This window comes from Haemaphysalis longicornis, unplaced genomic scaffold (genome assembly GCF_048455015.1).
Source record: "Haemaphysalis longicornis isolate Haplotype H1 unplaced genomic scaffold, Haemaphysalis longicornis Haplotype H1 scaffold_2, whole genome shotgun sequence".
NCBI classification, from domain to species: Eukaryota; Metazoa; Arthropoda; class Arachnida; order Ixodida; family Ixodidae; genus Haemaphysalis; species Haemaphysalis longicornis.
This window is the reverse complement of record NW_027526295.1, coordinates 145333047-145405135: the sequence shown is the minus strand read 5'-3', so window position 1 is coordinate 145405135 and position 72089 is coordinate 145333047. Positions and strand designations below refer to the sequence as shown.

At 47.8% G+C, this 72089-nt stretch overlaps 1 protein-coding gene across 1 annotated transcript; it reads left to right on the top strand.

Moving 5' to 3' along the window:
* Nucleotides 1–35918: 35918 nt before the first annotated feature.
* Nucleotides 35919–53928, top strand: LOC144168335 (high-affinity choline transporter 1-like). Its single transcript, XM_077697341.1, has 3 exons — nt 35919–36167; nt 38247–38448; nt 53549–53928. The coding sequence occupies exons 1-3, from the start codon at nt 35919–35921 to the stop codon at nt 53926–53928; spliced, it is 831 nt and encodes a 276-aa protein (XP_077553467.1).
* The last annotated feature ends 18161 nt before the right edge of the window (nt 53929–72089 follow it).

The window sequence follows — 72089 nt, the reverse complement described above, 5'->3', positions numbered from 1 at the left end:
ATGACCATACCGGGAGTAAAGATTGTTGTGGTTCGTTTCCCCGAAGTCCGGTGTCGATTAACCCAATCACCCGGGCTCTGGTTGATTTGACAGGAGGCTGGCAGGGCGATGCTGTTGGAGTTCTTGGATATGGCGGTCGAATTGACGAACTCAAGGCGTTTGTAGTTGGCGAAGGGAAGCGAAGAGTTTATATACAGCTATTTACAGTAGGAAAGTGAGTACATGAGTAATGAAAGGAAAACTTCCAACTTCAGCCAGACGCGAGCTCCAAGTGCGCACAAATCACTCGAACTTCTCAACTTCGTCCAACTCTCCCATCCTCGGAGCGTACACAAACCACTCGAGAAACGACGGCCGAGACTCTGTCTCGCCGCAAGATCCGTCTAGTTGCCTGGTACGGCGCTGTACCCTAAACTTCCGACGCGATCTTAACCTCTAGCCTAGGGGCTCACAAATCCTAACCTAGATTTAACGGTCGATACTCCTTGTCCCACCCGGAACTTCCCAGCTCCAGATAATCCTACGATTCCTCTACAACACACTTTCAAGTTTCTTAGTGATATCAAATTTTTACAACTCATCTCATATCACGCGTAGTTTTTGCACCTAAGTTCATGCTATCCGGTACCACACCCTGGCCTTTCACCCCAGCCATCCTCATTGTCTTTTACTGATTTTACTGATTTAATTTTTGCTTTTGTTGAGCAATTCTAGTATTTAAATCTTCATCCAGCGTTTTTAACCATTGTTTTGGCGCTCTTTGCACTAGTTGGCCTTGCGCCATAAACATCCAACCATCATCAACTGTCCAGCTCAGCGCTCAGACAGGAACCATTTCTAACGGCCAAGTTCGGCCTTATAACACCGCGAGCTTACGCTCTCTCGGGAACGCCCCTGTAGCATTCGTGCACGCGTAAGGGAGTGCCCAAATTCACGTAGACAGCTGTCACTCAGCGCGGTACGGAATATTCAATAAGTCACCTCCATCTTTGGGTCAACTGCACGCACGCGGGCGAGCAAGCGCGCGTGAGCCGGAGGGGTGAGGGCGAACGACGGCGACTGTGCACCATGCCGACGGGACCGCGATAACAATGGAGGCACGCGCGGCGCACGCTCCGACGTCGGCAATTACCCCTCCCTGGCACACCACACCGACGATTCGCGGAACCCGGGGGCGCCGTCTGGGTTTTCAATGGGGGATTATCCCCGTGGAATTCCGTTGGCCGGACTATCCGGCGCCCATTCGTGCCGTGACGAATTGGCGACGGCTGCCGCGTAGAGTCCACAGTGGACCTTACACCGGGTAAAGCCTCGACTCCCTAAGGTACCGCTGCCACCTGTTCATCAGGGCGTGGTTCAGAACCTTGCCCACGCAGGTGTGCTAGATGAGCCGGAGGTTTCCAATGTCCGGCGGCTTGCCCGGCTTGGGGATCAGGGTGGTTTTGGCCGCTTTCCACAGCCGGGAAAGAGTACCAGCCCGCCAGAAAAGGTTGTAGTAGTCCATCAGGCCCGCGATCACCGACTCGCCGAGATTATTGAGTACCTTAATCGTCACTCGATCTAGGCCTGCCGCTGATCTGGTATTGAGGTCGTGCAGAGCCGCTCGGCCCTCCCATACCTCAACGTCTCTGTCCAGGCTTGAGTTGGCCGCACCCTGGTAGTCCAGGTGATGCACTGTCGGGGTGGCTGGCAAGTACTTGATGTCTAGGCGCCTTCTCACCTTGTTCTCCCTGCATTCCGTGACCGCTGTGTGCATTATCCTCGTTAGCCGGTCTCGCTGGCGCGAATTGGTCTTGGCTTCGTCCATGAGGGGCCGCAGCAGGATCCACGTCCTGCCGCTGTGCATCTGCCCGTCCGCCGCGCTAAAGATCTCGTGCCCTCGCTGGGTGCACATGGTTCTGCAGTGGGCCTCGATCACTCGATTTGGCTCCGCGATCTTCCTGCTGAGCTTCCTGTTGGTGCGTTGCGCTTTCCACCTCGCCAGGAGGGCTACCTTGGCCTCGATGAGGTGGGCCAGTCGGTTGTGTACTCGCTCGATACTGGCATCCGTCTCAATCTCTCTAGTCGCTGTCGCGGCCCGCTCCATGAGCCCCGCCGTCCATTCCTCGATGTCCTCGATAACCACCTCCTCGCCCGGTAGTGCCCTCGGAAGGCGTCCCAGTCGGTGACTGACGCAGTTGCTGGAGTTGGTGCCCGTGTCGCCGCTGCTGAGCGGGACGGCGATCTCCACGATGTAGTGGCCGCTGCCCAGCTCGGGCCTCGTGTTCCGCCAGCCTAAGGCCTTCATGTCCGCATTGTCGCAGCCGACGCTCTGAGCGAACGCGAGGTCCGGCGTCGTGTATCGGGTGACCGAATTGCCGATCCGCGAGGGGTCCGCCGGGTCGGTGGTCAGGGTCAGCCCAAGGTCGGTCACGTCCTGCAGGAGGTCCCGGCCCTTGACCACTGCCCTGCTATAACCCCAGGCTTGGTGCGGCGCGTTAAAGAATCCGCACACGACCAGTCTGTTGCTCGGGCCGGTGATGCGGTTTGCCTTGTGGAGCAGAGCCTTGAACTTATGTTCCCTGTGTGCCGGGCTGCTATAGACGTTTAGGATGAATGTGCTCTCCTTCCTACTCTTCTTCCCGGTTACCACCTCGATGAAAGTGCGCTCAATCAGGCAATTATGATGACTATAGCAAGCGGTATACAGGCGGTGGTTGTGTGGTTGACCGTGGAACAGCGCACAAGATAATGATGGAGGGCAGGCTGGCGGCTAGTGGTCAGCTTCATGTCTCCAGTGTTGTTGCCATTTCTTTATTCACGCAGGCTCCGCCGTGCGGGTCATCGTGGAGGTGGACGCGACCATGACCATCATGGTTTGTGCCGCCGCAACCATCGTGTACACCTCATTAGGCGGCCTGTACTCCGTGGCCACCGCAGATGCCTTCCAGGTCTCCATCATGACCGTGGGACTTGTACGGGTTGTGTACTCTCGTAATAGAGCAGTTTATTAATTTTTACTGCAGGAAAAAGACTAGCTTAATTTTGGCCAAAACTTTACCTTTGTTTCTATGGTGATATTATGGTACGATGTGGCATCCCTACTAATATAACGCTTTCGGCCCCATTCCCCTTGGCCAAACATGTCAAATACGATGAAACAGCAGTCAGAAAATAGTCTTTTCAATGCCTTTACGAAGCTATAAATAAGTAAAAGTGGACAAAACATTTGTAAAATGTTTTTTTTGTTACATTAAAACTAAATAGAGGCCAACATGTTCTGTGGGGTAGTGACCTTACAAGACTACTAGGATTGGATCGCTGACAGCAAAATTTAGATCTATATACGAAGAGATTCGGGAACAAAGCACCCTTCCTGCCCAAAGAGATGTGCACAAGATAAGTTGAACCACATTAGGGGCTGGATTTTTTTCTTTATAGACGGTAAAGCTGTTTCACTATGGCAGTAGAACCTTCTGATCTGCAAACCAGTAATGCAAAAAAAGAGTATGCGCATTCCTCACGTCAATGCGCGTTCATTAGAAATAAGCATGAAAGATTTGATCTATACCTGAAAGTTGTGGCATCGCGTTTGACACAACCATGGTTTCGGAAGCTTGGTATATCAAACAATCCTTCCATTCTTCGTACCCTAACTACAAATTTTTGTTTTGAATCGTCCAGATAGGCGAGGTTGTGGTGTACTGTTATTAATCAAGAAGATGCAGGATCCTAAGATTGCCGAGGAATCTACCGTTTCCAACATAAATTGTGAAATGTTAACTGTTGTAGATGGTTCGAAATGTTTTCAGTGATTCATTGTCCGCCAAATGAGGATCCGCAAGCTTTTCTGTGTTTTTTTTGGGTACCTTTCTAGGTTTTGCATCTGTTAACAAATGCTCTTTTTTTCTTGGAGGTGATGTCAACATTGACCAGAATAAAACATTTAACAGGGAAACGAATTGTTATCTATACCTCAATCGTATGTTATTAGAATGTCTTTACTGTACCTACTCGCACATACACCCACATCTGAAAGCCTTGTCGACCTCCTTATCACAAATACTGGTAATTTCTTTGGAAAACGTGGTACTCTAGTATATGAAATTAGCGGCCCCCTACCTATGTTTGGTATAATTCGTGACGATAAAAAAAGATAGCGGAACGAATGCCCCCAGAATGTTATCAAAGCATAGCTAGTTTAACACTTAACTCATTTCGCACGCATATCCTGAATCATAACTCGAATGACATGATTTTAAAAACCGATGCAGACTCAATGTACAATTCTTTAATCTCGGATATTGTTCACATGTATGGAACGCACTTTCCATACGTAGCTGCGCCTAAGGCCAAGAAATGTCGCAAGCCTTGGTTAACGAAATCACGTTTTTTATGAACTTAAGGTAAAGAACGAATTAGACGCGGCGCTTGAACGCACAAAGGACTCAGAAAAATGAAGTGTTTTCAAACAACGCAACAACAAACTGAATGATAAACTAAGAGCAGAAAAAACTAACTAATTTTCTACCTCTTTTGACTGCGTATCAGACAACACTGACGATTTATTGAAAAGGGTTAACTCCCTTTTTCGACCGAACGCCGAGACACCTGTTCAAAGTATGACAGTAAATAATCGCATTGTGAAAAGCCAAGAGCTTTCAGATCTTCTAAACACATATTTTTTCTCAGGAGGCGATCCGGGCGGCTGTCACATAAGCAATTACCCGCGTGTGCATAGAACAGCACATTTTACTACTAGTAGGGTGTTTTTCCGACCAATGAGGCTGTGGATATATATACTTTTAACTGATTAAAACATTCCAAATCAAAAGGTTATAACGATATGAATTTGGGCCCAGCTAAGTATATTATTGACCTCTAGCTCCGATTCTGGAAAAATTGTACGATTTGGCTCTATAAACTGTCTGTTTTCCTTCTAAAATGCAAATAGCAAAAATTATATCAACATACAAATGCGGTGACATAAATAACACCAGTAACTTTAGACAGTAATTTTGTCCATACTGTGCAAAGGTTCCGAAAAAATAATACATTACTGTACATGATATGATATCCCTGGATGTTGAAGAATTACGCTTACACAGTTTTAATACCACACCCCCTCCTACCGCGGTGCAACAGGATTGCCCCCCTAAGGACTAAATCCTGCCGACGCCCAATTATCGGCATAACAATACGATAATCAATTTCACGATTTATTTGAATTGGCGGAGCTGTCGACATTCAACGGTAGCAAAGTTGCCGACATTCAAACCTCAAACAATCAGAATGTCGAGAAAAGCTTAAAAAGAAGAGCAACCTAAGGAAACTAAAAACAACCTAGCTCTAGCTACTGACCCAGATGGAGTACACACGCACTCAGAGACGAAGCACTGCGCGACGCATGTTTATTTATGTCAGAATAAATGAAATGAAGAGAGACCATAAAAGCGCGGGACGATTATACGCTAAGATGTAACTTTGCATTCTTGGGATATAAGTCAGCATTCGGCTTATAAGCTTACTTTACGAGGTCTAACCACTAATTAAGGGCCATGTGGAAAGGGCGCGCAAAAGTAGGGAGAGATGGAAAATCCACGAAACATGGTTGTATAACCGTGTATTACCTAGAAGCGAGGCGTCACTCCACTATAAATGCTAGCTAAACTCTGGTCAGTACTATACACGGCCTTAAGTCGGTCCTAGCCTGAAAAATGCCAACATAGTTCCCATTCACGTGTAAGGTGATTTCAAAGATTCTAATAATTACAGACCGCCCTGGTAGGTGTTCACAAAATGAGAACCTATCCACATAAGCAGGTGTTTAGCCCGAACAGGCTGGTTTTGGGACAGGTTACTTAACAATTGATCTCATGTACGTCCTCAGTCAAATAAGCCAATCCATTTACACTGCATTTATGGCCTACGGAGAAACATTTGATTTCCTAGAAATTGCCCTTGAACTGGAACAACTGAAAGACTAGGGAATATAAGAAACCAGCGTAAGACTTTTCCATGATGTTTGCAAGGAATGAACAATCCGGATAACCCTCCACAAGAAGAGCAAAAGCTTTCCATTCAGAAACAGAGTAAGGCCATGATTTAGCCAGTCACCAAATTGTTTGCAGGGTAGCGGGAAGGGGTATTCATGGAGCTCTAAGTTGGGGAGGCATTATTACAAATAAACGAAAAATATTCAACCGAGTTGAGGTTGTTGCAGCCCATAGCTTTGTTGAGTGAGTCTGCAGAATACCCGAAAAACGTTTTTGAGGCCCTGCAGTGAGCAAGCGTGGTGGCATAGGTAATAATAATATCAATATATACAAGGGAATGATAGAGTTTTGCCGTAGGAATCATATTCGCTCTAGGTAAAGGAATAATGAAACACACATTATCCAGGCTGATCGCAACAACGAGGAAAGAGTTGTGGGCGTAATAGGTATGGGTAATGGTGTGTTCGGCAAACACTCTAAAATAACAAATAGCGCGCTTAATACTGAGAAGAATATTATACAACCAATATGCATTTCCGGTAAGGATAGACGGGGTACAAATTTAGACCGTTACTAGACATTTGGAAAGAAAACTTAGGCGGGCCCCACGAGCAAGACGATTGTTAGGGGTCTTGGCGCAAGTAAACAGACGTCGTGAATCAGAGGAGAACCCCGGTGGAAGACAGATAGGAAAAGCTGCACAGAGGATTACTCTACTTCCTAATGCAAAATATGTGCGCAGCGCTACCGAAATTCTGGGTCATGGCGCACACCTGTGCGGCGCCTCAGGAAATAACCGCGTGATTAGCGAACACGTGGCTTCGCTAACGCACTGCTATTCCGCTCCGCGTCGCCGCCAGCGGTGACGATGCTGTTGCGAATCGACTTTGAACCACCCGCGCAAATTGCACGAGGTTAGGGTGGGCCACCTGCGAAGTAGCAGCGGCCACTGAAAGTGTGAGGGGGATGCAGTGAGAGAGATGGCGCAATAGTAGCACGTGCCGTTGTACCCTTTCAAAATTTCCCAGGCGCTGCGACGAGCGCCTCGTGCGGGGTCAGCGTGCTTCTTTACGCCAGATTTTCCTCCACCGTTTCCTTCCTGCCTTCGCTCGCTCGGTTACGACACCGACGCCGTGCCGCCGCCAAACCCCAGTAGCAGCCGTCAGAGTGCTGCCGCACTAAATGAAACGAACTTGGGCTGGGCTTGCACTGTGCCAAATTATAACTGGTGGGCTACCAAGCAAATGATTAGCCACCGAGATATTAAAGTTTAAGTATACGGAAGAACTTAGGTCCATGAAGGCATGAATTATATAAATTAGGGACAAAGAATCAACTCAGGCAGCGCAGGACAGGAGCGTTAGGTTGGAAATCAATAGAGAGGCCTTCGCCCTGGACTGAAGCCGAACACATACGATTGCGATGGTGATAACGATTCTGAAGACACACTCAGCGGGAATTGTATTCATTTCAGAGCTAGTTTGTGAATGTTGCCTGTCTCACGGCTCCCTCGGACAACGATTAAACGTGAGCAATACCGGTCATAAGTAGTTGGTATGGCCTTTCTTGTGCATGGGGCATAGGCTGGTTACGATGATGATGATGATGATGACAATAAAAATGATGTCTGTGTGGTTAGGTATGTAGGCGCGGGGGTTATATTCCTGCTTTCACTGACAAGTTCGCAGTACGGTACTTTGACTTCGAAGTACCTTCTTCGTTTAACAAACAAAAAATGGCTCACCAAAAAAATACTTGTAAGCGAAACAAGCTTCGAACCGTCAGCTGCATACGCGTATTGGGACGTTATGAACATAGCCACTAGGCGGTGGAATAATTACACTGTCTAAATCCGGTCTTCGCCAATTCTCTCCACTTGTGTATGTATGTATGTATGTATGTATGTATGTATGTATGTACTATTCATTTACGTATGTATTCGTGTTTTTATATATGTATGTTTGGATGTACTTATGTGTGCACGCATGTAAGGGTGTATGTGCGTGCGTCTCAAAGAGGACACGTATATGAGTATTGGTATGTGTGATTGACTGAATGTACCTTTGCGTCTCTGTCAGTGCACGCGTCACACCACACGGAAAAGAACACATCTTTGGCTCTCAAATACAAGACCTCTGAAGGGTCTCCGCTCATTCAAAACCTTCTTCGGGTGACTTGCCAAAGTACATACATTTGAGCCCCAGCGTGCCCTTCACAAATGGGGTCAGTGAATCCAGGCTGCTTTGTGCAGTGGTCGTGCGTCCCTTTCTGCCTGAAGCACAATGCAACGGGGCTCATTACCGGTCCAGATGGCGATTGGATGGGAAGCTTCTCCGACGTTACTCTCGATTGTGTCGTGGACGAATTTGCCACCACAGCACTGGGAGGGATCGCTTGGCAGGTATGCGCTCATATCCAATTTCCTTGCAGAAATTATCCAGTTACGCAGCTGTTTAGGCAGCCCAGGAAAACCCCTGGAGGGAAGAAGACCACACCGAAGTTTCGCAATTGGCGTGTGCCTGAGTCACGTCAGTTTTAAAGCGAAAGGTTTCTTAGTTGGACCAATGGCGTCCTGTAAAAAAAAAAAAAAAAACTAATGAATTTCCCCACAGACCGGTTGGTCGATGAGAAGCTTTGATGAGGTCTCAGGGCACGTGGTTCGTGCGCAAAACGGGGCTGCTATTGCGCCAGAACGGTTACTTGAAAGTCGCCATAAAGGAACTGTTTTATTAAGACAACACGTGCATCATTCATAGCAACATACAATAGTATACATGTATGTGAAAAAACCATGTATCGGTACGCATTTCAATCGTTCGTAGCTTCTTTTACTGAGTGAGCGAAAAATCGTTGCATGGGGTTATTTTCGTTTGGGATTTTGGTTCTTTGTATGTTCGACGGTCGATTGTACGCACTTTCTGCGAAGGTTGCACTCACGTTTCGCGAAGCTTTAGCACACTGTTGACGCAGTTTGCTGTGAGAAAGATTTCGCACTTATCTAAACCTTCTTTGAAAAGGGATGATAAAGTTCTTGAGACGGGGACACGCACATGCATGTTTTTATGGCCACCACGGCAATCGCCACTCTCTTGCTTTAGCAGTGCGCAGCTAACCAGACAGAAAATCGTACGTTTGCTTAATCAGCCAATACGACCGGCCTCTGCGGCTACGCCTGTAGTGAGTGAGACAAAAACAGGGGCTAATACACTATATAAGACGCTGTGCACAGCTTTTTTAAGTATTTTTCGCGTATTTGCTTTTAGAGCTAAGGATCTATTGCTCTACGCACAGACGTAGATTACGGTTTACTTTCAACATCAACCAACGTCAAGCCATCGCGTCGGGCAGTTTGCTCGGAGTGAGAGCGTCTATTTGCTCGTTCGGTCGAAAATGAGTGGTGGAGAGAGGTTTAGAGGCGGATAGAGTAACGGGGCCTCTAACCCAAAAAGGAAAAACAAGGGCATTGCTTAACTTTCGTGTGCGTTAGATCGTGCCTAAACCAATGACCGAGCGAGTGGTTGCTTTTTTTGTCCGGCGATTCAATTGGGCATTCGTTAACGGCGCGGTGTGAAAACAGAGCACTCACTCGACAAGCATGTTTTAACCACGTTCAACCACGACAATCTTTCCTGCTATTGTGAGCTGCGCATTACATTTCTGTGGCACCTTTTTGCTTAAACGAGTTCAGTCCCGCCACGGTAATCAGCTAAAATTCAATCGTTGATGAGCTGCCTTTACGGCGAAACCAAATAATCTATTTCTTAAACTGTTTATCCACTAGGGATAAGCAGCCGTATCACTATGTAAACAACACAAAGTTCCAATTATATTTTTAAGCGGTATCAGAAATGTCTACCAATGCCGAGCGAAACGCTTGAGCTTACGCAATACTTGAGTTTCTTCTTACTACCACAAGAGTTTGTAGAGCGGTGCAGACGAAAGCCACGATAATAACAAAACCCCAAGAGCTGTCCCCTTACAATTTATCGAAAAGCACAAGACATTCTGAGTCTCCCATTATTACCCTCTCCTTGCATGCAAATCTTTCCGTATAGTGCTTGAGCCGTTGTTCTTGAAGAGTACATGCCACAACACCGTCAACAAAAAAATGAAAGGGTTAACACACGCTCCCGTGTTTCAACTCCAAGGAATGAGTGCAGCGCTGACTGCTCATTTTTAAGCACGATAACGTTCCTTGGGCTACTTAAATGCAGTAATTCTGGTCTGTCTGTCTGTCTGTCTGCTTGTATGTGACTCGATTTGGCCACCCGGGAAAAGTGAAGCAAAAGCTGCGCTATAGTCTTATATACCCACAGCCAAATATAAACGTGTAATTTCAGTGTCAATGTTCATACTTGACAACAATGTTGAAGAACAACAAGCTATTACGCAAATATGAGGCACAAAATTAGTACATAAGGGGTATTTAGAACGTTCCTTCATCAAACATTTATGGTTGCTTGGTTTTAAGGAAATTAAATACTGAATCCACTACAGCAAAAAATTAACTCCTTCGGCTGCTGTCAGCCGCGCCACTATAGCTTCTGGTCACATGTTAAGAAATCAAGCGGGAACAGGTACGAAAGGTTCCACTACATAGGTTCGAAGTTCTGCTTGGAACGCACGTGGAGCAGGACAACGTGGTTGTATAAATGCTGCAGTAGGGCGTCTCGATTCACGCGCGTCTCCGTCGTACGGCAGCGCTGGCGTCGATGCGCCCCACTTGTACGAATGGAACGCCGTAAATTTAAATTTATTGAGCAAACCTCTAGTGTGATTACCTCGGAAGGAGCGCGGAGAAAGGGGAACAGCATAAGAAGTCAGCGGGAAAGCACATCGAGGCATTTACTTAGCAAATGTCGACGGAAGACAATCGTCCTTTGTCGACTTTCGCAACGAAAGGATCAGATACGGGGCCATTTTTTGTAAGCAAGCCAACCTTTATTCCGTTTGTTCACGGTAAGACATTCTATACGTCGGTTGCACCTTGTTTCACACGAATTGTTAGTAACTGCTTTAGCCGCGGCGGGAAGGCCTTCGAAACAAATCATTTTTGTAGATACGCATAGCTATCTTCCCAAACAGAGTCCAGAGTTATTTATTGGAAGCTAAATCACTACCGTAAGACTTATGAGCATGCGTTCTCGCAGGGCAGTAGGATCCGATACAAAATCCATTAATGTAAATTACGTTTAAAATCCTTAAGATATCTCCCGATGAGAACCAGCCTGGCTTAATCTGCTCGGAGCCCGAAACGACTAAAACTTGTCAGCGGCGGGATGAAAGATTTGAAAATGTGGAGTTTGTTTAATGGGATGAAGCTACCTTTGGGCTACGAGGCGCCCTGTAGTCGAAGGCGCCGTGTCATTTTGACAAGCCAGGAACCTGTTCCGCAGGCGGAAGTTTAGGCACACGGGTGTTTTTTCCTCGCCTTCGTCGGAACACCGGCCACCAGGGCCGAAATCGAACACCGATACCGCGCTGGCCACTCACCCACCGCGGCGGGTAAGATGTGGCTAGATGGTACAATTCTGACGCGTATACGTTGAAAGTTTTGGCTGCCGTACCGGATGAGATTCTAACAGAGAACCGCGTTTGTTATTTCCCTTTAAGCGTTTTTTAGGTACTTTCTGTTATCGCAGCGCACAGAAAGCCAGCGCCAGGATTTAGTTTAACTTTCTTCAAGGCATGACATACTCCTTTTGTAAGTCTTCTACAGCGCTTAAAAACGATCGACTCACCTACATCGCTTGATCCGGAGCGGCGTCTCTTCTACAATATATTCAAATAAAAAAAGGATTTTCTTTTCTTTTATGACACTAGTTACCTATTTAAAGAGCCCTAAAAGGTAGACACTTTCAAAATAGGCCACGTTTATGCTTGCTTTGCTACGAAAGACCTCGCCAGACGATAGTGTTTGAGCCATCCCTGTCGCTGAAGCCCAGAGCGCGGACAAACGGACAGTCTTACAGATGGTACAGGCAAACCAGCAAACCTGCAGACAGACAGACAAACACAGAAAAAGTAAATTTCAGCGCTTAAGACGCTGGACCAAGTGGGGTAAGCCAATTTTACAAAAACAATTGCATTTAACGCAACGCTACTAACTGTGTAGAAGGACAACGACAGCTCGGAAATAGTGAAATAAGAAACGCACTTGCGCGATAAAGCTCATTTACCATACGCGGAGAACTAGTCAGACGCTCTGAGTTTTGTATGTTTATAGCGCCGTTCTTCGAGCTTATGACACTACTGCCCCACTGGCACCCATAAACATCAAAATATACTGGCTAATGCATGATGAAGACGACGATGCTTAGCCTCTTATCCTTTCTAACGGGGTGGTGTTGCACTGCTACCTGAGTAGTGAGCCACTGACAATCATCTCCCCATTAAAAAAACCAATGTAATTTTTGTGCTAGCCTGACTTCTTAGTTCGAATGTCTTCGTAGCTTCTCCTCTGCTCTTTTCCCACCAACATGCTAACCTTCTTATACTCACATCTTCTGATTTACAATTCAATTTCCGTATACCTTAATGCCAAGGGCTTGTGGTAGCTGGATGTTCCCCTCACTGAGACATACGCGAACTTGACAACGATATCTAATGGAGGGGAAAGCCACCTTCATAACGGTAGAAGCCGACTAACCATCCTAGAAACACTCACCCGCGGAGATGGTCCTCAGTAGCGTCACCGAATAATACCGATGCACTGCGAAAACGTTCCCTAGTTTTGGGTGGCGGGATCATGTATGTGCACCGATTTTTGAGCACTCCCCTTGGGTGGAAGAATGATGTACGTCCTTGGAAAGAGAGAAAAAAGTTCAATAATACTCAAGGATCCGGTGAGGGGGGGTGAGGGCGGTCCAGAGGGCCACCACGACCGCCAGGGCCCGGGTGGTCTTCAAGTCTTGACTCGATGCCTCCTGGTCACGCAGCGCCTGCTCCCAGATGGAGGGGGAATTAAGGGAGGGAAAGGGATCTGCTGGAGGTTGAGTTCTATAAACGATGTAGAATGCAATGAATGGTGATCTCACATGAATGTACAATTGGTCTGTCCTCTTTCATCTCCGGGTCCTCGTGCATCATTTTTCTTTTTGCCTCTGATTAAGTGATAACTCATTATAGGGAGTAAAAAGTTCTGCAAACTCCACATCCGTTCACACCGACAATGGTGCACTGATTGCACTCGCCGGAATGTTTTTAGGAATCAAAAAGCAAGCAGCAAAGCATGTGTTGGGGTTCGTGGCCGAGATGTAACGCCCCTGTCGCTTTGTCTGAAACAGAGTACTTTATACTTTGGTGGCGCTATCCGTAGCCTTTCAGCAGAAGCAGAAAAATGAATATCGCACCCTAAAACAATACAATATGGTCTCTAATTATCACAAACTTGCCGTAATAGATGTCCAACTATGAGTGGCACAACGAAGGTCCGTAAAATAAAACTTAATTAAAATGCAACCAGTGTGTGGTTACCACAACGCAGGCCTTGCCCGACACGCGAGGTAAGCAAGTTTGACCGTAGTCTTCGTGCACGCCACCGGCGGTTCATTGAGCTACTGATCGCGGAGTCCATAGTTTGACATTCGTTTGTTGTACTGCAAGGATCATGCTTTACTGATTTTCTCAACGCTGTGAAAAGATTACGGTATACAGTAAAGGGTATTGTGGTGGCGGGAATTCTCCAGGTCTTCTTCAAGCGTATCCTTGCCTGCGAGTCCACATTCCAAGCAGAATTGATGACGACCCTGTCAACCTTCGGATGCCTGATTCTAGCCTTGCCAGCCATGATCATCGGTGCTACGGCCAAAACTACAAGTAGGACTTCTTCTAGCAAAGTGTGCTTATACTTCAGCTGATCATGTAAAATGATTTTTACTGCCCATCACAATATATTTCAAGGTTATATGCACGATTTTACTAAGAAAAACCTACAATCTTCCGGTCGAAGCGGACAGTTTCCAACAATCTGCCGGTGGAAAGTTGATTCAGTGAGGAGTTTGAGCATATTCCATTTTCTCGTTTTTAAAGTATTTTATATAGGTTCGTTCCGGCTGATATTAAAGTAGAGAAAAAGCACAACGTCTTTCCGCGTGACCTAAGAGCGCATAAAGTGTTTTGATGCAAGTATCCACAGAATTGCTATTTTAGAGATCCAGTTTTTTGCATGATCACAACTGTTGTAAATGCAATGCGTAGTTCTTGCGTATAGGCTTAATCAATTACTGTAATGACTCGAAGGTGGCTTTTTTGTCTCTAAAGAACGCGTTTTATGCGTCAAAAATAGGCACAGAAAACAACGTTTCAGGCCTTAAACATACTAAATATAGACACCATAAACTGTGGGGTCTATATCTATTATCTATATGGTGTCTTGCAAATAAATGAAAATAATTTCGAACAAAGATGGGTGTGAACTCCATCTACGACTGGACAAGCAAAAATTTCATTGTTTATGGGGGCACAATGGCGCTAACAGTTGAACATAGTTGTTCAATTTTCCTATAAAACTGCTAGATTAATGATGAGCCGTTGCCCTAAGTCAGCAAGCGCATTGCTGACATGCATGTTCAATGGCCACTGACCCTTGCTGGAGCTTGGCATATAGTGAAACAGTCATGAAAAACAAGACTTAAGAGGTTGTAATCTTGATTAAAAAGCTCTACCTTGTGTTTGCCTGACACAGTTTGCTTTAGACTAACCAAACCAGAGACAAATGCAAACACAAAGGCGACGACCCATTGCACCACAGATATCCGTAGGACGTCCGTTTTACAGCCGAACTTCCAGGCCCCGCGCTCTACGTCTGGCGGACGTACTTGGGAGGTATTTTTCTTGGAAACGTGAACGTCCGTTCAATTTGGCATGACGGACGTCCGAGCTACGCATGTTCAGGGACGTTTACTATGGTCCCAACAATAAAGCCCGCTAGACGCCCATCGTACGTCTGTATGGTTAAAGCAACATTCCTCGATCATGTTTGTAAGTTCTCCTAATAAGCGTCGAGTTAATTATGGTATCTATGTTCTTTCTGCCTGCCGCAGGAGGCAAGCAATTTGTCAGGTGAGAAAACAATTGTAATAGCTCTAACCCTCGCGCCTTTCTGGCTCGCGCACAAAACACTTGTTGCGGGCTGAACAAGTCAACTTTTTGTAATTGTGTTCGAATTTAAAAAAAAGAAAAACAGGAGATCTCTTAAAGTTTCATAAAAACAGTTCGGTTGATATACAATGTTGTATTGCTTGATTTCCTGCTAATTAGGCTAAAACGTAATTTTTGTAAATAAAGTTTTTCATTGTTTTTCTTTTGTGCGATGCAAAGCCAACACTGGTCAAGCCACGTCAAGCCGTATAACCTTAGGCCTCCTGCACTACCTGCGCTGGAGTTTTCGCGACATGCAGCGCCCCTATTTGCCGACGACTCTGGGTAGTACGAGAGCAGACGACCCTCGCCGCCCTGTTTTCAATTACAAGGCAGAGTAAAAGTTGGTTGTACTTAGTTCAATCGCTTTTTGGTGCGTTTAATTAATGCATACTGTATGAAATAGCCGGGAGTTTGGCCTCGGTCGTGGGGTGCGGACGTGTTTTTCGTTCGCTCCTGCGCGGCCGGGGCGGTATCGCGATTATGCCGGCCACGCGTCGCGAGCCATAGGTGTTTCGTTCGGGCGTCGAGTGCTCTGCTGCGTGGGGCCGTCGAGCGCCTGCTACCGCTCGCCAGTAACCGCTCTACTACCACGAACATCACCCAGCAAGCTCCCCTCACTTCGGACCACCGCGCACGACTCATCGCAGCACAGCCTCGCCTCTACGCTCCACCGCTCCCGTCGAGAACTTCTCCCGGACGCAGCATGACGCCAGGACCTGTGTTTGTGATGTGTACTGTGTTCGGTGGCCCCCAGTGACTGTGGCAACGCTTCTTTTCCTCGCGGCGCCTAAACTTTTCTCTTTACCTATCTCCTTTTTTCTCTACCCTATCCTATTCATCCCCTTCTATATTCCCCACCCCCCGGACTGGGTTGTATGCCGGTGAGCCCCCAGCTGGGCTCAATAATATCCCCAGTCCATTTCTTTTCCTTTTCCATCAAATCACCTACTACTACTACTACTACTACTATGAAATAGCCCTTAAAGTAGTTGCAGAGGCTAAAAAAAATAATATCCGCTAAAACAAGCCGGTTTGTCGGCTTTCGTTTGAGCGAGCTGTCGCGGTTGTCGCGGCGTGGGACAGTATCGCCAGGTCGTTTGGTGTAACTTCCTGACGACCATTACCGTTCTTTCTTCGTGGGTGCGGTCGACAAAGGAAACTTCACGAGCAGCATAAACATGGAGCGCTGCTGGTAACTGCAAAAGGTTGCTTCAGTGGAAGCATGCAAGCGAACGCAAGAATTGGGCAGCCGACTCAGCTGACACTGCTGGCCTGGCACCGCCATGAAAACTAGTGGAAATGTTGTTTTGTATTTTCTCAAACTAAATGATTCTTGCGTAACATTTTACGCCGCACGACTTACACGAACGGCAGGGTACATGTATACTAGCGAGTAGGTGAGGCAATAGCGCCAAATAAACAAATTAAGCGCTATTAAAGGATGCAAAACAAGCACCAAATCGCACACCCGCTGCCTGAAAAGATGTGTACTTCTATATTTGCATAACATAACCGCCTCATACACGGCGCGCGGCCCGAATATTTATATACTATCATCAATGACTCTGTTGGTTATCTTCTAGCGCAGGGGTCGTCGCTAAGAATCTGAACGCCGACACTCCAGTTTTGTCCTCAAATGGAGTTATACAACAAGACAAGAACAGAGAATTGATCGCTTCCAGTTGAATTGTCCCCCATCTTCACACTTCACCAGATTATTGTCAAATATTATTGGCAATTCGCTATTTCTTTTTTTTGTTGCGTTCAAAGCCCCCCTCCGCCTCCCACCCCACTTGCTGTCCAGCCCTCCCCCGTGTCGGCTGCATGCAACTCGGCCCTACAATTCAAAACGGTGCTGTCCCTCATTCTAGCCCATCAAGCTCGAACTGGGAATATATAATGCAAGAGCGTAGTTAAGTAAAGTGAGAGCAAACAAGGAAAGAGAGCGGCCTCTCAGTTCGCCCGACCAGCTTGTTTTACCGCCACTAATTTCGGAATCGCAAAACAGCTCTCGTGCTCCTGACGCTCGCTTCATTTGGTCACCGAGACACGCAACAAAACGGCAAGCTAGCGCTGCACCATGTATTTGTAATGGCGACGCAAAAGAGCACTGTTTAATTAAAGGGCGCGCATAGTGCGCAGTTTCGCAAAAGAGCGGCCCATCGCAGCAGACGAGCCAGCGGTCCGCTGGACTCGCTAGCTTTTTAAAGCACGATCATCGCCGATTGCGCCCCTCTTATTTTTTGATCGGCTGTTGTTGAAAAGTCCTTGTCAGCTAGAGTAATATTTTAAACTAGAACTTTAACTTCGAATGGTCAGTGAACCTGCGAGTGGGAGAGCGCCGTCACCGTCGCGGCAGTTTCGTCAGCGCTGTAAACGTATTTAGCGCTGCAAAGCTTTTTCCCTTAATGCCAAGTTGATCGGCGGAAGAGACCGGACTCGTCGGCGATGGGCTAGTGACCATGTCGCCACACAATCGCAGATCATCGAGCTCATTTTGCTTCTGTCAACACGGGATCCTATGGGACCCGCGCAGATTTGTACTACCTGGAAGTACTGCCCGGAAGCCGCTTGCGCAGCGCCCCCTAGGCAGCGCCGGAGGCCTATAGCCATTCGCTTTTTTGTGCGTGTTGCGAAGCGTCAGCGAACTTCGACTATCTTAGAGAAAGAAACCCTCCTGTTTTCTTCTAGACATCTTTTTGCGTCCTCAACGAAAGGTAAGACATTTTTATAAGTTCTGGTGAGTGGGGAGAGGGGGCGGGGAAATTGTCTTTAGCCTTCCTTGAACTGCAAACGCCTTAAGCTGTGCCGAAGTTAGGCATAACTGGCTTAGCTCGTTTTGAATGACAGTGTAAAAACGCGCTCAGCGAATCAGCTTTTCTTTGGAAACATAGGTGCGATAGATTAGTTACACCGTTTCCTTAAAGCGATCAGCGGCACGTGCACGTACTCTCGTTGAAATAGAAAGTCGTTGAATATGCCCGCGTTCGCATTCAGCCCGGAGCTATCTACGATGTGCTGTGCGCATTGGTTACTTTTACGTTCACTCAACTTTACGGAAAGGGTTGTAAGAATGTTTAGTGTGTGAGCTCGTTGCGGAGATGCGTTATGCATTGGCCTTGAGGTGAAATGTAGGCACGGTGTCACGAAACGTGGGAAGAGAGGACGCGGCAGTAGTGTTTACGCCGAGGTGCCCTATAGTGTGGCTTATGCCGGCGAACGCAGCGAAGTAAACGCATTTTGGGAACGTGAGCATAAAACGTGTACTAATACATTAGCATTGCTAGCTGTAGGCGATTATAGATGCGCGTATCCGTCTATACCCGCCGCAATGGCTCAGTGGCTAGGGCGTAGGGCTGCTGAGGCCAAGGACGCGGGTTAGATTTTTGGCCGCGGCGGCCGCTTTTCTGATGGAGGCGAAAAGAGAAAACGCCCGTGTGTACGACATTTAGGCGCACGTTAAAGATACCCAGGTGGTCAAAATTAATCCGGCGCCCTCCACTACGGCGCGCACACCTCATAATTGATAGACGCCATCAAGGTGCGTACGTGAAAATCTGTTTATATTGTAGGACATTCGGCATGCATCGAACAGCTTTGTTCGATGCAAACGAGGTATGCAGTTTTTCTTTTTTAAAATTAGGTTAAGCCTTTGTTCTGCACTACCCTATCCGCAAACTGCTGATGCTAGTGCGCAAGACAGTGCAACTTGACAGTTAGTAAGATAGAGGGAATCTAGCGAAGCACTGCGAATCCTACTTGTTTCAGCTATAATTTGGCTTTGTACAGGTTTTCAAGAGTCAAAAATAAGTTCGCCATGAAGTGATGACACAAGCATGTTCAGACATACGACCACATCAGTAAAGGATGACCGATGTCTCGGAACAATTGTTTTTCAAGGGTGCAAACAAAATCAGTTCAAATATCACTGGTATTTTTCGCATTCCACTATATTAGCTGCGGATTTGAGCCAACCAAAATAATTCAAAAGCGGGCTGAAATGTTTTGAGTGTGTTTAATAATGTGGCCGTATATAGGACAAAATAATGAATGAAGTTTGAATTTACATGTATTTGACTTCTGTAAAGTGGCTCCGAAAAGAAACATGTAATTGTTGCTTTTGGTATTGCAGGTGCTGACCGAGGAGTTGGGGAACATTTGAGCCAGCATATTCGTGGCATAAAGGGAAATGCGCACGTGAAAGGTTGCACTGATATTAGAGGTTTTAAAGCGTTAAATAAAGAATTTCTAAGCTGTGCGACGTCGTTGCGTCTGGTTTGCATGCCATACTTTGCAACATGTAATCTGCAGTTGCTAGATCTGTTTCATTCAGCATGTTTGTTTTCAGCAGCCTGCCTAACTGTTCCATACTTCACTTTTTCAAGCTGTCTCTTTCTTCTTTAGCGTGCATTGCTGGAAGTTTTATCGTAGCAATTTAATGGAAATGTATAAAAAATATTCGGTATAGATTCATTAAGCTTAATAGTGTAGGCTTCAGTTTTCTAGTAAACTTGAGAACTTGTGCTGGGTGTAAATTTCAGTGCTTTATAATTAACGTGCCTTGAAGCACTACTCCAGCTTTAGGAATACTCGATACAAAAGCCCTTTCTGTAGCTGCTTTTGACAAAACACTAATTATAAATTCTTGAACCACGCACTGTGTGGACTGACAACTCCGCACCCTATTCGTATTTTTCTTGGTAAGAGTGGGAACAGTTATGTTTGAAGTAGCATAATATAGTGCAAAGTTGCCAGCTTATTATCGTAACCGCGTTTCAATACAGAACCATGTGTAGACTGCGGGCTGTCATGTTGAAGCATCCAATTCACCGAGGTTGTAACTGCCTGCTACAACTTATTCATGTTTATGCTGACACGACAGCCCGCAGTGTATGGCCCTTATTGAAACGTCGTGGCGATAATAGGCTTGCAAAGTTCCACTGTATTACGCTTCCGGGGCATCACTGTTCGCTCTCTTAGCAAGACAAGTATGTATAGCATGTGGAGCTTTCTATCCACACAGTGCATAGTGCAAGTATTTATATTTAGGGTCCTGCCAAAACAAGCAACACAAGGGGCTTTTGTATCAAGTATTCTTGAAGCTGAAGTAGTGCTTCAAGGCATGTTATAAATAAAGCACTCAGATTTACAGCGAGTACAGGTTCTCCTTGATTCGAAAAATTTTTGTCTAGAAACGGACGTCCGGCGGACATAAAATAACCGCATTTTGCTATCCCCTGCATGTCACCTGTACATTTCGGTTTGAAAATGTCCGATTTGTAACGTCCGCCGTATGTGGGAAAATCCGGCTGGGTCACCTCTCGGACATTCGTAGGATGAGCAATTTTTTGCATCGGACCACTCTACGGAGGTCCATAATGCGTCCGCCGGCTTTCTGCGGATGTCTGACTGACGTCCGACGTACGACACGGATTTGTGACGGATGTTCGATGGACGTCTGTGGTCTATTGTGCAACATATCTTACATAACGACTTTTAGGTAGAACTATGGCAAGTGTACAGCAAGATGTTTAAACACTGCCAAATGCACTCCCACACATTTGAATAGCACATAATTTAAATGTGTGTATTTTTAATATATTTTTAATGGAAACATATTTTTAATGGAAAGGCGTGTTCGAGAGCCCGTCGGATTCAGGAAATTGGGCTCAGCATTGATGTCTAGCCGCTGGCACTTCATTGTGAGAATGATCTGCTAACAGGTGTGCTAATCTGCTAATAGTTGGAATTGCGAATGCCGCGATAAAACAGGATGCGACTGCATGTGTTTGATGAAATCTGTTTGGGGGACACGTGAAACGTAATCTAAGAGTCACTGTGAAAATTTTCAAAAAAATACAAACTGTGACATTCTTAAAATTTTTCGATTCGAAATTGTGCCTTTGTCTCAGATTATATGCGTCCCACTCCACTGGTGCCAGCGGTTGTTTTCGGCGAGTTAGTCGAACTAGAAATATAGATTGAACCAGGTAAAGTTCCGAACAGTCAGTACTACTCAGTAACATGAATAACGATCTCAAACTGGCTCGAAAGCGTAAAGCTACATAGGGTCCATGTAGGCACTTATTTTGAAAACAGTCAGTTATTACCATTTGTAGCAACTTAACCTCCAATTCATGCTTATATATCGTAGTAGGAAGACAAGAGTCCAGGAACATAATAGGCGTGTGCCAAAAATCAGGTCTTTAGTAATGGGAACGGCCGAAACATTGGCCTAACAGACTGCAACACAGACCAGCATTTATTTAATGCTTCTATGTTGCATCCCGCTAAACAAAAATTCTTGTACCTTTTCCATATACTCTGTGAAGCCGAGTTCAGTTGTATTACCCAGGTTTCTCACTTTTCACCTTCAAAACACTATAACCAAACAGAATTCCGTGCATCATCAATTGTTTTCAATCTAGCTTGTCTAGAACTTAGTGTTGTACACGTTCCTCAAAAACAGGAACGAAAGCCCGTTACTCGTTCCTTCCCAATTTTGAAACAAGTTCCCGTTACAAGTTCCTTTATTGCGAAAGGAACTCGTTCCACTTCCAACTCGAACATTGGAACGTGTCGTTACATTAACGTTACATTTAATTTTTAAATCTAAATATAGTGTCGGATTCTGAGGCAAAATAAAGTGAAAAATTTAAAACTCACATAGAAATAAGTGTATTGTAAGAATATGAACACCGCCGGCAGCAGTTTATCTGGAGATAAAAAGAATCCAAAGAAATGCCCCAGACGATTTTGTTTCAGGGAGCTGAGGACAAACTCCAGACATGTCTAACTGCGATTTTGGTGCTCGTCTATTATAGGTGCAACACATATGGCATTTTGCACTTCGGTCTTACAAATACGCAGTAAGGTTAATGGGCTTCAGATGTGCAACTAGGAAGTTACTCACATGCAGCAACATAATTAAATTTCGTGCATAAAAACCGCGTCGAAAGGAACAATACATAGGCCTTTAATTACAGTGTCTGCCCGCCTACCTCACTCGTACGTGAAGAACACGTGCATCATCAAAGGTGTGCCCAAGTGGTACACGGAGGAGGACCTTTTGAGCTATCTCAAGCCTCAAGGGGTACTGCATGTGAGAAGGATTATGCGTCGGACTAGCTCCTCGGGAGATAACTGGAAAACGACCCCATCTGATGCCGTAGTGTTGTCGTTCGCTCCAAACACTGAACGGCCGAACGTGATTAACCTCAGGTTTACAAGGCACGCAACGGCCGATTACACGGATACCCCTCCACGTTGCTTCAAGTGTCAACGCTTTGGGCACGTCGCGAAATTCTGCAAAGGAGAGCAACGCTGCAAACGGTGTGGTGGGCCGCATGACTTTCAGCAATGCAAGGAAAACTTTGCCTGCGCCAACTGCGGCGGCGATCACCCTGCAAGTTTCAGCGGGTGCCCGTTTCGCGTTAGCGCACTACACAGGAGGAAGGCTTTCATTGAGGGACCCAAATCACCTCCACCGCCACCAGACAGTGACAGTTTTCCGGTCCTGCTTCCACAGGAGTCCTTAAAGGCGACAAAAAGCACGGAACCTAGCACCAGCGCTGCACAACCAGAGCCACAAGATTCCTGAACCACTCCTACAGTTCCACGCGGACGCGATCAGTACGCCAACGTCTTGAGGGAGCGTCGTGCCCCTTCAAGGGAAGTCAAGGTAGACGACTATTCAAAAGTTGTACGAGCCCTTTTTACAGCCCTCCGGTCCCACCTTGCTTCCATGACACCAAGCTTCTTCAAAACCATTCTGGAGACCATGCTGAACCTGGAACCTGTCATTTTGGGGTTTACTGCGACGCTCCTACCACAGTTTAATGCCCCTTCGGAGCATCATGGCCTCTAACTCAAGATCCTTTCGGGATGAAGTCAAACGCGCCACCATACTCCAATGGAATGCAAGAGGCCTCAAGCCCCGTTTTTCGGACTTTAAACAGTTTGTGTTTATAAACAATTTCCCCATCATCGTCGTTTGCGAACCGAACGCCACGGACGCGTTCAGGCTCTCTGGATATGAAGCATTTGCGTCACCAACTAGTGATGCTTCTAGTAAAGTTCTGGTGTTCGTCCGACGGGAACTAACATATAATTTCCATTCTGTGGAACCTCATGACAGCAACCAATACATTTGCCTCACAGTGAAGAGGAAAAGTGTCTCGTTCACACTCATAGGAGTTTATTTATCTCCTTCAGGTCGCTTCGATTCCAGCAGATTAGACAAAATCATCAGAGACTTCCCTGGTCCTTGGGTCCTTATGGGGGACTTTAATGCCCACCATATGCTCTAGGGAAGCCGCAGAAATGATCCAAGAGGTCGAAAACTGGTTTCACTGGCGTCCCGTCATGAGCTTTGCGGTGTCAACGATGGCAGCCCAACATTTCTTCGCGGTACGACGTATAGTAGCTGTCTGGATTTGGCTTTTGTCTCGAGAAGTCTCATTGACAGCATTCAATGGTTCACAGACATGGAAACCCGTGGAAGTGACCACCTTCCAACATACCTGAGGATCGAGGGCTTTGATGGTTTTCTTCCTGGGAAAACCATTCGACGAATAGACTGGAAGAGGTTTAAATCTCGCATGGAAGATCTCTGCTGCGAAGGGCTCTCCTCGACTTTTGAAAGTGCCGTAACCACCACTGCGCAAGATTCCATGCGTTCTTTCCGGGTGCATCCGAAGCTTACAGAATTTGACGAAGTGCTAGAACATCTCAGAGCTATTCGTCGTCGTGCAGAACGAAGATACAGGCGCACTAAGTCTATTCATGACCTTCGGGAGGCCCGACGTACACAGAAAAAAAATTCAACGTCGCATCGCACAAGTACAAGCACAGCGCTGGAAATCGTTCTGCGAGAAACTAGATCCCCGGAAACCTCTATCTAACATCTGGAACACTGTCAGGGGCCTTCGAACAACAACACAGCAACGTCGGCCTTTCAGTGCTTTGGCGCTTCATCAGAAACGCCGAGAGGTCGACGTAGCGGAGGACTTTTGCTTAAGAATCGCCAATGGTCCAGCTTCGACCAGCCAAGCGGACATACGCGTCGTCCCCGTATCACGCGACTCCTGCATGGACGTCCCATTTTCAATGGAAGAGCTCGATGCGGCGTTACATCTCTGCCGAAGTAGATCTTCACCAGGACCAGACGGAGTGACGTACGCCGCCCTGCGTCACCTCGGCCAAGAAGCCCGTCACACACTTTTGTATCGGCTGAACCAGTCATGGCAAGATGGTTTGGTCCCTGAGGATTGGAAGGCTAACCGCCTGGTCCCAGTTCTTAAAGCAGGCAAGTCTCCCCTTGACCCGGCATCATATCGTCCTATAGCCCTTGCAAGCTGCATTGGAAAATTAATGGAAAGGATGGTTTTAGGTCGTTTGGAATGGTACCTTGAGCACCGTAAAATTTACCCCCATGCTATGGCTGGATTCCGACGCGGACGTTCATCCATCGACAACGTAATTGACCTTATCACATCGGTAGAGCACAACAAATCACTCAAACGTTTGACAGCCGCTTTGTTTCTAGACATAAAAGGAGCGTACGATAACGTAATACATGACGCCGTTCTGGGCGGCCTACAAGATGCAGGAGTCGGTGGACGGACATTTAGATGGATCCAAAGCTTCCTATCAGGAAGATATTTTTTCGTTGAGACTTCAGATGGCCCAACATCACAGCACTTTGTTTCACGTGGAGTCCCGCAAGGAAGTGTGCTTAGCCCTACATTGTTTAACCTCACGTTGATAGGACTCACTACCGCATTACCAACCAACGTCCACCTCTCTATCTATGCTGATGACATCTGCATTTGGGCATCAGGAGTTTCACGCCCTCAGATTCGCGCCCGACTTCAGAAAGCCGCAACGCTAACATCTTTGTTCCTGCGTCGAAAAGGCCTGGAAATATCTCCGGAGAAATGTGCACTGGTTGCTTTCACCCGCAAAAAAATGTCGCAGTATAAGATTTCTTTAAATGGACAACATATTCCTTACGTCAAAAGTCACCGTTTTCTGGGGGTTATCGTGGACCGGGATTTATCATGGACTCCTCAAGTTTCATACCTGAAAAAAAGGCTAACTGCAGTGGTCCAGCTATTCAAGTTTCTGGCCGGAAAGACGTGGGGGGTCTCCGTGCACTCAATGTTACGCCTGTACGATGCCCTGTTTCTCGGTGTTTTGCGTTACAGCCTGCCTGTATTAACCAACACATGTAAAACCAACCTACAGGCAATTCAGGCCATACAGGCCCAGGGTCTTCGTACATGTCTCGGTCTCCCGCGTTGCGCCTCAACTGTGGCCGCAATTTGCGTTGCAAGGGATCACCCGATCACAACCCACATGACAGTGGAGACACTGAGGGCACACATTAGGCAACTCACCCGGTTGCCCCATCACCACCTTGCATCCCTGCCTGCAACACGACCGCAGGCATCTTTTTGTAAGGTGGTTGCCGCTCACAGTGGGAGCTTGCCATCGAGCTATACACCTCCGTCTCGGCCCTCGTCGCCACTTTGGTGCCTGTCACAGCCACAACTGCACTTAAACATCCCGGGAATTAAAAAGAAAGCGGACCTTCCACCTAGCGGTCTTCAACAGCTCTCCCTACTCTTTCTACATGAGGCATACAGAGACCGGGTCCATGTCTACACGGATGGGTCGGTCACCACGTCCAGTTCTGCCGGCGCTGTTTTGATACCACAGAAGTCGACCGAAATTTATTTTAAGCTTTCAAACTCGACGACGTCAACCGCTTCTGAATTGGCAGCTATTCGGGAGGCCCTTCTACTCATCCAGCAGGAATCGCCAGAAAAATGGGTTGTGCTATGCGACTCGAGGTCCGCTCTTCAGTGCATTCAATCTGCCCTCCGCCGCGGCCCATACGAACAACTTGTGGCTGAAATCCGGTGCTTATATGACACATTAGTCAGGCATAGACATGATATCGTTTTCCAGTGGCTCCCAAGCCACTGCGGCATTACTGGGAACGAACAGGCGGATAGAGCGGCTCATGGCGCCCACACAAGTGCAAGATTGACCCACATCCCTCTATCACGCACTGATGCTGCAAGGTCGCTGCGGTCCATTGCCCGGGAAGTCACTCTCGCTAAGTGGAATACACCCGAGTTCTCTAACGCTCGTCTTTACTCGCTCGACCCAGATTTGCAGCGCCACCTACCTAATAACGTGCCACGCTCGGACGTCACCTTACTTTGTCGCCTGTGGCTAGGTGTTGCCTTCACCGGTGCTTACTCCTACACCATTGGAATGGCCAACAGCCCTGCTTGTGATGCGTGCGCCACCGACGAGACGATTGAACACCTTCTGTGCCATTGTGACCGCTTCGTAACGCCGAGGCAACAGCTCTCCACCACACTTCGCCGACTCGACGACCTCCCCTTTACAGCGCAGACAATTTTGTGCCATAGGCGCTGTCCGACACAGGCCGAAAAGGCTATAAAAGCCCTACTGCTCTTTTTGAAGGACACGGGCCTGTTTGAACGATTGTAGGGATATTACTATAGTGCAGTGCCCCTAGTTCGCCCATGTTATCAGTGGACCGTATTAGTTTTGTGCATTTTCTGGTTGTGTGCGTTGTTTGTACCGCCTTTATAGTTGCCTGGTCACGCCTTGCGTTTTTTCTACTTTTCTTTCTCTCATTTTCTCCTTTAATATGTACCGCTGTCCTTTCTTTCCCTTTCATTTCCCGTATCCCCTCCCCCCCGAGTAGGGTAGCCAACCGGACAGTATTCTGGTTAACCTCCCTGCCTTTCCTGTACTATTCCTTCCTTCCTTCCTTCCTTTAATGAATGCTGATTCAATGTTATGGTTTATTTTAAAAACCTTACAGGCCTCTTTGCAGGCAATGGAGTAAGGGGGTTACAAAAGTGAAGCTTTGCGGATCATACAGCCCAAATTTGCGAGTACCGAAACAGAGCAGTATAGTTAATGACTACAAGGTTCGCAATCCAAGTTTAGGTCGGAAGACGATAACAAAAAAAAAAAGCCAACAGCGTAGTCACGCACGAAATCTACGCACACGAATTACAAAGTATGCCGAACACTATCAGGGCAGTAGATAAAGGAAACAACCAAAGATAGCCAAATATGTGGACACGACGCAGGAATCAGTTGCGATGGTAAGAAATACGAATAAGGAAAAAAACACAGGAAATAACACGGAGCCCAATCACGTGCATAAAAAAACATTTACACTATAACAAAAATAGTCAGACACAAATTGCGACACAGCAAAGTGAAAGAGCAAGCACAAATAAATAAAAAGTCATGAAAAAACAAGAAAAGACGTGTCGTAGTACAGAAATGACAGATTCTTTGGTTCTTCAAGTAGAAAGAAGTCAAGTACATAACAAACGTACAGGATGTGCCAGAAGAGAAAAAAAATGTATCATGAATGAAAAAATGTGAAGACAATGAGTGCGAAGAAATGCCCGAATGCATAATCACAACTAAGTAGAGTCCCTTATTTTAACTTAACAAGAGCTGCATCTCGATGTTGGGGTCTGGCAGATGAATTCGTTTTTTTGTCAATATTTCTTAGAAAATGCTGAAGAGCCGTTCCACGGAAGCGCTTCAGGGTACTGACGTGTACTTAAAGAAAAGTTGGTTCAGTCCCTCGAAGGTCTTCATCTGCGACAGCGGGTAGTCAACTGGTACAGCAGGTACCTCTACAGCTCATCGTGTGCCTCGAATAGAAGGGTTTGCTTCCCAAAGAAAAACAAATCCTCATGCGCGGACGAGGTGGCAAAATCTGCGCTGGATAGCTCGGTCACCGCAGCCAGCTCTGTCTTTATGGCTTTGGTCGCCTTGTCTCGAATAGAACTGTCTGGGATCCATGATAGCTTAAAACTAGGGATCAGGCAACTGGCGACAACGACCTCGCACTTTCCTTTGAGGGGTCCAAGCCTGCAATCCGAACAATTCCCGGTGACCCGGTGACCCTGCAATCCCGGTGACCCTTCGAATGACCTCACAGTGAGAGCAGCTCTCTCGAAAACAATGTACCCGCGTCTCGAGCGCACTAATGCGGTAATTACCCCTTAAAATATACGGTGGTTCCCCAAGGTACCTGCAGCGCCGCTCAGGCGTAGAAACCCTTCCCCGGCAGGGAACAATTCTATCGGCCAGGCGCGCATCCTGGCCTTCTTTAGACAGACAATTAAAGGTGAAAAGAATTCGCGCGGCTGCACTATTCACCCGCCGAACGCCGCGTAAGCTCAATTGACATGAAAGCAAGCACAACCTGCGCCCCGCGGCGTGGTTATTCTTCTGCATTTGACCCTCGAGGAAGCACGTTCCGCTGAAGGGTGGGCAAACTTGCCAGTTTATAGGAAGTAATACAGATCAGCGACTTGAGGATATTTGAACCCGAGCCTTGGCATCGAAAACCGCCCATTCCATGCGATGCAACGTTTGCAGAAGGAACGCCGTTCCTGTCATTCCTTCCAACAACTAACAAGTTATCGTTACAGTTCCGCTGATCCGTAATTGAACGGTGGCGTTCCTCCGTTCCTCCCAAAAGGAACTAGTTCCAGGAGCGCCATTCCTTGGAACGCCATTCCGTACAACACTGCTAGAAATACCCCCAGGCGATGTTGTATGCGGGTTCACGGTTCGAATGGCAGCTGTTGCAAAACATGTACAATTCAATGCCCGCAATATCTCGCATACAAACTGTTGACGCTAGATTTATTACCAAATTCCGGAATAACAGGCGACTTTTCCTTTCACTGACATATTTCACAATTAATATGCCCATAACAACTTTTCTTTTAGTATTTTGCATCACTTCCACGTGCCATGAATGGGAATTTTTCTAATATTGTCCTTAAGTGCAATAATTTACCCTCTAGCACATAAATAGCGTATATATTAATTTTTGGGCCCAGTCCTTCTTTGTCCCTCCACCGTCAATTTGACGCTTCCCCATGTAAAGAGGTGACATTCTGAGAATAATGCGTGCGTCCAAAAAAATTTTGACGATGATGAAGTTGATGATGATGACACGGAAGGCAGACCGCGGACAGTCGCCTGTTGTAGGTATGTGCCCGATCGGTGTCACCTCAAGGAAGCCGGAAAAAGAGAACAGGCATTGCTCACTGAGGAAAATGGAGAGGAAGAGGAGGCCGTGTCTGGCATACTTAGTGGATGATTCAGAAGAACACGGTTATGAGGGCTACCCACACAACGTGGTAGCCGTTGTCGGCTGAGGCCGTCGTGGAGGATGCCCGGAATCCTATCCAGATTACGGAGCTAGCAACAACTACCTGCTGCTCGACTGCCGCGAAGTGAATCGACCGAGAGACTTGGTGTTCCTGAGCAAGGCTGCCGCTCCGGCAGGTTTACGGTCATCTGGTCAGCCATGCATTATAATCGCCGGCATTGACTGGGCGACGTGGTTTTGCAGTTATGAGCCACCAACAGCCGCCGCGTCGAATACATTTTGGCTCTGCATCAAGTGCGCCACCGCATGTGAGAGGGTTTTTATTACCGGTTTGTGAACTGCACTTGGACGCGTTAGTTTTCTGGTTTTTGCCAAACTTTGTGTACTCAGGATAGGGGCGATTGTAGAATTCTGTTAGTAACTGTAACTTCGTATTGTTAGCTCGTCTCGCCGAAATAAATGTTTGTGTCTGTGGTCATAAAGCTTCCCAGGTGCCTGTGTCGGCCGTGCGACGCAAGTCGCAAGTTCTAGCCACTAATACCATCACAACAGGCGTCCGCGACAAGAACTCTTCTTTAACATCTTGAAGGGGGAGAAATAGAACACGGAATTCCCGGAGCACAGTCTAGGCATGGAGCTAGAGAAAATTAAGACAGTCGGAACGCAACTCGCACTAAAAGACGCAGAACTGCCGGAGTTTTTTACATTGAAAAAAACTGTTTGAGAGAGGAAAAGGTGGCTAAGCACGAGGCAAAGAAGGCGAGTCAGGAACGCGAACACACGAACCCACGAATGTCTGCTCCCACGACAGGGGGCGCACGGGTGGAATTTGGAAAATTATACCCAGCTGTCCCGGCACTACAGTTGCTTTCTCGCACCAATAATAGATGGCGCAGAGAGACGGCTCATCTAACGGGGATCTTCGGCTCTTCGGCTCAGTATTTGAGCGGAAGAGCCAGAAGAGCCGAAGAACGGGTCAAAACTACATGCGGTTCTCCTGACTCGAATTGTCTGCTCCCACGACCGGGGGTGCTGAGGAATTTGGAAAATTGCCCACAGCTGGCCCGGCAGTCGAGTTGCTTTCTCGCGCCGGCAACAGCTGGCGCAGAGATCTTTGACCCGGCTTTTCGTATCCGTTGGCTCTTCTTCCATGGTTTGCTGTGCTGTGACTCACCCCGTTTGACACGGATCACTGAGGGGTCAAGAAGGGGCTCCCTCTCTCCGAAAAAAGCGCCGCTCACTTTTACTGAGCCTGGGCTCACTCGCTCTTCAAAAAGAGCGCCTCAAAAGATCCGGATCACACCTGAGCGACGCAACTCTAGTGCGACCTATCGACGGGCGGTTGCTTAGACACTGACATCCATTCGGCCTCAAAAGGAAAATATGTTTTTTTTTTTCATAAAGCATAGCACTGATCACAGGCACCATAAAGGAACATTTTACTGTCTGTTCCGGAGCTGCAAAGGGCGTGACGGTTCGGGAAAGCACGACTGACTTTTATCCTAGTGGCTCTAATTAAAGCCAAACTGACCAAACAGCTCGCTACGTGGTAAGGTTGCATTCGGTGGTTTCTACACCGCTACGTATCACCGTGGCCTCGCTTGCTTCCGGTTTATCGTGACAGAACCAGCGACTGCAGTAACTGTTTGCGGCACTTTTGATCAGCGTTTCATTAGCGATTTGTTAACAATCAAGGCATCTTTCAGCGCCGAATATACGCAAAATGGTTATGGGGAAGTTTGACTTTCGTTTGAAACCAACTCGCTGGTTTCATTCAGTGTCCCTTTTCAGTGCTCACGTTCTTTTAAGTGTGGTTGTTGTAGGTCGCGCATTTTACTAAGTGTGCTGTAGGTCGTGCATCACGTAGGCGTAAGAGCAGACTCACATACCCACCGATAAAAGGCACAGTGATGTCGCTTCTGGTAGGGTCCCTTGTTCCACGGACGTTCAGACTCCCAAATGTTTAATAATATAGCGGGAGCGACAACCGACCGGCATGTCAGCGCCTTATCACGGTGTTCAGCCGCGAAATAGTCGAGAGTTAGCGCACGCGCATAGGGCTATTTCCTGTATCAGTGTCGTCTGCTACGCTGTTTCCTTCAGAGTGGTACACCCCCTGCCACTGCATCTGAATGCTTTGTGTCCCACGCTGCTTAGCTACCTTTGGCGGTAGCGAAACGGTCTTGCAAGATAATAAAAACAGCGGGTGTGAGCAGAAAAGCGGACGAGACTACGCTCCCACAGCAGATAGTTATATGCGCGTGCGCGTATCTTCGCCTATTTTGCCGCTGAACGAAATGCGATCGGTCATCGCTCCCGCTATATTAATAAAAATTTGGGAGGCTGTACGCCGTACAGCGTGGAGACATGTATTTACGTTGGCGCAGCCATTTCGCGTCCCTTGCTCACCACCACAGCATGTCACTGTAGCAAGACCGCACTACCGTTTTTGCTGCAATGCGGTTTACTCGCGAAGCTTGAAACTTCTTATCTGTTTCACGCTGCTGGGTTTTATGGAAAACGAAAACAGCTACTCGTTGGGCACTTGGACGTGAGAGCGGCGGCACGGTACAGTTCAAACGCTGTCTGCACGTTGTACGGCGGCGCTGGCATCGCGGAACCCTAATTACATATGCCGCCGGCGTCGCTGAAACCGCTTCCTGTAACCACCGATATCCGGCGAAGTGATTTCGCAGGGCTGGTTTCTCCTCCTCGCGGTATACGAAGGAGGGAAGGGGAGATTTTCGTCTCTTACATTAGGCTGCTGCTTCCTTTGCCCGAACCTTGAAATTTGGGCAGCGGCGGCGATGCCGTTCTCGGGTGACCACACATTGACGTTCGTCCTAACACACAAGAACCACAGCTCCGCTGTTTCAGTAGAATTCATCCTGGGTAAAACTGGGTTTCATTATTTGGGGGGGGGGGGGGGGGGTATGTGTCCCTGTTTGGAAGCCTTAAGGCGTATGAGCGTATGAAAGATGCCCGTTTTCCAGAAAACAACTATACAGAAAAGTATCTGAACAGGATTGGAGAGACACGGGAGGGAGTTACACAGGAAAGAAAGTTTAAAGGGTGGATGTCGCACACGTACTACACAGAATAGGCGACATACATGAGATTGCAATCCCCAAGCGAGACCGATATGGTAGCACCGCTGTACACACTGTAAGTGGGGATCATTACTGGTGTATTCGAGAATTGTTCTGTAGCTGTGCGCAAAAGTAGCGGGACTCAACCAACCGATAAGTGTCTTGCATGAAAGCAAAGCTCCTATGTTTGGAAGACAGAAAAGGGTACATATCTCAGCCGCTAATTTATTTGGAAAGGAAGTATACAGGGTGGAAGTCACACGTACTGCATAAATTAGGCGAGATACATGAGATTGTGATACCCCAGCGAGACTGTTCCGGGAACACCAGCGTACACCCCGTAAGTGTGGCTCATCACAGGTACATCTGAGAAATGTTCTCTAGCTGGGAGCAAATGTGGGTGGGGGACTCAAGCAACCCATAAGCGTCTTGCCCAATAGCAAAGCTCATGTTTTTCTAGAATAAGAAAGGATACAAAAATTAGTCGGTTATATATTATAATGATTTAGTGTGCTTACAGGGTTCTTCCCACTTGGGCTGGCTTTGGTCGTGCAGCCGGTATTGTATCAATCAATCAATAAATCAATCAATCAAACAATCAATCAATTTCTGATTGATTTTGCGATAAGTCGAACCCAACGTAATTCATTGACAGGCATTGATGATTTTTTCGCTCTTTAGTATATTCGGCTGTTACATGTATGGAGGGGATTATGAATTTTTTTGAACGTACCGAATCAGCCTGCTCGTGACATTGATGCACGGTTGCGTGTCTCCTTTCTTGGGAGTCACTTGTCATCGAAATGTGGCTTGCGCACTACAGTCATCATTGTCGCGTATAGGGAAGGTTTTAGGGGGGGCGGGAATAATTGAATTGCAACTTTTTGTCGGCGTCGCCTTTATTGTGAGACCGAAAGGAGGAAAACACCGGATGAAAACAGAAAGTAAAAATGCGGGAATCCACGCACCAATGTTTCCACGAAAATCTGGGTCTTTGGTCTTATGGAGTCCAATAGCTCCTGATACCTTTTTTGTATTGCCTCTGTCAACTATTTATTTGAGGACAAAAGGGAACGTATTTTTGTAAGAAGATCAAGGTGAAATGTCAGATTTAAGAAGAGGGATAAAGAATCTGAGGTAGAGGTGGTTGTAGTCGCCAGTTGCGGCAGGTATGTCATGAATACAAATGTTAGCTTCTAGACCAGGCGCCAGCAACCTTTGGGAATGGACGGCCGAGTTGCATGAGGGCCGACACGACGGATGGCCGGATGACAAATTGGTGTAGGGAGGAGCAGGATATTGCAGGCAAAGAGATAAAATTCAGCGAATGGAGAATAATATTTGAGAATAATTGAGAAAAACCTCACTAAGTGTGCATATGAGGGACTATTCCATCTGGAAACGATCAATTCTTCGATCATGTTTCCCAGCTAACACCATTTTAGTTCAAAACGGGCGTGTAGGCCTTCATCAAGGAAGCGACAGGTGGAAGGTAGGGGTTCTGACGTCGTACTGGAGACCGAAAAATACCGCCCCGCAGGCCACATGCGTCCGCGGGCGGCAGGTTGCTGACCCCCGGTCTAAACAATCATACCGCACCAGCCTCGTACCTTCACGAACCACCCCTTTGGCTTATTCGTATACCCCGCCAGCAAAAAGCAGCACCAAAGCGGGAGGAATGATGCACCAGTCTGCGAAGGTGCGTGTTAGCATAGCGAAGTTTCTCGTACTGGAGATGTCGTCGCACCAGCGTTACGGCACCGAATTTGGTTAACGGGTACAGCAGTAGCTCCCGGAGTTCATCGTCCCCCAATGATCGTGCTTTCTACTGCCGAGATGCCAAGATCAGCGGTTCACATAACTCCGCATGGAACGAAGTATGCGTTCTACTTTCGCGTTAAACTATTGTCACTCGTGTATGTACGCAATGTCTGCCTAAACTCTACTGAAACAAGTTTGACCCCATTTAAAGGAGTCGCGGAGAAAATGCATTTGCCTTTGCCTAATTTAACTGCTTGAGAAACCTTTCACGGCCATAAATCCATAATATTTTCGCGCTTTATTGATTTATTGCTTCTGTAATTTAAAAGACGCCTTTAAAATGCCTGTTTTGAGGCGCATCGCAAGCGTCTATGCTGTAATATTGGTCAACGTCATGTTAACACGCATCGAGAGTTATGCGCTCTTTGTGTAGAAATTTTGAAAATCTTTCAACAGCATACTGTAAAGATAATACATTTTTATTGGTTGCCATAATTAGTTTTTTTTTCGTGTAAGCAGCTGCGCGACCGGTTCAGCTGTCTCGCAGCCATTGTAGCAAACCTCGGGCCTACGGGTGGTTTGCACCCAGTTTCCCTGCTGAAGTTCAGTTTTTTTTTCTGAAGTTTCTTGCTATCTTCCGTTTATTTGTGCCAAACGGCACAAAGCTGCTCAAGCAAAAAAGGTTACCCCGCGCGTGATTGCAACTTGCAGCCGCAGCGCCAGCATGCATTGAAGTCAGACACTTTACTAACTAGGCCACAAAAGGGAGCGGCGCGGCCGCCGGTGAAACTGCTCCATACAGGGTGCTCCATATTTGGGGCCTAGCATTCCGATTTGTTTTCGGAAAGTATAATCTACCCAGAGCTTTAACTGCTAACTTATCTGTAAAACGCTTCTGCAGTAGTCGATATGGAGATTATCCAATGGGTGAAACAACGTTATCTACAGTGCTTACTGCAGGAAAGAAATTGAACTGCGTGATGGACGGATTTAGCAGCGCCGTGATCACGCCTTCTAACTCTTTATTTTTCAACTTGGTGATTAAAAGATGCGTTGGTTTTATTTTTTGACTACTCGAAGTTCTCTCTATGAACGCCTTCAGGTTTCGTATTTATCTGGTCAGATCAGGTAATTCTCGTTGGCATATTTTCTATTAGGGGCTATGGGATACAGACGTCTGCAAGCTTGACCAAGTGTACCGACTAGAAGAAGAACTGGTCACACTTGTGCGAAAACGCTTAAACAGTTACAAATACTCCGTTTACTTTACACATGGGTACTTCTAAAGGCGCCACTCACCCGCGTTGTTGACTGTGGTTTTAGCCATGTTCATCAAATGTATCGGGGATCAGACATCGCCCGTTCAGTTGCGGGCAACTTTCATTATGCGCCGATGTTGCAGATGTATCTCAACCTTTGCGAGTATACTCTACGGTGACATGCTCTGCAGAGAAGGGGGGATTATGATAGTTTTGTAAACATGACGTCATTCCATTACTTGAAGAGAAAAGCCTTCGTGAAACCGTAACTGCATATTACCTATTTTTAAATGTCATAAAAGGAAAAGATTATGAATAACATCTTTATAAGTTTCATAGTTTTAAATACGCACTCAACGCAATTTTTCGAAGCGTCTTCACAAACCTTTCAATACTGCTGCGTGCAAAACTGTATGTGTTCGAGCAACTGCCCGGTCTTATAAAGGCAGTCGACAGAGGAACGACACAAGCTTCCGCCCGCTGAGTAATGGCTGTGACATTGCTCTATCCCACAACAGACTTCACCGCAGCGGGCTATCCTGGCCCGTTCCGGCTGCCTCCCGAGAAGCAGCATGAGGCGCTGCCTTACAGCCTGCGCTACTTGACTCCCCACCTGGTGTCTCTTCTGGGCCTGGCTGCCATTTCTGGTGCCGTCATGTCATCCGTGGACTCATCCGCGCTCAGCATGGCCTCTCTACTTACGAGGAACCTTTACTTGAACATGCTGAGACCAACCGTAAGCCCTGACGATTTGGTAATAACAGCGGCGCTGTTGTACGTCGAACCTCTCATTCATCTGGCGAAGGTCGTGCATCGTAAGTGGTAGGAGCAGGTTCCCATACCCGCCGGTGGCTTCGCAGAAACCGGTTTTGACTGACGCCGGTAGACGTCGCATTGGTCTCGCAGGAACGGGCTTCTCTACCCTCCGCTAGGAGAGCTTCCCACCACTGAAGTTTAGCGGCCGATTTCTTTGGTGGTCGAACCCTAGAATTTGCGAGACGACGGACCTGCGTCTCTCGGGCGAGCGTCCGATTATGTTCGAGACGACACCAGAGAACCACAGCTCCTCCGCTTCAGCTGACTTCAGACTGTGTGGAACATGGTGTAGTTTTCGTTACTTCAAATGTTTAAGGCTGAGAGGACGAATTAAGCACCTGTCATTTCAGTAACTACGAGCTCTAATAAGCCTGCTTCTTTTGCGATAAAAGCAACGTAATGTTTACGCATTGGCAAGAATGTTTCGATTCCGTCCTAGGAGTTATCCCGTTTCGGTGCAACGCTTCCCTGCCGGTCGTCACTTCAAGGGGCTCTGCACACAAACGAGTTTGCTTCATTAAGGAGACGGCTTTCTTTCAGTTGCAATGTTAGCAATTTTATTCCCAACTTCAAAGAAATCTTATGAATCTGAAGAAAGACAAGAGAAGCAGCGCTAAGTCACCAGTCAAGTTCTTGCGGTGTCCCCAGGACATCACATGATCTTGTTAATACGATTAGAGGATGCCAAGTAACGCCACCTTTACCAAACATGACGGTGCGATTGCAGGGGACCGTCTAGTCACATTTGATTGTTCGATTTGAATTCAAATAGCACATTAACGGACTGTGTGGTGTGTTTTTAGTGGTTCGTCTAGGGCGTCATTGGTGATATCAAGTAGCTCGAAATTTTAAATATTTCTACGACTTCTGACCTGTTTGTGGTTGAAAATGTGTTTTTGGTACCACAATACAGTTCATTGGGTATCAACTGGTAGATATTGCAAAAAGTACCCAAGACTGTGTTTAGTGTTCAGGTCCCGTGTAATGAATTTGAGTTTTTGCTTTCAACGAAGCCGCGCTCCATTGCAGTTAAAATTCCTCCAGCCAATGTATAATAACCTAACCACACAGTTGTCCTACGCACAAAAACATCAAATGCAATCAAGCTGTTGACATTTTTAATACGCGCTCTTTTACCCTTGGTGCGAACCGAGAAGGCTGCTTTTTTCGTCAAACGTACCTTCACGATAAACCGAGGTGAAGCAAGCGATTTGAGCGTTTGTGCAGTGAAAACGCGTAATCACTCTTTCGTTCCAAGGGGTGTGTGTAGAGGTGGATCGGTGAATAAAGTAAGGGCGCGTAAAATGAGAATAGGATAGAAACAGGCGCTGAATGTATTCAAGTTTCCTGCACCTTCGCGCCTAGAGTTCCAACGGCGCCCAGGTTTGTATGATTTGTCGTGTGGTACAATTCTCTAGGCGCTCACTGCGCGCTGTCATTGCGAAAACCGTGCTATAGCACGATAAATTTGGTTTAACCGCGCTGAAGCATGGCCAGTGTTTTTGCGCCATTCCTTGCGTAGGATAAGACGGTTTGGGTGTGTGCTTAAACTTCCTCATGTGAGGGTGTGCGTCTTGATGGGATAGTTTTAGCAAAAGGCGAGTACAGTCAGAACGTTGGCTTTACATATGCATTCAACATTTGCCATGACACTCTACCGCTATGAAATGCACATATCGAGCAAGCTTGCTACAAGCAGGGTTCCACCTGGTAAGATAAACCTGGAGTAACCTGGTGAGAATCGACCATGTGCAACCCACTGGTGTAATTATCGGGATAAAATTTATTATTATACAAATCAGCATCTCGCAGCATAATTTGTCTTTCATTTGGTGTGGGGCCTCAGCCACTGGTCGTTGAGGACGTTCTCGCCAAAATACCGAGTATTCTGTCATGTACAGAGTATTACCCTCACAGAAAATATTCCCCCACAGACATTTCCTCAAAAAATTGCCGAGTGCAGCACAGCGACGCAAGCAAAACACGTGGTAATTCGCAGGCGGGCTCTGACGAGATGGCGGTGGTGGTTCGCATCACTGTGTTCGTGGTCGTCCTGGTGTCCACGGTAATGGCGCTCAGTGTGCGCTCGGTCTACTCGCTCTGGAGTCTCAGCTCTGATCTCGCCTATATCCTGCTCTTCCCTCAGCTCGTGTGCCTTTTCTTCGTGACAGAGCACACGAACGCCTACGGGGTGCTGGCCGGTAAGATGAGCTCGACTTGTGAGTGATTACATACGATGAAGTGGTTATTGCGAGTGTTGTGTACCATCTTGCAAGTGGTGATCAGTATAAGCCCTGCTACAGAACTATAAGCAGTACCAGCGCTTTGTCTTCGTTTAAAAATAATTATCGGGGCTAGCTCGTGCGGCAGTCCTACATCATCTTCCTGCACAGGCTGATCGTCATCGTGCGTTCGCCATAGTAGCTTCACTCCGGACCTCGGGCTTTCAACACTACAAATACTGCGTCCCTACGTACAGCGTAAACCATGCTTCCCATTGTAAGAAATACCTATGCAGCAAAACCATGTTTGGAAGGGCGTTTTGCAACAACAACATCGTTAATACGCCTTAATCTCGACACTTCTGGAAGCAACTGCACTGAATATGGTCATAGTCGTATGGTAAACCTTGACGGACAGAAAACCTATGCCAGTGTTCAAAATACTCGTGAATGTGCATGCACTGGAATAAGCTGAGTGAATAAACATCAGGAGGTAGCTCGTTACGCACTTCTAAATATTGAAGTTTTGGAACCCAAGATCATCATTTCTCGTTTTTTAGGCTAGTGATAACAGCACGAAAATTGTCGATATGCGTTCATTCGCATCGGAAATCTCTTAAGGGATGAACCTGACGTGTCATGCACTAAAGGAATGGCGGAGAAGAGGTACTCATGACTTGCAAATGCCAAATAATTAATGGTCAATTTCAAGCCACTAAGTGCTCGTTCCAGTTTTACGCTGCGAATAATGATGTGTTCTCCCGTGTGATATGGCTCTGGGGTTTCACATTAAACTAAAGCAGGTTATTTTTGTGAGTGATTAGGTTACACTGTAGTCTGCAGAGGCGGGCTCAAACGACATTTCCGAGGATGCTGCTGCCACACAGATTCCTGAATCATTTGTGACTGTTGCGCCGCGGTGCAAGACCTTAGCGAACGTGCTTGCTGACATGTTTTTGCCGCCAGACGAGAACACCAGTAAAAGCTGCCGCCGCACACTCCGCTTTCCACCTCCTTTGCGCAGAGGAATGCATTGCCTAGGTGCAAGGAAGCGCGGTGGTTTTATGCTGCGCAACTGTCATAGCGTTTTTTTTTGCCTGCTCATGATCGTGAGTCACGTAGAAGCAGGACCAGGTTCCAAGTCTCATTGGTGGCCTCGTACACGGGCTGGCTAGAGCGGAGGTGGGTGCCGTGTGCCTTCGCTCTAACCCGGCCGTGCGTTGTAGAAACGGGTTCCGAGACCCACCGAAAAAGGGTGCAGTGTTCCTCCAGTAGTGGATTTCTGTTGTTCCCAATAGGGGATGGTAGTGGAGATGGGGAGCCGATGCCGAAAGCTTCCGAGTCGTTCCCTTTTGTCCGAAAGTAGAATTTGCGCGGCGACGGCGGCGTTCCGGGCAAGCGTCCTTTGCATTGGTGCCGACACAAAAGAACCACAGCTAAGCTGTTTTTTGCTGAATTCAGACTTGGAGGAAATGGGTGGTGGTGGTGGTAAAACATTTATTCAAGAGATTCTCGCTTGAAAGCGGGAGAAGCCCTCAGTCCAGGGCCCCTAAGGCGGCTGCGGTCCTGCGTGCCCGGTCTACAAATTGTCGCTCGTCCTCAGGGTCCGAACTGCACAGCGCAGCCTCCCACTGCTCGAGAGTGAGGTTGCGAATAATGGGGGCTGCTGGTGTGTTCGGGAAAGCCCAAGTGGTGTGGTACAGTGTCGCATGTTTTCTGCAGTGTGGGCATGTTGGTGGATATATTTTGGAGTATATGATGTGCCGGAAGCTAAGGTGGGGGTATGTGTTGGTCTGTAGTTGCCGCCAGGCTACAGCCTCTTTTCGGGTAAGCATCAGGTGCGGTGGTGGGTAGGGACACCTGGCAAGGCCGTGGTGTTTCAGAAGTGCACGATACTACTGCTAGACAGGCTCTGGGTCATGGAGCGACTGGTGCGGTGGCCGGACGGTGCATGCTCGGGCTGTAGCGTGTGCTCGTTCGTTTCCATCGAGCCCTGCCTGACCTTCTTCCATCGATATAATTATGGTAGGGTTCAGGGTATCCTTGTGCTTTTTCAGTAATCGGAGAGCGGATATTGAGATGCGACCGTTGCCGTAGTTTCTGAATGCCTGTTGGCAGTCTGTAATTAAGTGAAGCAGTTTCTTCGAAGTTGGAGACGTCATTGCCAGTGCGATGGCCGTTTCTTTGGCTTCAACGATGTTTTTTGTTTTTACGGTCTCAGTGCAAAGTACATCGCCTGAGCCGTCGATGATGGTTGCTGCTATGGCTGGATGGGATGCGTAGTGGGCCGCGTCCGTGAATCCCACTTGGGTGTGATCAAAATACCTCCTTTGTAGGAATTGTACTCGTGATTTTCTGCGCGGTACGTGATGCTCAGGGTGCATGTTTCACGGGAGCGGAGCAATCCTAATGAGCGTACCGATGTCCTGTGACGCAGTTTCCAGTCGAGGGTGGCTGGCGCCCGCGATCTGGTAGCCTAGTTGCCTCAGCAGCGTGTGCCCGGTTGATGTTTGTCTGAGCCGCTATAGTTGGCTAACAAGGTGGACAACAATAATCTCCCGAACCTTGTTGTGCACCCCGAGCGCTTCCAGCTTAGTAGTGGCGGTGTGGGGAGGGAGGCCTAGCGCTTCCTTGTACGCCTTCCACAGTAGTATGTCAAGTTGTTCCATTTTGCACAGACTTGATGACATCATCATCCTTCATACCCTGGTGCCGGTTTTAGAACGCGTCGGAGCCTTGGGGGCTTGGGAGTATTTTTCGCTTCTGGAGACGCCACCAATATCAAGCAGTGCTATCTTTACTGTGAGAGCATTCGCTAACTTGCTAGTTAAAAAATCCGGTGCCCCTGGCTTATGGATGGCCTGCAAAACCGCTTACCGTTGTCACAAAAAATAGCAGAGAGAGATTTTTTACAGAGTTCGGTACATGCACCGAACTCCGGGTGCGACGGGAAACATTTATACCCCTTTCAGCCCGATGCTTTTTATATCAAAGAAACTTTTTCTGGGTCTTTTCTCAGACTTTTCGGTGCTGTGAGCCTACAAGGAAAGGAATTGACCTTTTTCTGCAAGTAATTATCCATTTACATGCATTATATTAGTTGATCAGGTGATCACCTAATTAGGTGATCAGATAAATGACTTTAATTATCAAAAAATATTTTTTGCTGTCTTCGTAATGTTTAAATCAATGATCCCGCATGCAAAAACGGAAGCTGGTAGTGCAAGTCTTTCCAGATTTACAGCCCTTTCATCAAACTTGTAGTTCGTTCCTTCGCGTCACCCCGAAGTCAGTCTTGTCTTCACTGCAACACCTCCCTTCTTGCCCTGTGATGTAGAAGGAAAAACTAAGAGCAGTGATATGTATCGCAAAAGGCCTCCTATAACTATTTCGAAGAAAACTAGCTGTATTGGTTTAGTCGTCGACGTGCTACGGGAATTTTGGATAATGTCCTCAAAAGACGACACCAGAGCCGAACAGTATAGAACGTGTTCATATTCTGCGTACCCCCCCCCCCCTGTAATGATAAAATAAATGTCAAATGATGATCTAATGGACGCAATTCAGGGTACTAATAATTTGGCAAAAACGGTCGGATGATTTGCATATGAGTGCGAATCAAACCTGGGTAATCACTGTGAGTCGAACGCACATCCTACCACTACGGCTGATCTGTGGGCCTAAGTCAAGACACTAGACGTAGTGAACGGGTTGCGGCCTAGATTTAGAAGCGGGCGTTAGCGATTTCAATGGAGGCCCACACGACTACTTTGAGGATGCTATTAAAAACAGTACCAATTACGCAGATGACCAAGCAACTTTCCTGTAATAGCGTAAGATATAGGAACGTACTAGCGATTTCTGCATGCTCCGAAGCCTGGTGACGGTGTGCTAAAGAAAAAGCACAAAGAGAAAAGAATGAAGCTTCTTATTAGGCGTTACATCCGACGGCTGTGGCAAATCCCTCCACATTCCCTGGGTTATGATAGACCCTATGCTGTCAGCCGAATTTCCTACTCTGTTATATTTTTATTGCTTTCTTATTTATAAATCGTGGGCTACAAATGTTGTAGAAAAATAGAAACTAAACCCAGTTACTCCCAGTGTGAAATATGCTGCAACGGCAGAGCTGTGGTTCTCTCTGGTCAGCTTCAACGTCAACAGGTGCTCGCCCGAGTGCTGTAACGTAGTCGCAGCGCCAATTCTAGGTTTCGCGCAAAGAAATCGGTAGCTAAACGTCAGTGGCGGCAGACATATCGCCTCGCTAGCGGCACGAAGAGGAACGCGTCCCTTCAAGGGCGGTGCGCCGTTTATCTGGGCATCTGGGAAAAGATTTCTCCGGGGCGCCGGCAACCTCGCAACCTTCTACTACTCTTGTCTAACGCACGACCTTCAAAAGAAGGAAGAAAAGGCGTGGCCTACAATGGCCCTGCTGTAAATGTAGCCTGCAGCACTTACTTTCCACTACTTGTAATATATTTTGGGGTACAGTTCATTGTCCCAGCAACCTCGTTCCGCAAGAAATATGAAAACCCGTTCACTATCACCCAAAACAATGCGCGATGATAAATCGGATAAAATTAATCCCTCTAAACTCGACCGCGTACAACGCGACCAAAGCTCCGCGCTCTCTTCAGTAGAGGGGGTCGGCTCGCGGCGTTTCCTTCAGCGGCCTTCGATGTATCACAGGCCTTGGAGTTTTCTCCTTTTCTCCACAATGTGGAGGGGCCTACTTCCGGTCTGGTGCCACAAAAAAGCAGTCGAGTGCGCTTAGGCTGGTAGAGGGTTTTTGAAGCAATAAACGGTTGTCGAGTGGTCTCGTTGAACACGGAGTACTTATTCCCTCACTGAAACTCCGCGTACATAAAAAACAAAAATATTGCTACAACTGTGCGTACAGGTTCAGGCATACAAGTTGGCACACAGGGCCGACGACAGCGGACCATCACAGGGAATAAAAGAGATTGGCCGTGACATTGACCACCTAAAGCCAATAGGACAGCCATGGCCACAGTGACGTCATTTAGCCCATCCCAGGCTTGCATAATGAGGAAAATTGAAGCGAGCCTGGTTGGTTTTTCGGCGTCTTTCACACCGATTTTTGCGCTCACTGCTTCACCTGCACGTGTAATACAGTAAAAGCTCGTTAATTCGACACCCGTTAATTCGGAAATTCGGATAATTCGGACGGCTCTATTGGTCCCGGCCGAAGCACATGTTAGTCTATGGGACCAAACCTTCGTTATTTTTTCAGAATTCGGCCGCGCACCGCTTAATTCGGACAAATGGTGACGGCTGCCGCTTCACAAAAGTGTGGTAAATTAGCAGCACTGGAACCACTGGAGTGAAACAGAAACCTGAGAGGCATTGCCATCGTCATCAACCACGATTCTGACGAAGAGTCATTCGAGGAGGTGCAGCCACGACCTGATCGCACCTCACGAGAAGTCTCTGAGGCGCTTTCGATATTGGAGGACGTTTGTCTAAGCAGTTCCGACAGTTTGTGTGCTGTTGGCCACTTGGAAGAGTTAAGAAAAATTGTATTGTCAGGCGGTATCTGCGCGAAAAAGCAGACGGCTATTACAAAATACTTCAGCAAATAGAGGTATGCTTCTCCAACGTGATTTTAATGTTGCTTTTCTTATTCATTCATTAATTCGGCATTCGGATAATTCGGACATTTTTCCCGGTCCCGTGAGAGCCGAATTAACGAGCTTTTACTGTATACGGCTTAGGTATTTCTGGCAGTGTAATCGAAACGACGCGCAGGTTTACTTGCACCACTCAAAGAGTGCCACAGGATGACTTTATTAGTCTCCAGCCGCCACGCCTAGTAGCGGCCGCCCTTCTTTCCCATGCGTCACACTGTTTGCCTTTCTCTTGATGGGATTAAAACATTCTCAGTCGAATCAAATTTTCTTGCATTCGCACTGCTCACCTGACATGTGTTTGGATATTTTAGTCTGTATTTTTTATTGCTTGCTTTTACCTCGCCTTTCTTTAACACTGGTTTCTTTACGTTTTTATTTTCTATAAAACCAATCGCACGCCTTTGAATTAAAGACACAGTGCTACTGTCTAGTATGTACGTTTGGTTTCTCTCAAATACCCTAAATATTGACTTTTTGCTACCTTCTAAACGATGCGTGTAATTTTTCTCCCCAACCTGGCACCCACAAGGTACAAGAGTGTCAGAAAACCGCATTCCTTACACCCAGTCTTCTCCCAACGTATGAGCAGTGGGCGGGCCAGCTGGCCAGCTCCGACTTCTCAATTCCACCTAGCCTTGTGGAGAGCGCGAGGGCAGCCAGCGTGCACCTGGGCTTCCCAGACTAGAGGAAGCCCCCCACTTCGCTTCTCACTCACTGACTGATGTCACGTCAACGGATGGTGGGGTGGTCTTTATCAGCTTGGAGGCTTGGACACAGGGAAGCCGTTGACGAGTTTGACATAACACACATTTAATTTACACTTGAAAACCTCTAAAGCAAAGCACTCAATAATTAAACTACACCCAAATGATAAACACACATCTCTAACTAACAATCCCAACATACAACTGAACTCTAACCCAAAAGTCTCTACATTAAAGTTCTACACAATTCGTCCGAATCAACTTATTCTATCACCCTCTAGGTGATCTCTCTAAACCACAACTCCCTAGTTGTGTCCTATGACTGCGTCCCTATTGGACTGGCCTACCCCGGTCGTCGGCACTGACGTGTCGCACCCTTGCGTGGCCGCGGCTCAGTGTTAGCCGTGCTCTTCTTGCTCCGTCGGTGCCGGCGTTCGATGCGCGCGGTCACTCTTTGGACGGCGTGGGCTCCGCGCGTCCTGACGTTTCCCCTGCGGCTACTTCCTGGTAGCCGCTCTCGGTGGATGTCCTTGATGCCGGCGTTCGATGCGCGCGGTCATCCCTTCTGCGGCGCGCTTCCTTGGTGGCTACCCCCTGGTAGCCGCTGCCGCTGGAGGTCTCAGGTAGGCTTGGCACGAACATCGCCTTTCGGGGCCATCGAGACGAACGTCGACGGAGCGTGGACGCTGGCCGCTGGTGCCCGACCGATGCCGCTGGGGCAAGGAAGACACAGGTTCGTGGTGCACCTAGGATGACGGTGCCGATGCGAAGTCGGCCCGCTCCCGCCCAGGCTCTGATGGTGTGGTCGATGGCCTGGCCGCGTCCCCCTGGCTCGTTCAGCGAAGCTCACGTGCTCCGGCCGCCTCCTCTTTTCTTCGGTTTCTTGCCTCCCTTGCTTTGCGAGATTCTTCTATCTTTGCATTCAACCTATCGTGCACTTTGCGGCTCTCTTCATCGAGCAATTCGAAAAACTGCTCTTTGTTCAAACCTCGCGCTTTAACCAACGACAACAACCTTCCCAAATCCATTCTTGCAGCTGGTAAGACACGTGACTGGGCCCAATGGAAATATACTTGGTGAGGATAAATCTATGCTGACAGGCTCGCCAATTATTTGTCACGTGAACGGATGGTGGGGTGGTCTTTACCAGCTCTGAGCAATGGACACAGGGAAGCCGTTGACGTGTTTAACAACATACATTTAATACACGCACAAAAAACCCTCAGGCAAAGCACTCAATATTTAAACTACACACAAACGATAAACACTCAAACCTCTACAATCCCAAAATAGAACTCACATACGAACCCCTACTTAACAGCTCAGTATACAATTCAAATCAAAACTCAAAAGTCTCTACAATAACGTCCTACACTACGTACACTCTAAATACACTCCTTAACCAAGTTCTTGTTAATATCTCTTGTACCACAACTCCCTAGTTATGTCCTTTACAACTGCGTCCCTACTGGACTGGCCTACCCCGCTGTCGTCGGCGCTGACGTGTCGTACCCTTGCGTGGCCGCGGCTCGGCGGAAGCCGTCCTCTTCTTGCTTCGTCGGTGCCGGTGTTCGATGTGCGCTGTCACTCGCTGGACGACCTGGGCTCCATGCGTCCCGACTTATTTCTTTGGTGGCTACCCCCTGGTAGCCGCTCTCGCTGGAGGTCCTTGATGCCGGCGTTCGACGCGCGCGGTCATCCCTTGACAACGGGAGGCAAGAAACCGAAGAAACCAGGAGGCGGCCGGAGCACGTGCCAGGGGGCACGTGCCACGAACGAGCCAGGGGGACGCGGCCAGGCCGTCGACCACGCCATCCGAGCCTGGGCGGGAGCGGGCCGACTTCGCATTCGCACCGTCATCCTAGGTGCACCACGAACCTGCGTCTTCGTGGCCCCAGCGGCATCGGTCGGGCACCAGCGGCACTGCCACCTTCGCCCATGATTCCTCAGTGCGTCGGCGCTGGCGCTTGCTGATTGGCGAGCTGCTAGCGCGCACTTCAAATGGCTGTTCCTTTGTTATTTTTCCTCGTTTTCCGGGGTTTTCATGCATCCCCTCTCGGGCGGGGGGGGGGGGGGGTGTGTGTGCCCTGACACATGACAACTGACTCACCCACTTGCTGAACAATATTGATATGTTTGATGCACCCATTTCTGTATTCTCGAACAGTTTTGCCTACACAGACTTCTCGTCCAAACAATCTTTGAACATTTGCTTTGGCGGATGAATCGTGTGTAAGTTCAAACCAATATGGCATGGTAGATTTTTTTCTGTAGCATATATATTCCCATTTTTCTGTGCACAGCTATATCTATGGTTGTAAAGGTATGCAAAGGAAGTCCTCCTACTGTACATAGTTAACGCGATTGTGCTGACCATTGTTGGCCTCTGTACCTGTAGGCGTTGTATATTAATATGCTGCCCCGCGTTTGTAGTGTAAGGTTCTGTGTGAGTGGCTGGGTAGGAGGGTGTGTGGTTGTGTGCGTGCGTAGGGGGGTTAGTATTTGGGTAATAGGTGGGTCGGTGGGTGGATAGGTTGGTCAATAGGAGGGTACATGGGCCCGTAGGTGGGTTGGTGGGTGGCTGTGTGCGTTGGTGGGCAGGTTGGTCGGTAGGTTGTTAGGTGGGTATGTTTGTAGAAGGGTGCAATCTTAGATAGGTCGCTAAGTGGGTATGTGGGTAAGTGAGTAGGTTAGTAGGTGGTGAGTAGGCATGTCGGTAGGCAGGTGGGTGGTGCATGGGTATGTAGATAGGTGGGTGGGTAAATGGGTAGGAGCGTAGTTGGGTAGGTAGGTGAGTGGTTAGGTAGGTAGGTGGATGGGTGTGCGGGTAGGTTGGTGGCTTTGAGAAGTACGTGGGTGGGTGGCTCGGTCGGTGGGTGGATGGGTGGTTGGGTAGGTTGGTGGCTTTGAGTAGGTACGTGGGTGGGCGGCTCGGTTGGTAGGTGGGTGGGTAGGTCGGTCGGTAGGTGGATATGTGAGTGGTTGAGTAGGTCGGTCGGTAAGTAGTTATGTGGGTATTATGTGTTTGGTATGTTGGTGGTTAGTAGGTAGGCTGGGGGGGTATTTGGCATGTGGGTAAGTTTGTAGGTCGATAGGTGTTGAGTAGATAAGTATGTCTTTAGGTAGGTCGGTAGGTAGGTGGGTCGGTAGGTGGTACATCGGTAGGTAGGTAGGGTGCCAAAATTGTCATAACAATAAAAAGTGGCAGATGACATCTACACTTAGCGATAAGTTGTAATAGTATTACACGATGGCCTTACTTCGGGACCACGGGATCATTTTGAAACGTTGTTGTTGCATTCACCATTTATGTTTTCGGGGAACCGAAGTTCAGTAGCGAGAGCTTGACCAGCCGCAGTGGTTTTTAATCACCACGTCACCGTAAAGGCACGGGTCTTGCGCACTTGCGTGGCTTTCAAGGCGGGCGTAAATATTTCCGACGTGGCGTGTTGTTCAGTTTGAGTGTGATGGCCAGTGTCAGTGCCTAAAGTGATTACTCTCTGGCGTCGTGTACTAACTGAACGTTTCGTTAAGAAACCGAGAGCTAAAGAGAGACCGAGAAAAACCTTTGTTGAGTAAGATATTGTGCAAGTTTCATAAAACGGGTCCAGAAACGTAAATTTCAAGGGTTGAACCCAAAATGCAGGGCCGCATCCGCTGGCACTGATGCTGAGGTGACAAGCTGGGCACGACAGTTCATGTCTCGACACACGGAAAATATGTAGGCTGTAAGTTGTTCACCTCTAGCACATCCTTGTGTAGTGCCAGGTTTGGTAGATGATAGCGGGTCTTAACCGTATTATTTCGAGTTTGAAGTTAATGTCGGGAGTTTACTAGCAAACATCTTCACCAATCTATATATGTGGATATATGTATTATTGGTTGGCTTGCATCCAGCGCCGAGTACGATTTTTTGGCGTTGAGATCCAGTGTGGCATGGGGAAGGGTTGTTCTGCTGGACGTAGTATCAGAAGATGTTCTCAATATTTTTAGAAGACGGGAGATTCGTATTCGCGGTAAACAAAGGGCACGGTATGGGATTTCGCGGGGATCTTGGTTGCGTCATGCAACCCTTTTCCAGACCCTTTGTCTGGGTGTTAACGTGATGTAAACTTTCATCATTGTGGATTAGAAAATCTTTCCCAAGCGGTTCGGTACAATGCCTGCAGCCTAGTGAATAATCGAATTTTGACGTAAAAACGATAAATTTGCTATCAACAAAAACTACAACTAAATCTCCGAAAATTCAGAGAATTGTCCACTAATGCGTAGAAGTGTTATGCCGCTTGTCTAGGGCTAGTTATTTACAGCCAATATTTTTTGCTTTCTAAAATTCTGCCCTTCTAATTATCTTCATTTACGCCCCGTACAGGTAGAATATCATCGGCAATTCGCCATTTTTGGGAAATGCATGTTATTACACGGTACGCCAGTTTTTGGCATGTTTTCTATTCTATTCTTTAGGTTTTTCCGAATCTAGTTTGATCAATTCATTAAATTTACTCGTATAACTATTACAGGTGGAACTTCCGCCATATCTCTATTTTTGGAGAAATGAAGGGCTATACACCGCGCGCTAATTTTCCTTAATTTTTACTTTTCTTATTCTTTTTTGGTTTTTAGAATTCTGTTCGGCTAATGAACCACATTTCCGCTTTTATAACGATTACAGGTAGAACTTCCTCGAAGTGCGCATCTTTATAGTAATGCTCGGCGTTACACTGTTCGCCAGTTCTCGCTATTTTTTTCAATTTTTATTTGTTTAGGTTTTAAAAGTTCTCACCCTCCACTTATCTACATTTGTGGTTTCAGAATTACAGATGGAACTTTCGCCAAATCTCTATTTTTGTCGAGATGCAGGGCTGTGCATCGTTCTGTACTTTTCGCTGTGTTTTCTTGTTTTTCTTACTTTTTGATTTTTCAAAATTCTGTTCAGCGAATACCCTCCAATTACGCTATTCCAACTAGTGAAGGTGGAACTTTCTCCAAATGGGCATTTTTGAGGAAACGCAAGGCCTTGCAGGGTGCGCCACTTTCCACTATTTTTTTCTATTTCTCTTATTTATTAGTTTTTTAAACTTCTCCGCGACCTATTCGCCCCCTTCATATTCGCCCCCTTCTCTCCGTCCACACATGCTGTGAAATATTTTAGCTATATCGTGTCTCCGTGCCTTACTCGCTTTCAAATTGGGAATTTATCTCGTTGCTTGTGACGGGTTATCCTGCCTGTGCATACCTTGTATATGTAATTGAGAAGTCTTGCGTCGGTCTCTTGTGCTCCTTCGTCCTTTAATGCTTTAGCACGGTTGTGGTTTGTACAGAGTCGAAGGCGTTCCTCATAGTCTATTACTGCCATGTGAAGGGGTTTAGTATGTTCTGCAGATTTTTTTGGTCACTTGATTGACAATATGAACGTGATGCATGGATTAATACCCATTGCTAAACCCAGCTTGCTATCTGGGTTGTTCGGGAATCTAGGCTGCCTCTAATGCGATTAACTATAACTTTGGTAAACAGCTTGTAAACAACTCTGCGTAGACTGACGATTCTGAAGTACTGAAGGTCCCTGGTATCTCCATTTTTATGAATCAGAATAATGTTGGCGTTTTTTCAGCCAATGGGTGCTTTGAATCCGTAAGGGGGCATTCAGTAAGCTTGACTACAAAAACACAAGATTAAGCATAAACCAAACATGCTAGGGTAGTTTGAAATGTGCCGACAGCATAATACATTCCGTTAGACTGCAGAACACCTGTAAAAAGTGCTTGAGGAACTACAATCCGAAACCATAGCCATAGAGCTAAAAAAATGAATTATGTAAAGTAATGTCGAATAAGCATGCCGAACCCGGCCTCTACCGCGAACTTCCTCGGGAAACCTCGTACAGATGGTTATTGCAGACCTCAACCAAGAAAGAGAAATCCAGGGCAGTATAGTAAGGCCTAGGGTCCACTTGGCAAGCACTGCCAAGTAATTAAACTTAAGCTACCTCTATCACTCAACAGAAAAAGATACAGCCAACGCATACTGCCGGTGATGACATACGGAGGTAAAACTTGGCGCTTTACTAAACAATTGGAAAGCAAACTTAGATCGGCTCAACGGGCCATGGAATGAATAATTGTAGGAATAACCCTTAGGGATAGTAACGAGCTTCCTGGATCAGGTAACAATCTCGAGTATACGACGTGATAGTTAAACTTATGAAAAAGAAATGGACTTGAACTTGTGATGTAGTGAGACAAACCGACAGCCGGTGGACAATAATGGTGACGGAGTAGATACCAAGCGATGTGTCTGCAAGAGGGAGAAGGCCAATAGAGGGATGGAAGGATTGAATACGGAAATTTAGTGGGCAATAGCGGACTCGAGCGCCGCAGGACAGGAGCCGCTGGAAGTCAGTGGCAGAGGCCTTCACCCGGCAGTGGGCCTGAGTAGCCTACGGATGATGATGATGATGGTGATGATTTTAAACCAAGTACCTTAATTTACATTCTTATAACGATTATAGTTACAACTTTTGAGAAATCTGCATTTTCGTGGAAATGCAGTACGTTACGCCGTCCTGTCTGTGCGGGACTCGGAAAAGAATGCTATGTATGAAATAATGTACTTTTTATTGCCCAACCACATTATGTTGCGGGGCATGGGCAGCGCGTTTAAATAAACCTACACAGACCAACGAGAGCAAGGGCCTAAACAGGGGAGCAGTACATACAGTTGTGCCGCCCCGAGCACTCTTCCTTAACGATTGCAGAAATGTTTTAGTCCATAAAATGCGCAGTGCATTCACGATTCCCCTTTTTAAAAGACAGTGTGCGTCCTCAGCTCCTGAAGTTATTGAAAACTGTATTCGGAAACAGTGTGCGTGTGTCTATTGCCGTCATGTTACACGGTTTTGCCCATTTCCTCACAAAGTTTTGCACCTTTTTTTTGTTGTCATTGTATGAGGTATTTCTTTCAGCGTAAAGGCGGGAAGGATTCCTTCTGCTTGATACTGGCATGTTTGCTATTAAAAGGAGCCATGAAGAGAAAACACAAGTTTGGTTCATTCGAAAGATTGCCTCGTTAGAACCATAACGACACCACTTATAACACAAACTTCGCTCAAATAAGCTACATAATTAGCAAAAAAGGAAATGACCATGCGACCCACCACCTCATTTTCCGCAACAGAACCTATGATGTCACTCGAGAATGCTCTGCGATTGGCGGAGGCCGGCAAAAGCAAACGCATGTTAGGCAGGGCTTACAGTTTGCATAGCGAGCTAAATGCCCGTGAAACATACTGCACATTCTTTTTATGACAAAGAACGGTGGAGTAAACGGTTGAAGTTCCGAACGAACACGCAAGCGTGTATGCCAATGCGTACGAAACTACCACCAGCCGAACTCGACATCTCGATGTCGCCACCGTCGTGTAGACGAATTTTCGGGTACAAGGCTCTTCGGGGCCAACGAACCGTCCCAGCACGCACCGCCGCGACCTTGCTTGGTATCGTAATCCCTTCACAGGAGGTTGGCCGTCATATCGCCAACCAGCAAAGGTAAAAAATAGAAACAAGGGGAGTAAGGAACACAGAGCAGAAACGAGATAGTGCCACTCGTCGCACAGGTTTCGGTATGGAGGTCGTGTTGGCTTGCTGCTGTCGTTACGAGCTCGTTTACAGTTTACAACCACTGAAAACTTCAGTTTGTTCGAGTACTTTACAATGAAATTTCGTTGCTGTGTTTTGAAATGCCCATGTAGTACAGGCAAATCGTCGAGGGAGTGCGACATCACCGCCGGTGAGATCTCCTTTCATGTGCTGCCCAACGACGAACCTCGGAGAAGCAAGTGGCTACGTTTTGTGAACTTTGCAAACGGAGGAGAAAGAGAGCTAAAGGAAGTACGAGTGTGCTCGCTTCATTTCCGAGAAAGTGATTACGGCAGGGACCCGGACATGCTGGCGCTCGTCGCCGTCTTCGTCAAATCGCGCTGTGACCTTGGGGAAAAAAATTGCCGTACACACCGCTCGAATCTTTCTGGTCGGAGCAGAGAGCTCGAGCGAACGGCTTTCCATACACGACACCGGCCAACTGGCATAAGCGATACTGCTACTGAAATTGAAAATACGGCACATACGTACCAGTCTGTATTCGTCCGTCGCGACGGGGCTGACGAGGCAGCGGTGCCGACGGCTGGGCGTTCGTCTCTTGTGGCTATCGCGGAATGGTCGCTTTCCCGTCCACCGCGTATCCGACAACTCTTGCCGCTCGTGCACTTCGAAGCATTGAGCGTTCAAGTGGTGTGAGGTTGTTGAATGCAAGCCCGAGCTCCTCGGCGAGAGTTTTGTTCTCCGGATCAGGCGATTCCATGACTAGGGCTGCGGGTGCACTAGGTTTTACTAGTATTTTTAAAATCGCCGCCGTCTCGGTCGACTCCCGCCTGTGGGTGCTATATGGAGTCGACAAATTAAGTATCTGTTTCATGGACCGGCTCGTATGACGCCATTGTTCACGTGACGAAATGTGCAATTTTAGCGGGAGATTTAAAATTTCGGCTTAAATTGCCTTATTTCTCAGTAAATACAGCATCATTTCCTTCCGGGAAAGCGCTTGGGGTACTATGAAACACCAAATCTTTCGAATAAAACAAACTTTTGTTTTCTCTTCATGGCTCCTTGAATAACGCACTTGGACCCAAGCTGTCCTGGTTGCTGCAAATGTTGGTCACCATTGCAGGTTTCCTGACGGGTATTGTCGTGCGACTGCTGAGCGGTGAGCCGTCCGTAAAGTTCGACGGCCTGCTGACCCTGCCCATGCACCATACCCTGTCCATGCTGGCCAGCTTGAGCGTCACACTTCTAGTCTCTTTCATATTCCGAGAGCTGTTCGCACGAGGAGCCATCAGAGACTGTTGGCGGTGCTTCGTGGTCATCGGCCAGGACAACACCGGCAGGTTTCTGGTGAAGAGCGGTATGAAGCCTATTTCCGGGCCAATGATAGACCAGGAGCCGGAAGGACCAGCACTGGCCGATGGGCGGGAAGCAGGCACAGGAGCCGACGTGCGTACACCCGTCTGCCTACCCGAAGAAGCCAATATGGTGAGATGCTTTGCTTAAAGTTATAAAAACCTGCATTAAAGGCGGGGGTCGCCTGGCCGTTCGTAGGACGTAATGTCGCGGAGTGAGAAAGAACGAAAGCGCTTATTAAATTCGCTGTCCTGTCCCGCGGGTCATTTTTAGGGGGAAGTTCTATGCACGAAGAGACCGCACCAATTTATAACTCCAGGAATGCACAGCGGCAGCAGCTTTCGACAAGGAGCGTGGAAATGTTGTACATCGAGTGTAATTTAGCGTGTCACCGAGGCCGTTGTTTCTAAAGGGGCCCTGAAAGGCATATTTAGCACACTAAATGAACTAGCGCAACCGTTAGATCGGGTCGTCAACGTCCTCTGTGCCAAGTATTACTCTTTTACGCGCAGCGGGAAGCTCACACTTTTGCTGCAAAGTTTGTCGTTTTTTTCTCACCCTTTCCTTCATGTTTTTGGACGCCGCCATCATCACATGTCTACATCATCGATTCCCAGATGTTCGTCATGAGCTAGACATCCTGCTATTGGGCGGCTTTTTCACGCACTTCCGGCAAAGAGATGAGTCGTCTGCTCAGCGTCGGCTCGCCGGCTGATCTGCCAGCGGAGTGCCGGAGTGCTTGGGCATTTTACGACAAACGAAACAAGTGTAAAACAAACGCTTAACCGTTTGTATTGAATGCAACACGGCGATAACACGACATGGATATTCTCTTACCTGAGTACGTTCCATAAAGAAAGCGCTGAAGCACCGTTGCACTTCTTTCGTGCAATCGCAGAGAACGCCCTGAGCCGAATGCCCGGGTTTGACGCATACATTTTATTCAACTTCGAAACAATCCAGAGGTGCGTTTCTAACGAACACAACGTCACAACATGCGTTGAAAGTCTGAACCACGATTGACAGAGGATGGGTTGCCTCCTGCCCGTCGTAAATTCGGTACTCACCTCGCGCGCGGTTTTGCTGGGACTAACAGCAAGTCACCTAACTCTGGCGCACAAGCCGATGGCTTTTAGCCACGCACACAGCACATACCCCATGCGAGGTTGAGTCGTACGTCGCACGAGAAAGATAATCCAGGCCATGGGAAGCACTATCCACCCGCAGAAGCACAACGTCGCATTTCATCGCGAAACAAAGGCGTCCACAACACACACCATCGCCTCCTGTAATGCCAAACGCATCTCGCACTTCCCAATGGGAGTGAGTGGTACGCCTGCAGTGCCCACATGTCGCGAAGTGGAGCCCCAAGCTGAACCGGTATCACGCAACCGTAACTGACTTCTGCAGTGGTTTGTACCTTGTTGCCAATGCAACCGATGTTTGAGATTGTCAAAGAAATGGCGCTCGCTCCAGCGCTAGAAAGCTCAGAGCCGCGACGGAGCATGTTTTGCCAACGTTGCCGCTCTCCACCACGCGTCGCCCCAAGCTGAAGTGGTCACATGATTGAAGCGTTTTGTGCACGGGTTCTGTATCGGTTTAATATGACTTTTTCACGTGCCGCCTGCAGGAATTACCACCGCCGCAAAATAAGACCCGGCACCAGCGGGGCCACATCTGATACGGCGCTTTTTGAATAAACAGTGCGCGGTGCATCAAGGGAACGAGCGCACGACCCTCCCCGTGCGGCTGCGAGTTCGCCGACGATAAAAAGTCATGTGCCGCCAGTTCGCTTTTCCAGCCTTGAGCGGAGTGCGAGATTCATGGTGTCAACAAAGCTTGCCCGTAGCAGACGACAGTCTGAGCAGCGCAATAGCGGAATTACGTCACGGCTGCGGAGTGCAGCATCATGGGAGGCAAGGCTCGCGCGCCGTCAACAGCGGAGAGTAAGTCGAAAGGAGGAGGAAACGCGGAGCGACGATAATGCGCGGTTTTTGATTTACGATTTCTCAGCTAAGACTCATCGCTTTAACAAAATTCTTGCGGGAGGAGATTGCAACTACATGGCTTTATTTGGGTACATGTACATCCATGCATCGGCGGAAGGTATTTCAGAACCCCTTTAAATGAGAATTACCGCGTTTGGTTTTGGTATCTGGGCTGTAGTAGAAGTACGTTCATCTTGCACAGAGTAAAAAGGGGCGGAATGCAATGGGTAAGAAATACACACTACGAACGCTATCTCTCGACTACAAAGTGAGTGTGCAAGCTTGTGCACTGGACATAGACGTGGTGTATTGTTTAGGGAGTTTTCAGTAATATGTCTCTTCTTAGCATTGAAGTTTTGTTAAAATATTCACTTTCCGTTACTGCTTTACCCTTTTACGAGAGAGCGATCACAAAACAGTATGATGTGTGCTATAGGGAGAGTTCAACAAATAAATAGGGCACGCTACTACGGAGAGGCCAACGTTACTGTATAACCAACCTATTTATTTATATAACGAGACTATCAGCCACGCCGTCACATCATGGCAGGCGAGGTGAGGCGTTGCCACATAGTTGAGAGGCCTGTGCCATGGAGAACATTGTATTCCATCTAGCTGAATTTCGCGGTATTTGCAACTTGGGATTTCTGTTTTTTTTCGGGGCAAATCAGGAAACATCCCTAAAACTGTTCAAGAGCAAGCCCGTTTTGCCCTCGCTCAAAAAGTGTGGTGGCTGCATCCGTAAAGAAACTGTGTACAGCGTAAAGAAGGAGTCTTACATTGTTAGAATTCATATATCAAACACCTTTAACTTTGAAGCTATCTGCAGGTGCATTTTTGAAGAATTTGAAAAGTCTGCAGTAATTTATTGAAGAAAAAGGCTGTCTCACATTAACACTAGGAAAGGGTAAAGCGAAACGTTAACAAACGCTCGTTTGTTTTTGCGTATCCACACAAATCAACCAACGCACGTGTATTGTGACATTCAAACTGGGTAGAACGAAGCGTTAACACACGCTGATCGGTTTTTGTGCCTCGGCACTTATGAAGACGCTCGCTTGCTTCATACAAAATACCATGCTCACGTTTTGTTGAAACTGCCTCAACAAATTGACCCTTAACGTCAGTGAGGATCTTACTGAGAAAGCAGGTTACTGGGCGCGGACGTAACCTCGAAATAGGTTCCTGCTGTGTTTTTTGGGCCACTATATGCACCACTTACACTTTACACTAAAAATGAAACCATCGTTTTGTTACTGCAGTTCCTCTATTTGTTCACGTATGTGAACGAAAGATGCGTTCGCTTCTCTGACTAGCGCTTTCGGGCCAAACAAAATGTGGGGAACAGACGCTAGGAAATGCGGCAAGGGCTGTGATCGAACGCTGTTTTTCATTGTTTAGATGAACCACTCACAGCTGTGGCTTCCCTGAAGTGATCTGCCAATAATGCTAAACAACCAGTAGTTTTTATCCAATTTATGAGTTTCGTAGCCATTGATAGGAAAAGCGCAAGACTGGTTCAAAAATTCTTCTCCGTGCTTATCTAGGGGGGTAATAATAAAAGCACAATAGAAAAAGTAAATATGAGAGGTAACAGTTCGCATTCATTCGTAAACTGCACGCTAATCGATACGCGGGTCTTACCGTCGTTCTAAGTCGTTAGCTCCATACAGTCACCAAACCTATACGAAATTTCCGTGCCGCACTAGAAAGGAAGGGGCATTGGGGTTCGTAGTCGTCATAAAAATTCTCTTTCATTCCCCTATTCGGTATTGCTAACAAGATTCCGAGACCAAGAATGATTACGTGATAAATAATAAATACAGGAAACAGAGTGGAAGTTCAAGACCAGAGTCCCTGTCTTGAGCTGTCACTGGCGTTTTCCGGAAGTTCCGTCGAAAAATAGTAGTCGCAAATTGATTCATTTGATTGATTGTGGGGTTTAACCCGCCAATGCTACACAGGCGATAAGGCGTGCCGTCGTGTAGGGCTCCGGAATGATTTTGACCACCTAGGTGTCTTGAACGGGTGCCGAAATCTGGAACACACGGGCGTTTTAGCTATTTGCCTCCGTCAGAGAAGCGGCCGCCGCTACTAGGAATTGAACCCGAGTCGTTGTGCTCAGCAGCACAACGCCACAGCCAATGAGCCACCACGGCGGCTGTAGCCGCAAATGGCAGAGACCTTGGATCCGTGTATCGTCTACCAACAGCGAGAGGAGCACTGCATATCAGCATGAAAGTGTTTTATGCAAGGGTATAGCAAGAACCAACCGACATCATATCCGTCACGGAAATGACATCGCCAGAAAAGGTTCCATTCACGCAGCGGCGATGGGATTCGATCCAACTATTACTCTGGCGGAACGGGAGGTGTGAAACGCTCAATCAACTGGGCTATGAACACGTGTCTAAATAGCACTTCGAACGCGCCTTACATGCTCCCCTATAACATTGTCCATTTACATGGTACTGCCGTCCAGGAGGGGTGAAGCGATGTAGTGCGTGATGACGCTAACGAGCGCCGATATTTGGCGCCTCTATAGGGAAGCATATAGCCAGTATAGCAGCGTAAGCTGCGGTGTGTGTTTATCCAGCGCCTATGCTGCGAGTGTGATAGGCCCCTGCATGGTGGAGGAATAACTTATTCCTCCACCGTGGCCCCGTGTTAGAAAACTGTTGCATCAAGGAAGAATGCCGCTCTCCTGACTTCTTTGGTGCGGCGAGACACACGCCAGCAGGAAGCGGAACGCGTTCAGGCATTCACGGTCCAAGCTACATAACCTTCCTCTGGCCTTCTCAAACGTGAGCTCCTCGCAACGCACGCGCCTGCAGTACACGCCACGCAGCAGCACCGAAGTGGTCGCACCTTTGCCGAAGCGACCCCGAAGTAGGACGTTGCTCGCCAAGCACACCCACAAGACTGCTGCCGACCTGAAAATCCTGCTCCTTTCACTCTAGCGGAGCGTGACTTTACCAAACAATTCGCTGACAAGCCGTTCGGTTTCTTTCGCATGGTTTGCGAGCGCCTGGTGTTTCAATCGAATTTACGCAATTCTCCAAGACGTGTAATCTAGTGTCTAATGTTGATGCGTCTAACCGTGCCATACCGACGTAAGATAAATAGCCATGTGCAAGTTCACATGGATGCACGATAAACACTCAACTGCTCTTGTGAAGGCACATTTCACTTTCGTGTTTCACCGGTTCCTATGAAAGAGAGATGAACCATATTTATTTTGCTATCCCCTTCGCCCATTACCATTCGCTTCTACCATCGTTATGCTAGAACACACGGATAAAAAACATGCAAACAACCGCGCCCTTCACGCGACGCACACTGGCCATCCTTCGTGCTTACTGGTTTTATGGAAATGGCCGTGGTGAAAATCTAAATTACTTTGTAAATTATGGTAGGGGTATCTAACTATAGGCCTCACAAGCGCCGTGGCAAACGCGGTATATTGGCTAACACTTACGTGCGGGAAGTTTTGTGCAAGTTCAAATACTCACGCAGTGTTACATACCCATAGTGCAGTAATACCGAAAGGTGTATTAGCCAACGCTTTCGTCGGGTTTCTACAGCGGGGCTTGCCTTTTCGTGTCCCTTGTACGTTGTGCTTCACGCCGGGGTAGGAGCAGGTTCCAAGACCTGGCGCCGGCTTCGCAGAAACCGGTTCCCAGACCCACCGATAGAGTGTGCAACGGCTCCGCAGGGGCGATTTTCTCTCCGTATCCCCCGGATAGGGAGAAGGAAGAGAACCAGCCCCCGCTGACGTTTGTCTGCGAATTTCTGTTCGTGAACTTTGAATTTTCGAGTTGAAGGCGCTGATGTTCTCGGTTGGGCGCCCGTTGATGTTCGAGCTGACACAAGACGATCACAGCTCCGCTGTTTTAGCAGCTTCATGCTGCATACACTGCGGTACTAGGTTTAATTTTTTTTAACTCGTCTGAGTGACAAAAATCACGCTGGTACATATTTTCACAGCTGCACATGCGAGAAGATGTGTATTTTCTAATGCTTTCCTCCGGATTTTTTCCTCTAGTCGAGTCCCGAGTTTCTAATAAGACGATCAATGTAGCACTTTGCGCATATAACCGTTGATGTTTCGAATTCAGTCCATTATGTCTGTCTGTGGCGCAAACACCAGTGATGGAATACTATTGTGCACGGTCTACAGCATCCCTGAAATGCCCGGATAAGACATGGAAACGCTGATCTGTAGTCATTTTGCATGCATGATACAACTAGAAATACCGATCAATATCATCGGTGACTTTAATGTTAGCATCACGAAACTTAGCAAAAAGGACTTCTCCCTGGATTTTGTTTTCGATAACATCCAACTCTCATGCTACAATGGTTCTAACCAAGACACCATCCGGTATAAGTATAGATCGTGTTTAGATTTGGTGTTGGCAATAAAGCAAAATACAGCGCCCGAAACTCCAAACTTAAATTACTGCATCCAATGTCAGCTGGTAAAACTTTCTTTGCCACAACTTCCCTGGAAATTTACTTTCGCAAGGTAGGAATGTTGGGTCATTTTATAGCGCAGTTCTTAAGCACCCGCTTAACAGCGAAGAGGAAACCGGAGAAGGATATTATAGCGAAAGTGTGAAGCAGGGGGGTGGGGGGGTGTGCCGAGGCCGCCCGAGACGTGCTGGCTTTCACAATTGCAAAGAAGGAATGATGGGTCATTTTAGAGCGCAGCTTTCAAGCGGCTGCTCCTATGGTTTGACGTCGTCCGTCCTCCTCGGTCTCGTTGTAACCGAGCGAACGAAAAGCACACCGAAGACAGACGAGTCCGAGTGAACAGGAAAGCGAAGAAGGGAATTGTGGGGGACGTGTGAAGGGGAGGGCGGAATGCCGAGGCCGCGCGAGACATGCGCGATGGCGGAATCGTGCTGGGGTTCACACGGGAGTAGTGCGGGCTGTTGTGCATTCGCTGACTACTCGATCCCTTCCTGAGACGCTGTACACATGCGCCGTCACCGACAGGACTGCGACTCGTTATGATGCACTCAGAATTTGCAATAAAGTACCGCAATTGTGAGAAAATTTCTATACCTTCGGACTAGACAAGCCCCAAATCACTGAAAAGGAGCCTTCATTAACACCGGCGGAAGCGGGGAGATAAATAATTCAGGACTACCGAGCAATAAAGCCCGGAGGTGGTTCATGACACCCCCAAAGACTTCTGAAACGATTTGGTGTGTAGATGTACGAATCCCGAGACGGGGCATCATGTGAACTCTCTCTGGGAGTATTCGTAATAGAGTACAACCGCTCACTGCTCCACGACATGATTACGGAGCCACCACCAGCTGTTTTCACGGTAACATTTTACCTTGAAAGCTATTATCGACTAAATGTCCAGGATTCACTCCTGAACGAACACTGTATTAACGCGAGTGCGCCATGGGACTTCAAAAAAGTGATGCACCTAATAATCAGACCTAAAAGCACGTTGTTCAGTTACGTTAGGTCATGTGCCTCATGGGTAGAGTGTTGCGATTGCCAGCGTCTCGGCTCAAATGATGGACCTTGTGCTATTGGTTCCATATGCCAGAATTTTGCCTAGTCCGCTATTTTGCAGCAACCGGTGCGCCATCTGGTGGGCATGCTGTTGTTCCGTGCGGTGCGTGGATATCAGACGTCCCAGCGGAATCAAAAATCGGTAAGTGTCATTTATTCAGTATGTCACCAGCGCGAAGTTTAACAGTGCTTTAGGGAGAACGTAAAAAGCCTCCGAGAGCTGTCAGGTTTGCCCATAAATTCTGTTCTCAACCCGCTAAGGCGGCGTGCCATCCTACACACGCTTTGTCCTCACAAGGGTTCCCTGTGAGGCAACGTTTCACCTCGACAGTAGGACGCCCGACTTTTTATCACCAATTGATGTTTGTTTTCTTAATTGTGAGCAGGTTGCCGTCATTGCCTTTACTTACTATGTAAAGAATCTACTCGTCCTGTCGTCCCCCGTTGTTGGCTGCAACGACAATCAGCGTAAGTGCAAAGTGCTCATACAAGAAACGTTCGAAGTGCACCACGACAAAAGAACTGTCTGCATGTGTGGAGTCTATTCGCTGCACAAATTTCCTGCGTCCCTTGAGCGCCGCCGCGAATGAGTCGTCACGCTGTATCGGAAAGATTTCGAATCTCGAAAATTTGCGAGGTCAAATACGGTCGTACGCTCATTTTGGAAGCGCTGTTTATTCACCTTCATGCTCAACCCTTATCACACATTTCTGTGCTCTGGAGGCATTCTCTGTTAATTTTATTCACAAGTAGCCAACAAAAATCAACCCGACACATATATGCTCCAGCACGGGTACGCGAAAAAAAGCGAGCCGATAGTGAAATACTAGCGTCGTGATGGCGGAGCACGCCGGGTCGTGTCGGTAAGTAAATTGCTGTTGGTGGTTCTCACCGGCGGCTGAAACGCAAACGTTCTTTTGAGCAAGAAAACCGCCGGGAAATCTTGGTGTACCCAGTACGGTGCTCCTGTGTTTGTAGCAGGAATTAGTGTTATGCGGCGGCAAATATGTCTCCTGCGAATGCCTGCTACGCATGCTCAAAGTCAGTGGTTTTAGTACATCCAGCGAATGCCACTGATCGCGCTGTAGGACAAATTTATAAGCATGTTATGGGGCGGCAGATATTGTTAAAACATATTTTTCTTTCATGAGCATGTAACGTCTACCTGCACAGGCAAATCGAATATATCATGGCCTGGTCTAAGAACCGACTCATGTTCGCGCACCAGCAGTAGGATGCCATGGTTATAAATTTGCCCTACCGCGCGATCAGAGGCATGCGCTGAACGTACCAAGCCACTGAATTCTGAGCGTGCGTAGCAGGTATTAGCAGGAGACATATCTGCCGCCGCATGCCACCATTTCCTGCTACAAACACAGGAGCAACGTTTTGGGTACATCAAGTTTTGACGGCCGTTTGCTTGCTCAAAAGACCTTTTGCGGTTCAGCGGCGGGTGGGAACCGCCAACAGCAACTTGCCCTCGCAAACTTGATAGGTTCGACATCTTTCCGATTCAGCGTGAAGGCAGATTCGCGGCGCCACTCAAAGAGCGCAGGAAATTTGTGCAGCGAATATACTGTGCACTTCGCACGTTTCTTGTATGAGACGTTTTCGCTTACGCTGATTGTTGTTGCAGCCAACAACGGCGTAGGGACGCCCGGACGAGCAGATTATTTACATAGAAAGTAAAAGCAATGACGTAACCTGCCCACAATTAAGAAAACACACATCAATTGGTGATAAAAAGTAGGGCGTCCTGCTGGCGAGGCGAAATATAGCCTCACAGGGAACCCTTGGGAGGACGAAGCGTGCGTAGGGTGGCACGCCGGCTTAGCGGGTTGAGAACGTAGTTTATGGGCAATCCTGACATCTCTCGGACGCCTTGAACGTTCTCGTTAAAGCACTTTTAAGCTTCGCGCTGCTGACATATCGAATAAATGACACTTACCGATTTCTGATGCAGCTTGGACGTCTGATATCCTCGCACGGCACGGACAACAGCGCATGACTGCGGCGTCGTCTGCTCGCAACGCAGTCCCCAAAAAATGCCCGCTATATGCCGCACCAGTCATTAAAAATTGGCGGCGCCCAGTGCACAGTGGAAATTCTTGTCTATACCGGTTCTGGTGATACTTCCCGTTGCTATCTAGGAACAAGCTGAGCCATTCTGGTGCGGTGCCGGACGTTTCTTAAGCATAATAAGAGGTGGTGCCCTTCACCTAAGCCGACCGAAAATGTACCAAACGCCTTCGTTTATCTAAACAATGGATGAACTAATCTAACATAACCATTTAAACATAAAAATCTCCAGATTTGCAAGAAAAGGTTGCGCTTGGACTTGAACGTCGGACGATAGCGTAAGAACAGTAGCGGCTACCATTACCCAAGGACCGAAGAGAAAATACGTTTCGGTGGTAGCTCAAGCTAATAGCGGCAGTGCTCAAAGCGAATCGGTTGCGGTAGATGTGCCAGTCAGTGCCTGGCTTGCGCCCATAAGAAAACGAAAGGTCCTGCTTATCGTCCAGCCCCTCAAAACTGTGTCCATCGCTTGACGGCTCTTTGAGCGTGTGCGCGACGTACGAAATCGGCAACGCGACGTACGAAATTACAACGCGACGTACGAAATCGGCAAGACATAGAGAGCTTCGACTTAATAAATGAAATTTCATTTGAGGCTAAGGGGGCTTTAGTGGCCTAGTTTGTGCAGGAGAGAAACAGCAAAGGGGAGTGGGATGGCCGTCACACTCACCCAGTCAGGTCAATGCCATGAATTGAGTAGCATTTAAGAAGAACCTGCTTGAGGGTTCTGGTCGTTTCTATTTCACTGCAATTAATCTGCTGCTACATGTTTTGAAGTGTTTAGTCATGCGAGCGCCATAGAAAATTATGTAAGCCATTGTTTCTCTGGTGGGTTGTTTGTTTCTGGACATCTTATCAATCGAAAATATATAGACGGAGATAAAGAATGCATGTGAACCACAAACTTGATAACCACTAAAAAACTGAACATTACGCAATAGTGGTAACAACCGCGAAAAACTAAGCCACAGTCAATGCGCGGAGCTGCATCTTTCTTAGCACCGTTTGTAATCGGCAAGGTTGTGGGCTTCCGCCGTTGCAACCGGCTGCACAAAAACTAGCCAGCCGCGGGAGCACCGATTATCGTCCGGCGAAGATGCGTCAGTGGCTATCGTAAGCTTCCGCTATGTGCATAGGCTGAGACCACCTCCTTTATTGTCGCTAACACTTCTGACGACTGCGTAATAATCAAGACAAATGCCTCTAACCTAGTCTCTTCTTTTTACAGGAGTTCAAAGGCCTGAAGCCGGATTCCCCAGAATTATCAACAAGGAGTTTTAATGAAGAATACAGGAATCATTTAAATCGACCAAAGCCATCCAAACCACCGTCAGCAAGGCCATCTAAAATCGAAGGGAACGACAAGACCGACGGTGGTGCGTCCAAGAAAGCCTCGAAAGCGAGTATCCCCGTCCGGAGCAAATCTTCGTTGCGGTGTGTCGGCAAAAAGAGCGCCCGCCCAAGCCGCATCACAACTCCCAGGTCCAAGTCGCTGAAAAAGCGTCTCGCAAAGAGCGGCCAGGCTTCTGTCCAGTAGGCAACCTAGCGAAGCACCAGACGCCGACTTGCGAACTCTGTGGCTGATAGCATTAAAAGTATCTCTCTATACGTAAATATCGCGCTCGCGAACAGTTTTACATTGGTTTTCCTGCAGGGTCATAGAATGTACGCGGGTCGTGGTGGCAATTCTGGCGTGTGGGCACCCAGCGCAGTCCGATACGGAGGTCCTCATTCTCGCATTCAATTTATCGCCTTAAAAAAGCTTACCTCAATGGTTAAATGATGTTCGGCGCAGTTATTCCCAATAGACGCCGGAAATTTTGTGTCGATTACGGGTGTTCTATTTTTACAAAATGTTCACGCGTGTTCGGAACGACTGATTTTTATTTCACAACGTATGTCTGCTAATTTCACAGCGTATGCCGCACGCTCTTTTGCGGCAAACGTAATATTGAGGTCGTGTTTGTGAATGTGGCACAAAGGCAAAGTTGATTTTTTAACATGAAATCGGTGTGTTCGACTGGTTTTTGTGTCTCAACTTGGTGGCGTCACGCGTTCCTTACGTATACGAAGCGTTTTATGTGTACCTAGCACTTCTAAAACATTCTCGCCGTCGAAATGAGTAAAGATGTAGATCGCTGCAGTAGATCGCTACATGACATGGCGTCCCTTACAAAGGAAAGGAATGTCCACGCCGACAAATTTTGACGCACCTACCCGTCTGGCCAATGTAACATCTACCACATTTGAATTGAATTCGGAAAACTATCCCCTTTGCACATTTCATATACTGATTGCCATGCCGGGGGGGTTGCTTACCGAATTCCGTTGCTTAGTGCAAAGAAACGTGCAGGTACATTTAGACGAAATATACTAAATTAACCTGCAACGCCTACAACGCCCGCGTTCATTAAGGTATGAACGCTCGTTGGGTTGGTTGTTACGATAGTGAGCGAAAAAGCGGTCAGCAAAAGAAAAAAAATGGCACGTTCTAAATGACGCAAAAGGCTCCAGCCACGCAAGAATATGGTAGCATCTCCACTCCGTTGATAATGGCGAATCTGAAAAGTTTGTTATAAACAAAAATATTAAAATTCTGGGCTTGGACTTCGAAAAAACATGCGCTAAAATTGAATCCTTACACGCTAGTCGGCATGTTTCGACGCTTTCCTGCCACGGTAGCTTTTTTTTTCTCACAAACTCGGGGCAGTTCGGTCAGCACAGGGCATATTGGTTGTGCCTGCATTCATCTGGCACTCAAACTGCCTTTTGTGTACCTATTTCCTGGCTCCCAGCTTTGCCACGACGCCTCGGAATACCTGTGTTTACATTCTACCAGACGACTATGGGCATGTCTATGCAGCTCACAGCGAAGCAATAATAGTTGCACGAACTTCCCAGCCCCTTTTCGCGCATGTTTTAAATGTTTTAAGCAACGGACAACCCCAATCGCATGGAATGCACCCAGTCTTCTCACAGGCATCCGTGGGAGAACCCGCTGGCTGCGCCCATTCGATTGAATTCCTGAGTTTAACGTCACTTCCGGTCGTTCGTAATAGCCGCCCTTTTTTTTCAGTTTTGGTTTGAAAAGAGCGTTTTTAAACTTCAGTAACGATACAGCGACGCATATTTTGGGCTCCAGATTTGCAGTAGCAAATGTTAAGGTGATACTACCAGAAAATAGTGCATTTAGGGAGCCAAAAACTTCGTTTCAGTTGGCCTTTAAGTACGAAGCTGTTTAGTGCAAGGCGTAAACAAGTGTCCCGGTGTTTTAAGTGCAGAAAACTTGATGGGCTCGCCTTGTCGTCGTAGCTCGCTCACATTCGATGTCAAGGGACTGCCGGAATCAGGCGGCGCACCGAGATAAAGCTGTACCACACAGTAAAGCTGGACCACAGTAAAGCTGGTGTATACCATCGTTAGGGAGTCACGCTGAGGCTTCGAAAGCCACGCGGTTTATTGAATGGTCATGACCATTTAAACCGTTTAAACAGCACTATTATGGCGAATCACTGCTCTGCACTTCCGGCAGCTTTCACATTGAGTGGAACAGCATTACTTGTTTAGATGCGAAGCATCTAATGGTCGTGTATATGTCCCTCCCTTGTTGTTGTAGCGCCGTCCACACCCCCACTGCGCATGCTCGCCTTGCTGAACGCCCGTTGGCAAGGTAAATATAAATGGTAACGAAGCTTCGGGCAAAAAGCGGTTCAGAACCTATTGCCAGCGACATCAGCATGGGGGCTTATGGGAGTGGTGATTGAAGCGCGGCTAGGCGAGGAGGGAACAAACACCAGTAACAAAAAACCAAGTTTTGTTCAACAATAAAACAACATTTATATTTTACGAACAATATTTATTTCTGAACCACATTTATTAAGGCACAATGTGTAAATAATTTATGAACATGCCGTTCAATCACACAAACCTTTTTTGTAGCGCCCTCTGAAGAATGGCACATGTCATTGCTCTGTGATGCAGTCCTTGCAGTGTTCGGAAAGGCGCTCCTAAAGTTCGTCTGCTAGGAAACGCCCCTCGCGTGTTTTGGTGGTGCGCATTTGCATCCGTTTTTTCTTGTTAATTTGGTGTGCACTTAATTTTTGCTGTGCGTGGAGTTGCGAGGTGCGTTGTATCGTCGGTGGACACGTTTAGTACCGTGCCCGGCGGGCAGGGTGAACTACGGGACGATGCTGCCAACGGTTGGAGCGGAGCGCTTTGCTCGGTACCTACGGAAACGATGTGCTGTACAAGGTTAACAGCAACTCCTGTACGCCCGGCGTTTTACTGCACCATTTTCCTCTCATTTCCAGGTAACGCGAAACTATAGTACTCTTAATACGTGCACGGGGGTTGTGTGGGGTAAGTGGTGGTGCTTCGAAAAAAAATGGGTCTAAGGCTTTGTTATGTAACAGTTATCTCTTGATTTCACCTCAGGCTGGCTCGGAGCAAGTGGTGTCAATTACTCTAGGATTTCTCAGCGTAGTACCAATCGAATTTAAACGAGTCGCTTTAATTGTCTATCTCAGTGTCTTCTCTATTGCATTACAACGCTTGTAGTGCTCGTTGCTTCCCGCACTTGTATGCGCAAGCATTATTTCCATCGCAGTACTGTGTTGTGTTGCTCCGTGCTGCGCTGCTGCCAGATTTTTCCTGCTATGTGCTTTTACATACTGCCGTCGCTTTCGTTTGCATTGATCCATTTTTTCCTCTTTTTACTTATCTGTTGCGACACTTGCCTAATAATGCAACCAGAAAATTGCAGGTGTGAATGCTGAGTAGAAACCCTGCTGAGTCTGTAGAAACCCTTGTCTACTTGATAAGACGCCGGGACAGCTGCGGTGTGCTCGCTGCACTTTCGTGAGTTGGCATTCCTGCGGCCCGGGTTTCTGCGTCAAGATGCAGTGCCTAGTTCTTTTCTCTTGTTTCGAAGTAGTCTGCTGTTGACGCTTTCATTGCTCATAATGCTATGTGTTACGGGTAAAGTCAATTTTTCGGCGCGTAAGGAAAATCATAATGCATGTAGTGCCCACGAACATTTTATACTTATTGTATACATGCTGATTTTGTGCAGTGTGGTAAATTTGTTTTATTTTTATCCTGGATTTTACAACCCCACACCCCCTGGTCTACCCCGAGGTGCTCAGGTGTTCCTCAACCGGGCGCGGTCGGGGTACGCATATACAGACGACGTGGTTTCTCGATGGCAGAATTGCGCTCCCCAACCTACATCACACGATGGAAACCTCTCTAACAGTGGTTCCGCTGCTGGGTTTCCTAGACCAGTCCGTTGCTTCGCCTGCAACACAGACGTGACCCCCACAATCCGCCATCTCGTCTGGGACTGCGGAGCATTCGATCGGCTTCGCGCCAAATATCGTCCCGCTGGGTCCTCTCCTATGAGAACTGGATCAGGCCAGGTGATCGACACCAAGCTACGTTGGCTGCGTTGTGGCACTTCATTTGCGGGGCAGCCATGACCGGACATTATTAACCCCCTCCCTTAAGCCTGCGCCCTCGAGGCATCCCAAATAAAAACATTTGTCTGTCTCTCTGTCTGTCTGTCTTACCCTTTAATGGCTCCTGGCGCGACAGTGTGGCGGTGTCTTCCTGGGCTGCCACGATACGAGCACGCTTGCCTCTCCTCCTAGCAGCTGTATAAACCAGGTGTGCACACGGGCTCCGCGCTGCTCCACTGCGCATGCGCGTCTCTTCTCCAATCTCCTCCTACCAGCCGTATAAACCAGGTGTGCACACGCACTGCGCACCGTTCAGTCTGCTCCAACCCCCGTCTTCGCCGGTTCTGCTCCGCTGCTGCTAGGATAAGTGCCGATGTCAACGCCAGTTCCAACATCCCCGTCAACGTTAGTGCTGATGCAAGTACAACCAACAGCAGCATCCCCAACATTAACGTCAACGTTAGCACCGCTGAAGGAGACAAGGCTGCGCCGAGGAACGCCCGAGCCGCTGTCGCGAAACGGCAGCGGCGAGCAGCGAATCTCAAACTCCGCGCACGTGAAGCCGAGATGCGCCGCAAACGGCGTCGAGAGGCTACGGATACAACGAAGGCATGCGAGGTGGAACGACAACGTAAACGCCGAGCTGCCGATCCCGAACTTCGAGAACGTGAGGCCATTGAACAACGTAAACGCCGAGCGGCCGATCCCGAACTTGCTCCTTACTCCTTAATCTAACACCGCACACCAACTCTACTCACACTACTTGCTTCAACTATACTTACACACAAACCAACCCCCACTCCTGCTTCGCAGTGCCGGTTTAGGCAACTTTGGGGCGCGAGGCTACCGCATCCTTGGGGCGCTAATGATGAATATTATTATGATGATGATAATGATTCCGCTTTAATATGCGAAACTTTTTGAAGCCCATGTTATGTTCTGTGATCAGTGATAAATTACACATAATTTTACGCTTTCCGGAATCTAAATTCTTGGCTTGATGTCTAGTATTATGTAACGGATTTTATCAGGCGTAAAAGTTAGTATGGTTTGATTGCCGGTCCATGACAGATTCACAATTATTCGAAGCGCCGTGTCGGTCTGCACACGACATGGTACAGAGGAGTATTTTCTTACAAGATGCATATTTTATTAAGCTTGTAGGCTTTTATTTTATTGCAGTTAGCCGCCACGGCTTACGGGCCAAAATTCTGTAGGTTACCCGCGCAGACGAGAAAGCACGCGGTGGTTATAACACGCGCCGCCTTTGATGGGGCGAGCAGGGGATGCTCAAACATGTCGCTGAGCCGCAACCTGCCTATCGCATCACGATTAGCCCAAAGACGATAAGCAGAAAAATGTCGCTTTTTGGCCTGGGGAGCGGTCCGCTTCGTCCGTGGGTTTGCGCATGGCCATCGAGCTTTCAGCGGCGATGAACTCCTCTTGCGCAGCTGTGATGGTCTTGCTAGTCGGCACGCCGTTACGCATAACGGGTCCGCTTTGTGTTGGAGAGCAACAGGTATGGCGAGAGATGGCATCAGACAACAGTTTAATAGGGATAGAATGTATCTGCTCAGCCCCGCGCTGCTGCTCCCGTCGGTGCCGCGCAACAGCTCCAGCAGTCAGTAGTTTGTTGTCGATCAGTCGGGTCCGTGTTCGGTCGTAACTGGCAGTGGAAACACGCTAAGGCTTCTCGTCTAGATTCGGGTTCTACGACAGAGGCGAGTATGGGTGGACCTCTCATTTTCGAGTCCTCAACACGTCTGTCGCGTCCACTGTTTTCCCGCACGCTCCTTCGCCGGTTCCTCTCCTCCTGCCGCTGCGCCCAAGCGGGACCAGATCTGCGAGCCGCCCATTTGTCCGCGCCGTCCGCCGGCTCATTCTAGTCATTCCAAAGCGAAAAGCGCCCACGGGTACAAACAGCTTACCGTCCCCGAGTCGCGCCGGAGGTCCGTTTTCAAGGCGGCATCGAAGGGGCCGCACGCAGAATGCGTTTTTAAGTGGACCTGCAGCTTTCGTCATACGGAAAGGAAACATACGGTCTTGTTGCTTTGTTTGGCGTCCACGCCTGAGCTCTTCACATCGCCTAAACCTGCTCATTCCCGAGATCGAACGGAGCCGCTGGGGTCGGGCTGGCCCGGCAGCCTCTCTGTCCACATGGAGCAGCGCCTACAGAATTACGCTGCGAATGCAGTCGCACGGACTACTTCAGCAACGCTTGTCACTCAGACAGCCTGCAGAGGCTACAGCACAGAGGGGCGGGCTGAAGCCGACCGACCCCGCGAGTGGCCTACAGAACCTTTGAACATTTAAATAACCATATATACGCTTAGTTAATTGGCGTATTCATGGGAGGTTGTGGCCATTATTACACTAGGGTGGAAGGACCTGCTGTGCTGGGGGAGTGCGTTGCCGGCAATGGTCGCCGGGGTCAGGCCGCACCCCAAGCCCCATTCTGCAATTGCAGCAATGCGCGGATTTTAGCTGCGACGCTGAGGGCATCTCTTTTCGGCGGCCCTGTCCTTCCTGCGTGCGTCCGTCGTCGTAGTCGGCGTCCGCACTCTCCTCCGCTCAACCCCTCTCCTCTCCGATAGCGAACACTCTCTCGCGAGAGGCATTGGATTGGATTCGACTGGCTCGGCTTGGCTTCGCTTGGGTTGGATTGGATTAAGGTGGATTGTGTTAGATTATGTTGCGTCATAGCCGCGGCAGACGCACTGGCGCCGGCGCGTTCCCAGGTTAGAGCGAACACTCTCTGTGCATGTGCAGAGCACTGCACATGCTGCGCATGTGCAGTGCTCTCTTTTTTCGCGATCTCCTCTCTTTCGGGCGCGCTGCGCATATAAACGGTGCGCCGTTCTCCGGCGGCCTTTCGGTCGACGGTTGCTCTCCGCTTGCGCTTGAACCCCCCTCAGCGTCGCATCACACCAGGGTTCCCGCGAGGGGAGGTGGGCGTAATTTTTTTTTAATCCGGTGGGAATTGTCTGGCACTGGGTTTCGAGCCACGGTCCTCCTTCACGCGAGGCGGATGCTCTACCTCTACGCCACCGCTGCATCCCTCTGCGAGGATAAATTGGTCGCAGTTAGTACAGGACCACGGTAATCTGAGAATAATGGGACAGGCCTTTGCCCTTTAGTGGGCGTAGATAGGCTGGTGATAATGATGATGGTGATGATATACGCTGACCATTCCGCGAAGAATATCGAGTCGATATCAATAAAGCTTAGGTTATTGAACGGGTCCTCATCG

Coding starts and splice junctions, on each gene's coding strand:
- LOC144168335 (XM_077697341.1), top strand. CDS start 35,919: ATGGCTGTGACATTGCTCTATCCCACAACAGACTTCACCGCAGCGGGC. Junction 36,168..38,246: donor TGAACATGCTGAGACCAACC/GTAAGCCCTGAC, acceptor GGTAATTCGCAG/GCGGGCTCTGACGAGATGGC. Junction 38,449..53,548: donor CGCCTACGGGGTGCTGGCCG/GTAAGATGAGCT, acceptor TCACCATTGCAG/GTTTCCTGACGGGTATTGTC.